This window comes from Condylura cristata, unplaced genomic scaffold (genome assembly GCF_000260355.1).
Source record: "Condylura cristata isolate star-nosed mole 26May11 unplaced genomic scaffold, ConCri1.0 scaffold00005, whole genome shotgun sequence".
In the NCBI taxonomy this organism is placed as follows: Eukaryota; Metazoa; Chordata; class Mammalia; order Eulipotyphla; family Talpidae; genus Condylura; species Condylura cristata.
Window position 1 is genome coordinate 59,950,626 of NW_004567106.1, and position 72,089 is coordinate 60,022,714.

The window sequence follows — 72,089 nt, forward strand, 5'->3', positions numbered from 1 at the left end:
CAGAACTGGGGTACAGGCCAGAGATGCGGAGGGTGAGAGGATTCACCAGAGACAGAGTGGGGAGCAGAACAGGCAGATCGACGAAGTACACTGCTGAGGGGAACAGGGGGCGGGTCAGGAGAGGTCTGTCACACCATGTGGGTCACCTCTGGGCAGGTGGGAATCAAGCTCATGCGGAAGTGGCTTAAGCTTCTTAGTGCTGTGCTTTAACCCTTTGCGCCACCAGGGAGGGCCATGTTGTTATTTTAATGAGGATCAAAAAAGGTTCCCAGCATGGGTCATTGTGTGGTTCTGTGTGGGAACTGTTGTCACTCATCCCCCCCCCCCCCCCCCGTGTCTGTGTGGGTTTGCTCCGGGGACTGGTTTCATCCCACATCCTAAAGGTGTGCACATGATTACCATTGTCCTGTCTCAACTGTCCTGATCAGAGTGAGTGTGTGTGGAAGGGGTGTTTGTGAGTACACTGGTGAGGAGTGGGTGTCCTATCCAGGTTGGGGTTCCCATCTTGAACCCTGAGCTGCTGGGAGAGACTCTGGATACCCCTGGCCCTGAGCTGGAATAAGTGGGATGGAAACAAATGAATGAATGGACATGATTGCTTAATATTAGAAATCTTTTTGGTCTTTAAGAAGTTTGGTGATTTGTGTGTGTGTGTGTGTGTGTGTGTGTGTGACCAGAAATGTGCCATAGGAACACATTTATTGCTATCGATTAGCCAATGGTCAAATTGGCTTTTTTCTACATGTCTCTTAAAGTTGCAAATTCTAAAAACCTATCAATGTAGTGAATATATACTGTACATTTTTTACTGTTTTATGCTCACTTTTTAGTAATGAGAATATAAAGAAGTAGCCTTAAGTGAACTAAGAAAAGCAAGAAATGAATCAGGGGGACTGGTAGAGTCACTGGGGATGGGAGTCTCTAGACTCACATCCAGAGAGACCCCACTTCTCACCCTCTTCCCCCCCATGGTAGATGCACAGTTCTAAATTCTGCTGAGAGACCAGGATCTCCTCCCCACCACTGTCCTGTCCCTGGTCCCAGGCTGAAGCCATGTGAATGCGATGGAGAGAGAAGACTTTTGATATGCACCTGGCTAAGAATAGACACCCAAGAAGCACCTAAATGAACTGTACCATAAATGAACTCTGCCCAACCACATCTTCTGACTCTCGTTCTCTTGCTAACAATCCTCATATTTTATTTTTTAAAAGTAAAATTTGATACACAAGAAATACCAATCTTAGGCAAATAGGAAGTTCTTCATTGTGGAGATTTGGTGTCTAATTTCTACAGAAGTTTTACTTTCTAGAGAGGCAGAAATAACGTCTGGCTGCAAGCTGAGCCACAAAGGTTTCCAGTTTCAATCAAACAAGGACATGGGCATCAAAGAGAGCATGACTGATGAGGGCATTGATGCTGAGCTTGGCGTGAATCAGAGTCACCTGCAACCTTGTTTAAATAATGCAGACGCCTGGCTCCACAGCACAGACTCTGATTTAATGGGTTTAAATTGGGGCCCAGGCATCTGTATTTTTAACGAGCCATCTAAGTGATTTTAACAAGCCACCTGTGCTTTGAGAGCAGCTTGACGAGGGCCTGCTGGAGGAAGCCTCTAGACTGAGGAAGGCTGGGTTGGGGAGCGGTTTGGCTGCTTGAAGCCTGGGACCATGAAGAGCCTTGAGCTGGACCTGCAGGGCAGAAGCATTGGGAAGACGGTGACACCCTCTCTTTTTAGTACAGTGGGGTCGCATTATGACTTGAACAGATCCAGCCTGAGGACCAGGGAGGGAGTCACCCTAGGCCAGACCTGCCATCGACAAGGAGTAGCTGGGCATCTGACCTTCCGCCCTTTGCTATGACCTTTACCTTTTCTGCCATCTTGTCAGTTCTGGGGAGGTGACAGGCATGGCCTGCACTGATGAAAATCCTGCTGCTGGCTTGTGAGTGTGTCTACAAACAGTGTGTCTACAACCTATCTCAGGTGTCTACAAACAGAACCAAGCCCGCAAGAGCCAGCTGGTTAGGGATTGTCCCAGGAGACAGAGGTCTTCATGCATTGCTGGCCTCTGGGAACCACTGCTGCTTGGGCGTCAGTATTGCCCAGGCCAGCTCCCACCTCTGCAGGTAGAGCTCCCTCTTGACCCCAGGATAAGCCCACTGTCTTCTGAGCTGTCAGCCAGCCAGGCAGACAGTAGGGTTTGGCCTCTCTGCCGCCTTTAGACAGTTGGGGCCCAGTGGACCTTCAAAGATGACCCCTCCCACCAGGAGGACTCTGCTTTAAATCATGATAGGATGGTCCCCATGGAACAGCTCAAGCCAGTGCTTAAAATACAGGTCCTGGCCCTCCCTGGTGGCACAACGTGTTAGGAAGCAGCACTGCAAGCTAGCGGCAACCGCTTCAGTGTGAGTTCGATTCCCGGCCCCAGAGGTGACCCACATGGCACAGCAGACCTCTCCTGACCTGCCTGCTGCTCCCCTCAGCAGTGTATTTCAGTGGATCTGCCAGTTCTGCTCCCCACTCTGTCTCTGGTGAATCCTCTCACCCCACACACCTCTGGCTTGTACCCCAGTTCTGTATACATAAATAAATACATCTTTAAAAAAAAATAGAGGCCCCTCGGTTTCCTGCTGCCACCCACTCCCAGCTCACCCTGCCTCTCAGGACTCCTGCTGGGCCCCCGTCAGAGAGCAGACAGCTGCCGCAGGTGGAAGGGAGGATGTTCTCACAGTGTAAGCACACTCAGTCCTCACTCAACCCCAGGTTCTTAGAAGCTGCGACTTCAAATAAACTGACTTATAATGAAAGCAGGCTCTCCAATAACATCATTTTGTTCCACCTCAGCTTCTTATCAACGTTAGAATGAAATGACCTTGAACAAAATGATGTTGAATGGAACGACATTGAATGGAATGTTAATTGTACATTGAGGCCCTGCTGGCACTGGTCAAGCTGATGCTTTCTGGGACACAGGGCCTTGCAGGGTATTTGTGTGTGTGAGTGAGTGTTCTTCTGGAATAAGTGTTTATTGAGCAGGTACTATGGAGAGAGTCCCCGCTAAGAAATGTGAGACATGAAAAAGCATCTGTGGACCCTGCTCCGGGAGAACGAATAATACCTCTGGAAATTACTCCCTTACAGCACCATGGCATGCCACAGACCATCCTCACTTAACCACATTCATGCAGTGTGGAGACCATTTTCAAATGGTTCACAAGAAATGTATAGAGAGAATTGTAAAACCAATGCTCAAAATATTCAAAGTTGGTTACCCCGAGGTAAAGCCTGGAGGGGTCTTTTCTTTGTTATTCTCACAGTTTTTTTTTGTAAGTTAGATTATTTCCAAGGAAAGAAATAGGGCCTCTGTGGTGGCCTAGGGTTGAATCCCAACGCTAGCTCCAGGAAGGCCTGAGTTCCAACCCCAGCCACGGAGCTGACCCACATGACACAGCAGGCCTTTCCTGTGTCGCCCGCTGCTCCCCTCAGCAGTGTATTTCAGTAGATCTGCCTGATCTGCAGCCTACTGTGGAGAACCTTCTCACATACACCATCCCCTCACCCCGACCTCTGACCCTCACCCCAGTTCTTCTATGCTAAAAAGAAGGAACCACCACCACCTGGCGTGGGTTGGCTTAACCAACCAGGTATTTTATTGTGTCACATCACAGCAAGTCCAGGGGCAGGCAGACTGCAGGTGTGTGTGTGGGGAGGGGAGGTTGCCAGTGACATACAATATTAGAGGGCTTCTGGTTCTTTCCATGTTGTTACCTTAGCAGAATCCCAGCATTCCAGGGCCATATGCAAGCGTGTGGGGAAGGAGCCTCTTCTGCCCAAATGTATAAGTGAAATATGCCCATCCCAACAAATAAAGATAAGGAAATGGCAAAATATCCGTTTATAGAGCCCCAAACCAAACATATACACTGGCTAAATGATTTGATGTGGGTCCTCATTTGTTTTGTTTTTAAAGATTTAAAAAATTTATTTATGCTTACAGAACTGGGGTACAGGCCAGAGGTGTGGTGGGTGAGAGGATTCACCAGAGACAGAGTGGGGAGCAGAATAGGCAGATCTACTGAAATACACTGCTGGGGGGAGCAGTGAGTGGGTCAAGAGAGGTCTGCTGCGCCATGTGGGTCACCTCCCTGGCCAGGGATCGAACTCAGGTCACGGTGGCTTCTAAGAGCTTCATACTGCAGTGCTTTAACCCATTGTGCCACCAGGGAGGGCTCGGATCCTCATTTGTAAAACGGTAACAGTCATGTTGTATTTTATTTGACTTAAATTTCATAATGCTGTGATAAAGAGAACAACATGATTAATATCTAAAGCTGTGGAAACTTAAGTTCAGGGAGTCAAAATGATTTGCTCACTGTGGCAAACTTATAAAGGCAGGACTGGGATTCAATCTCATTTTGTGACTTCAGATCTGTTACTATCTCCCCCTAGATTGCAAAGATACACCATGTTTAGTTGGGCAGATTGTTGATAGACAAGCAGCCCCTGTTCTGCTCAAGAGATTTCAGGTGGACCTGACCACAGGCTGCATTACAATTTAAAATATATTTTATTCCTACATAAAGCTTTATGTTTTACAAGGTGCTTTGAAAACTTCCTTTTAAAAACCCTATTGCAGGGTTGTAATAATAGTGTAATCCAAAAGTACAGGGCCCTGAGTTGGATAAACCAGGTTCATCGCTACTCTTTTTACTGCCCCTGCAAATCTCACCTTTCTCACTTGTAACATGAAGGAGAGACTGATGTTAATTTACTAAAGGGTTTAGTGTTGTGGGGTCAGAGGAGACAATGTACCTGTCAGTTTCTTGTGAATAATAAAGTTCCTTCCAGATTAGTTACCTTTACATAATAAAAATAATAACAATAACAATAATACCCAAGCATTTGCACACCAGTTCTCTCATTTACCTGTCCCACATTGAGGATGGCAAATGAGATGGTTGTGCCAGATTTTCCGAATGTTGTCAAAGACAGACCATTCATTTGGGGGGAGGAAAGAAGGAAGGGTGGGACACATTGTCTTCCTCTTCATTTCTAGACCTAATAATCACAGTGGCTTTCCTCTTTCCAGCCCTTGATCATCTATCTCCACTTCCTAAGCTGGTCTCATCACGAGGAGGGTAAGTCCAGACCCCCGTCTTTTTTATTTTTATAGTTTATTTATTTGTGCATACAAGAACTGGGTCTCCAGCTTATCAGCTTCTTCTAACCCACTGGCCAGAGTGCCTCAGCCTTATTTCTCAACTTTCCACCACCATCTCTCACTGCTGCTGCTTCTCTATTCTCAGCTCAGCTCAGATGCCAGCTGCTGTTCTGTTCTCCCACGTGGAGCACTTCCAGGAGCAAATCAGGTCCCATGTAAACGGTTACACCTCAGGGCTGGGAGTATGAGCAACAGACGGCTTCAACTTCTTCCAAAGGTCCCTTGCATCATTGATGCATTGCTCAGAACAGATGATTTATTCCTACCCCACTGGACAGAGAGACTGAAATGGACACTGGCCTGCCCAGATCCCAGCTGCAGCCACATGCCCTCCTGCATGAGGATTGGGCCCACTGAGCTGTACGTCCTGAGTTTTCTAAGGTAGTTCCATTCTTACTTATTTAAAATATGGGTTTTTTCATGTTTGTTGCTGCTTTATTTACAATCGGAAAGACATGGAATCAACCCAAATGCCCAAAAGTGGTTGACTGGATTAAAAAGATGTTGTACATATACACAATAGAATATTACTCAGCAATCAAAAAAGATAAACGCATGCCTTTTGCAGCAACATGGATGGAGCTGGAAGGATCATGCTTAGTGAAATAAGCCAAGAAAAATACCAGATGGTTTCACTCATAGCAGGAGCATAAGGACCAGGGGGAAAAATAATAATAATAATGAACAACTATATACCAGAAACATTTTACAGGGGTAGAGTGGGAAATGGGATCAAAATGGGGAGGGGGGAGTGCACGGGACTCTGGTGATGGCACACAGGTGATTTGGTGATGGGAAACCCAAGGGGATTGCAACTGAGATGGAAAAAGACACAAAATGATGTAAAACTAAACTATTATATCATTAAAAAATTAAATTAAAAAAATTTTTTTTGTATTAAAGTAAGATCACTTTGTCACTTATGACAGCCCCGCTTTTAAATGATCATACCATTTTCATGAACTCAGTCCTACTTGTTAATATTCCATGTCCCAATTTTCCCCTCAGAATATGTGGTAATAAAATCACAGGGTCCAAATCTTATCCTGGGGGAGTCAAGCCATGAGGACTCCCTTGGTGAATAAAGATGGCTCTGTGCCCTCCAGGAGACTCAGTATCTTTTCGGAAGCCGAAGCCGTTGTAAAGGTCAGGGCTGGGAGTCATCGTAGGTTGGCAGGTTAACCAGAAAGCCGGTCATTAAGACACTGAGGTCATGTTCTAGTCAGCAAGGCCAAAACTGGGACTTCCTCCACCCTCCTGCCTCTCCCATCCCTCAGGGGATAGTCTGTCAGCCTCACTTCCTGCCAAGCTAGAGAGCACCAAGGGGCCCGATGGGTGGATGGGTGGCAACTGGAATGCTGAGGCTTTAATGGGGCACAGATTGCAGGCAGGGAGTGCCTCAGCCAAGCCTCCAATTACTTGGGGAGCTGCAGGGGAAGTGCGAGACAAGCCATAGCCACAGCTGTGGGGAGGCAAGGCCTGATGCAATCCACCTCAGGCCTGAGGCCTCTCAGGCCTGAGGGGAAGCTGGCCTCTGGGGCAGTACTTCATTTTACCGGGCTTCTGAGCTCTTTCTTAAGGGAGAGATCCACATTCCGAGGCCTGTGGGGTTACTGCCTTCAAATTCCTGTCCACCTACAGGTGTCCTCCTCTGAGGAACTTCTCAGATTCCTCTTTGCCAGCTGTGCCACAGATGGTCCCTACCATGGAATCACCTCAAGCTGTATACTGCTTGCCCCAAGGCCCCTAGAAAGGGCCATATTTTCTGTATCCTAATTGTTCCCTCACCTAGTGATTCAGAGAGGGAACAGGACACTTTCATCCTCATTTTTTTTACCTTTTGCAAAAGCATTTTTCTTTTTTTAAAGATTTATTTATTTATTCATATAGAACTGGGCCTTTCTTTATTTTTTAAGATTTATTTATTTAGGCCCTCCCTGGTGGCACAGTGGGTTAAAGCACAGCACTAAGAAGCTAAAGCCACTTCGGCACAAGTTCCATCCCCTGCCCTGGAGGTGACCACATGGCGCAACAGACCTCTCCTGACCCGCCCACTGCTCCCCTCAACAGTGTACTTTGTCACTCTGCCTGCTCTGCTCCCCACTCTGTCTCTGGTGAGTCCTCTCACTGCCCCTGCGCCTCTGGCCTGTACCCCAGTTCTGTATGCATAAATAAATAAATCTAAAAAAATAAATTTATTTATTTACACATACAGAACTGGGGTACAAGCCAGAGGTGCGGGGGTGGGGAGTGACAGGATTTGTCAGAGACAGAGTGGGGAACAGAACAGGCAGATGCACTGAAATACACTGCTGAGGGAGTAGTGGGTGAGTCAGGAGAGGTCTGCTGTGCCGTGTGGGTCACTTCCGGGCCGGGGACCAAACTTGTGCTGCGGTGGCTGCAATGGCCTCACAGTGCTGTGCTTTAACCCACTGCGCCACCAGGGAGGGCCCTGAAAAAAAATCATCTGATTTGATTGCCGTTTTAAAACTTTTCGGGTGAAATATAGTCCGTTTTCTTCCTCATGTTGCTTTGGAAAAATCCCTGATCACTGCTGACCCACAGGGCTGCTGGGGAATGCTGGGGCTGGGCAGGAATGCCCAGGGCCCCCTGAAAGACAGCAGGGTGCAGAAATGGCCCAGTGGCCAAGGAGTGTTGTAGAGGAAAAGAGGAAGCGGCTGCCCTGTCCCTGTTTGTTGACTTGTTTTCATTTCTGATCCATATAAGTGATTTTTCCAAAGCTTGGAGGCCTCAGTTCTGGTTCTGCTCACCCCGGAACAGGCCCTGGGGCCTCTGGCCTGTTGCCAAACCCCTGCCACGCTCTGCACTCAGTTTGAAGGAACGACTCTGTAGCCAAACTGCCCTGACTTGCTTTCTGAGGGGAAGAGCAGCAGGAAGTGCCAGCACTGCCCAGGTGCAGTCTGCAGAAGGTGTTCCAGACAGCCTGCTGGTCCAGCTCCAGGCTCAGGTGGCTACAGGCTACAGGCTGGATGACTCAGGTAAGCTGCGCTGGACAAACAAGCCATGACTCTCAACCCAGCGGGGTGACAGCTGTAATTAGCTTTACCTGTCGTCATTGTACCACCACCTTCTGAGGGTGGGCTCCCCATGCCTGGAGCCAGGCCTCAAGGAGATGGGCAGGAATGTTGTTATCTTGGTCTGTGTCTTGTTGCCCAAGATGCTTCTTGATGGCATTTGGAGCTGAGCCACAGCACCTGCATGGTCTGATGATGTCATAGAGGCTGCTTGGCTGAAAGCTCTACTCAAAACAAGGACAACCTGGTGAAGAAGCCATGGCTTGTCTTTCTCCTGGCCCCAAAACCCACTGCGATGCTTTTGTCCTCAGGAGACCCCAAAAACCAGGCAGAACGGATAAACCTGGCCAGAGAGAGGACTGGGCCCACAGAGCCAGTGAGTGGGTAGGTGCGAAGCTCAGGGTTGTCATACACGACTTATTTAAATAATACCGGGAAAGTAGCTAGTATTTACTGAGCACTTACTACATGCCAGATGCTGCTCTGAGCACTTCAACCCAAGTTGTGTCATTCTAAAATATCCTTCCTAGCATATCTTCTTTTTTTTTTCTTTTTTTTTTAAGAACTGGGGTACAGGCCAGAGGTACAGGGGCAGTGAGAGGATTCACCGCCCCTGAGTCAGAGTGGGGAGCAGAAAAGGCCGACTGACGAAGTACACTGCTGAGGGGAGCAGCAGGCGGGTCAGGAGAGGTCTGCCACGCCATGTGGGTCACCTCTGGGCCAGGCAGGGATCGAACTCATGGGGAAGTGGCTTTAGCTTCTTAGTGCTGTGCTTTAACCTGCTGTGCCACCAGGGAGGGCCCGCGTTATCCTTTTTTTACAGATGAAGAAACCCAGACATGGCCCAGCTCTTAGCGGTGCATGGCTGGTAACCAGCCCTGGCTGGCTGGTGTGCAGTGGCCTGTCTCAACACCCTCTCTCAGGATTGCCTCGTCTGCTGTCAGTGGGCTGCAGTAACGGAGACTGAGCCAGACACCTGGAATTCCAGGCCCAGCCCAGCCCCAGCCCCTGCTGTGTGATCTTGCCTGCCCTCCTCCTCTCTGGCCTTCAGATTCCTCATTGGACAGAGAGGGGAGGGGCATGTTGGTGAGCAGCCTGCACAATGGTTACTCCTCTGCTCTGTCCTTGCTCCCCTCTGGGCGGCCCTACTGGAAGTGTTTACGCCTGGTTATCATGGCAGCTTTGCGGGCATCTGAGGAGGGCGGTGTGGTGACGCAGGCATGGCCTCGTGCCTCTGACTAATGGAACAAAGCTGCTTCCCCACTCCACACCTCAGTTTCCCCACTCAATTCAGCGAAACAAAGACTTCTTTGTGCTCGGGGCCAGTGAGTCAGGGTTAATGAGGGCTGGAATCCTCACGAGAAGAGGGTCATCTCCTAGGCCGGGGCTGTACTGTGGCCTGCAGACACACCCCTCCGGGTCCACCAGCAGGTTGCCTGACATTGGCAGAGCCCACGTGCCCTGCTGAGCTGGGGTGCGAGGCTGACACCTCTCTAGGGCTGCCGGGTGGTGCTAATGGGGTAGCCAGCAGCTTAGTGGCCTCTGGGTTCCCTTTGCTGCTGAATCCCAGTCAACCTGCTTGTCCTGGCTGGTCATACCTCTGTCAGCCAGGACACAGGACCCTATCTTCAAACTTAAGTGTTTTTCCTCCCTGGTTCCTCAATAAACATCCATTCTCTCCTTTTCTCTCTCTCCCTCCTGTCTGGGTGCTTTCAACTTGTTTCTCTTCATTCAGTTCCCTAAGAGCTTATAGTAGACAGCTTCAGCCTTCAAAGACATCAAGTTTGGGTAAAAGACTATCAACATGAGGACAAAATAAGAATGATGCTGCAAAAGAGAAGGCGCCATTTGAGAGAAGCAAGCGCCCGTGGTCCGTCCACCGGTGTCGCTGAGCGCCAGTATAAAATGGGGAAGGGAGGTTTGCTGACTTCTGCGCTGCGAAGCCTCATTGGGGAACCAAGTCGGATGTGGGGCGTGGTTGCCACCTAGTGGCCCTCGGTGGTACGGCAGCACTACTGCGCCAGGGTCTCTACTGCTCTTGAGCTCTCAGGTCTTCCGGATGTGACTTGATAGCTAAAATCTTGTCACATGATAACTGACGAGTTGCCCTACACTTGACATCTAATTTCTTTGGACTTAGAGAAGAAAGATCTAACTTCTGGTTTCACATCCATTTTCTTCCCTATTAGGGGAGCAACAGAGACGGTGCACAGCTGGAGGGTATATTCATAGCAAAGATGTACCCGGCTGCAGTAAGGTTGGCCGAGTGTGTGTTGTGTGTGTGTGTGTGTGTGTGGTTAAAAGAAAGCCATGGCCCAGGCCTCCCAGCTGGTGGAGAGCAGCACTGTGAGGCTATCCCCAGCACTGGGTGCAAGTGTGTGTGTGTGTGTGTGGTTAAAAGAAAGCCATGGCCCAGGCCTCCCAGCTGGTGGAGAGCAGCACTGTGAGGCTATCCCCAGCACTGGGTGCAATTCCTGACGGGGAGGTGACCCACATGGCACGGTAGACCTCTCCTGGCCCACCTGCTGCTCCCCTCAGCGTGTATTTCTGTCACACTACCTATTCTGCTCCCCACTCTGTCTCTGGTGAATCTTCTCATCCCCTGCATCTCTGGCCTGCACCCAGTTCTGTATGCATAAATAAATAACTGTTTTTAAAAATCCATAGCCGGACCCCTCCCTGGTGGTGCAGCGGGTTAAAGCACAGCACTGAGAAGCTAAAGCCACTTCAGCATGAGCTCAATCCCTGCACCCGAGGTGACCCACATGGTGCTGCGGACCTCTCCTGACCCGCCAGCGGCTTCCCTCAGCAGTGTACTTCGTCGATCTGTCTGTGCTGCTCCCCACTTTGTCTCTGGTGAATCCTCTCACCGCCCCTGCACCTCTGGCCTGTACCCCAGTTCTGTAGGCATAAACAAATCTTTGAAAAAAAAAATCCATAGCCATATGCTCTAAAATGGAACCATTTCACTATGGTGATGGCACATGTGTGATTTGGTGATGGGCCCAAGGGGATTGCAACTGAGATGGAAAAATGCACAAAAATATGTAAAAAATAAACTATCATAAAATTAACAAAAAACTGAACCACTTTTAAAAAGTGTCAGTGCTTACTACATGCACATTGTTGTGCATAAATTTTGAGATCGTTTTCATCTTGCAAAACTGAAACTCTACACCCATTAAAGAACAACTCCCGTTTTCTCGCTCTTCCCCACACCTGGTGACCATATTTTACTTTCTGTTTCTGCGAGACTGACTCTTCGAGACGCCACTTGTACATGCGAGTCAGCCGTGTCTTCTGTGAGTGGCTTACTCCATTCAGTGTGGAGTCCCTGCAGTTCGCCCCTGTGGCAGCACGTGGCAGGACTGTTTTGTCAAGGTGGAATGGCATTCCATGGTGTGTCTGGACTGTGAAGTTTCCACCTGTTCACTCCTGATGGACATTCATGCTGCTTCCATATCTTCATTGCTGTGAATATGTTGCATGGAATATAGGGAGGGTGTAACCATTCCTAAACCTAACAGCTTTGAAAAGACTCAGCTCATAAAAGAACTAGCTAAATTCCACACTGGGGTGAAGGTGATTGAAGGTAAATAATGGGGGCGGGGGTATAGAAGGAGGAAAAGAGGGCAAAACTCTGTTCTTCCTGTATGATTTTAGAAAAAGTAACTTTCCTGTAATCTGTGAAAACATGATCCCCAGAAGGAGCTAGTAAGCTACAAAGAATGTTTCGGTTACTGGTTTCTAGGTGAAACATTCTCGCAGGCAGTCAGTCAGCCCGGGCTTGAATGTGGCTCTCACGCTGACTGGCTGGGTGACTTGACCTTCAGTTTCCCATCTGTAAATAGAGATATAGCAGCTGTGCCTATCTCAGAGGCTATGAAGCTTTCACCAAGGTAAAATACGTACAATGCTTTGAACGGTGCTGAGTGCTTGGCACTTGAAGGAAAGCGAGCTACTTGCAGAAGTCAAGTCCATTTTGAGGGATTCCACTCAAAATGGCGTCTCTCCTCTCTCACAAAGGACTCACTCAGAGGCAGACTCCAGTCTGCTTTCCAATCACTTCTAAGTGGCTGGAAACCCAACTGCCACCCAGGGGCCCTCCATGTGCCTCTCCTTCCTCTCCTTTGGTTCTACTTAAGCAGGACAAGGCTGCCAGGAGATGGACAGAGGCTCAAAATGATGTCCCTTCTCTGTGACCTTGGCTTCCTCCTGAGGGCGGGGAGGGTCTTGCAGGCCCATCTTGAGCCTCTTCCAGGTATGACATTCCCTGTTCCTACTTCTACCCTTTCAAAGGCTGCTCCAGCCTACCGTGGAATAGTCCATTTCCCCCATATTTATTGACCATGGTATTGGCAAGTAGCTGAGACATGAGCCAGAAAGATGAAAAACTCTATTATTAAAGTCACTTGAACTTCAGGTCACCAATCTTTGGATAAACCACCTACGATCCTCCCAGAGACCTTCGCACACACTCAGTCTCTCTTCCCCTCTCTCTCCCCACTTGCCTTTAGCTGATTCAGGCGGAAAGGCGCTGTGGCAAAAAAAGCAATGACCACAACCAACTCTTGAGCCAAGGAGCAATGAGAGAATGAGAGCCTGAGGTATAAATAGAATCAATGGTCTCTAATTAAAGGGTTCAGATGCAGTCCCCTCTTTTGAGGGGATGGGTCAACTGACCCAGATAACAGCTATATAAAGCCAAAGAAACCCAGAATAGGAAGCAAACTAAAAATAGCAAGGAAAACTGAGGAGGAAGTGTTTGTACTTGTGTTGTTAGTCGGGCTGTACAGCAGCTATTTTGTCGCTCAGATGGAAAAGGGTGGGGAAGGTTTCAAAAGCTAGCTCTGAGGCAGCAGCAACTGGCCTGAGAAGGGCGAGGAAATGAGGAAAGCCCCAAAGTCTCCCCTGCTAAGACTATGAAAAAAAGTTGACTAAAATGTAAACAGAGCCAGGCAGAAGACTCATTTCTGGAGACTGGTGCCTCTGAGTAGTTGTAAGATAATCCTTTTTGCTGTGAGAAGCTCATCAGGGCTGAGCTGGGGAAAGGAAAATCAGAGCACAGAGGCTGGGAAGCATGGAAGCGTGGATTTCAAGGCAGCCAGCCACGACAGGGCTTATTATTAAATGTCTTTGAAGTTCATCTTAACCTGGGCAGGGAGGGGCACCAATCTACTTAGATGGGAAATGCAACCCCCATTAAGACACAGGTCCCCAGAGGCTTTAGTGGAGAATAGTAGGAGAACCTGAAGGTTGGGAGGACTGGCCAAGTCAGGGCATCTGGGTAGCCCTGAATAGCAGAGGTTCTTCAAGATATCGCCGCCTGCCCTGACCAGTGGGACCAAGACTGACGTGGAGGGTAGAGAGCAAGGTATTAGTTCCATTTACCAGCAGGAGACATGTCATCAACAGAGATTACGCAACATTCGCCAGCTCCCTGATACGGCTAATGCAATCGGGAAAATTCCATAGACTGATGCTTTATAATTCTACCTTTGCGGGCTATAAAGTAGCAAAAATGAAATTTAGGTAATTACCTCTTTTGAAAGGATCTACCAAAAGAGAAAAAAATAAAAAGCAATCAGGGCCCTCCCTTGTGGCGCCACGGGTTAAAGTGCAGCACTATTAAGTTATCTCCAGCCACTGCAGCCACACCCAGCCAGGGAGCTGACCCACATGGTGCAGCAGACCTCATCACCTGTCTCGCCCGCTGCTCCCCCAGTAGTGTGTCTCATCAATCTGCCTGTTCTGCTCCCCACTCTTGTCCCTGGTGAATCTTCTCAGTCCCTGTACCTCTGGCCTGTTGCCCAGTTCTTATATGCATAAATAAATAAATCTTAAAAAAAAAAAATCAACTCAGGAGAAGTGAGTTTCTAGAAAGGCCAACACAAAAACTTTTATGGGAATTATCCACAAGGATGAAATAGCCCATTCGAGACTTCAGTGTAAGCCAACGGTAATCTTCTCCTTTAGCTCCTTCTCCATGCAAAGGCCACCATAGTGGATTGACTGTTCTGTCGTGAATATGAAAATGTTGCTGTTTTTTTTAATTTAATAATGTTTATTTTTTACATCATTTTGTGCCTTTTCCCATCTCAGTTGTAATCCCGTGGGCATCCCATCACCAAATCACCCGTGTGCCACCACCATAGTAAGGACTATAGTTTAGATATTGCTGAAAATGGGACCAGAGCCTGTTGGCACAGAAGCCAATGACCAGGCTATCAATTTCTGAGAAAATAACCCTGTCAATGAAAGGTCACTTGGCAGGCTTGAAGCAAGGCTCAAATTAGTCTCCCAATGTACAGACCTTTAAACAAAATGTACGGGGTGAGGAAGAAAGAATTAGCAAATGCAAATCAGTAGGGTCTGGTTGGTTGCTTTCTGCTAAAACACGGTTGCTAAAACATGGTTCAACTCAAATTTGCCTCCAGAACTGTAACAAAAGTGAGCACCCCTTGCATCTGAAAGGTGTCCATTTAACCACTAGTCTTGCATTTATTTTCACTCCATTTTCCATGGTTATTTTTCTGTCTGAAAAATGAGCAGCCACTGTGAGGACTGTGAACCCTCTTGTTGGCCTGCACTATTTGGATACATGAGGGTGTTCTGTTCCAGATTCTCAGCCAGTCTTAGTTTTACCGAATGCTCAAGAATGCTTTCTTAATTAGCACACTCTCTTGATTCACATCTGTTTCAACCAATCCAGGGCCAAGAAACAAGCACAGTTTCTTCACATGTCTCTCTGCTCCATGTGGCTTCTTCAGGTCTCCTTCTGGCTCTCCATCCTGCTTCTTTCTCTCTTTTGTTTACTATGTTCCTTCATCCTCAAAAGTTCTCTTATTAAGTATCTACCACTTGGATATTTTAGTGCAGAGATTATAAATAAGTGCCCAGTTTCTCCACTTATCTCGAAGGTCCAGCTCAAATCTATCTTGTCCTCAAAATTTTCTCCATTCCAAGCATGAGAATTCATTTCTCCTCTTTGATGCTTCTCCAGAGTAACTAGCATTCTGTATTGGGCAAATCTGTGTATAAATCTAGCCTGGACTGTATTTTTTTTTTTAAGATTTATTTATTTGTGCATAGAGAACTGAAGTACAGGCCAGAGGTAACAGGGGCAGTGAGAGGATTCACCAGAGACAGAGTGGGGAGCAGAACAGGCAGATCAACGAAGTACACTGCTGAGGGGAACAGCGGACGGGTCAGGAGAGGTCTGCGGCGCCATGTGGATCACCTCCGGGGCAGGAGGGGATCGAACTCATGTGGAACTGGCTTTAGCTTCTTAGTCCTGTGCTTTAACCCACTGCACCACCAGGGAGGGCCCTGGACTGTAAATTTAATGGTAGAAACAAGTCATCCTTCATTCTGCTTGGTGTGAAGGATTTACTCAGTGCCTCACACATGGAAGAGGCTTAATGTTTCTTGAACACCAAGTCTATTCCAATTTGCTTCCATTTGTAATTAAAAGAACACAAAAGCAAAATCAATGACAAAAACCATGGTGGGGGCTCACCCTGGTGGTGTTAGCAGGTTAAAGCTCAGCACCATGAAGCTCTCCACAGCCACTGTAGCATGAGTTTGATCCCCAGCCAGGGAGCTGACCCTCATGGCGCAGCAGACCTTTCCTGTCTCTCCCGCTGCTCCCCTCAGCAGTGTATTTCAATCTGTCTGTTCTGCTCCCTACTTTTGTCTCTGAAGTCTCTCACCCCCTGTGCCTCTGGCCTGTATGCCAGTTCTTGCATGTATAAATAAAACTAACCACTCTGGAATGTTGCCTACTTAAAGAAATGTGAATAGGGCCTCCCTGGTGCAAGGGGTTAAAGTGCAGGACTATGAAGCTCTTACAGCCACTGTAGCAGCAGTTTGATCCCCAGCCAGGGAGGTCACCCATATGGCACAGCAGATCTCTCCTGTCTCACCTGCTGTTCCTTTCACCAGTGTATTTCAGTCAGCCTGTTCTGCTCCCCACTGTCTCTGGTGAATCCTCTCACCCCTTGCACCTGCACTTCTGGCCTGTACCCCAGTTTGTGTATGCATAAATAAAATCAATCTTTACAAAAAAATAAATATGAATAGGTTTCTTTGGAGATGATTACAAATTGTAGTGGGAAAGACTTAAAAGACTGGTAGTCTATGTAAATATCTTAAGTCAATGATTCTACACCACTCCTTAACAAATTATGACCCAGAGGCCATGAACTTTTAGAAGGCAGCATTATAACTCACCTAATGGTCAAGGCAAAATGGTACCTCTGAGCCAGAAGGCACTTTGCCAAAGGCTAAAGCAAACCCTTAGGAAGATTACCAGAAACGGCCCCTGCTGGTTTCATCTAAGACAGAGGTTTAATTTAGGAGAGATGCAACACTGTTTACCCTTTAAAGCTCAGGACTGAAGAATGACACTTAAAGGACTTTCTTGGACTAAAGAGATCTATGTAATTTTTTTTTAAAGATTTATTTATTCATGCATACAGAACTGAGGTACAGGCCAGAGGTGCAGGGGTGGTGAGAGGATTCGCCAGAAACAGAGTGGGGAGCAGAGCAGGCAGACTGATGAAGTACACTGCTGAGGGGAGCGGCAGGTGGGTCAGGAGAGGTCTGCCGCGCCATGTTGGTCACCTCCAGAGCGGGGATCAAACTCATGCTGAAGTGGCTTTAAGTTAGTGTTGTGCTTTAACCTGCTGTGCCACCAGGGAGGGCCCCATAATCTAATCTTGAATTAGATCCAAGCTAGAACAAATCAAATGTAAAGAAATTTTAGGGCCCTCTCCGGTGGCTCAACAGGTTAAAGTGCAGCACTATGAGGCTGTCTGCAGCCACTGCAGCATGAGTTCGATCCCCGGTTGGGGAGGTGACCCACATGACACAGCAGACCTCTCCTGACCCCCCACTGCTCCCCTCAACAGTATATTTCAGTCAATCTGCCTGTTCTCTCCACTCTGTCTCACCCCCTGCACCTCGGGTCTATACCCCAGTTCTTGTATGCATACACAAATAAACCTTTTTAAAAAATAGTAACAGAATACTTCAGTATAAAAGAAGTGAGTTCAAAAATAGTTACTAAACTATGGAATTTCAGAAAATAGCTAGTTGCTAGCCTTCATGGTCACAGTTACTTTATCAGTGAGAAGCCATCTGTTTTATTTTTTCAAAGATTTATTGATATATACATACAGAACTGGGGTACAAGCCACAAGTGTGGGGGGGTAAGAGACAGCAGGGAGTAGAACAGGCAGTCTGACCGAAACACACTGCTGAGGGGAACTGTGAGCGAGACAGGAGAGGTCTGCTGTGCCATGTGGGTCACCCCCCTGGTCAGGGATCGAACTCATGCTGCAGTGACTGTGACAGCTTCATAGCGCTGTGCTTGAAGCGCTGTGCTACCAGGGAGGGCCTGAGAAGCCATATTTAGATGTGGTAGGCCAGGATCAATCTTCCCCATCAAGGAGACTGATGTCCCATCACCGGCTTTGGGAATCCCCGGCCATGTGTTTCTTCGGCAGTGCCTTCCTCCCCTGGCTAAGTCTCCTGTTCCCTTTGTTATCATCAAAGGGAAGAGAGAATGACCTGCTTATCCTACATTATAGCCTGGAGAGATCACCTGGTGACATAACAAAACTCTCACAAATAAAATTAGGCTTTGGCGCCAAACCACAAACTAAAAATTTGATTTTGTTGACTGCTCCACTTTCCTTTACATCAGCCTTGAAGGTGAGGAAGAAAACCACTGCCCGGCAGCAAGATTGCTAACAAGCGTTTTATTAACATACGATATTAATAATTCCTGGACATAAGAGCCCTCCGATGCCACCACACACACACAGTGCTGTAGGCGTGCAAGTCCTCTGTCGGTCCCATCCAGCCTCACGGCCCCACGTCCTTTAACACAGCCAGGCTCCTGCAGCACGTCCTGGTCACGTCCTCTGCAGAAATGGCTCCCCCGGGCAGATGCAGACACTGACAGTGACACTCGTTACAAGGACAGGGGCACTTTACGACTAAGCCAGAATGGAGAAAATCGCTTCTGCTGAACGAGTGGGAATTCAGACTTCGTTTTTCAGTCACTCACTCTATTTCTCTCCAGGGGAGGCTGGAATGTCATCAGGATGAACACAGAGACTCCCACTGTCGGAATATTCGGAAGACTTTCCTTGATTTCTCAGACAGGCTCTATGGGTAGAAAAGATCATTATCAGATAGTAAATTCTTTCATAGAGATGAAGGACTCGGTGTCAGTTTTCCCACAATGATCTGTGTGTGTCTAGAGATGAGTGCAAGCACGCCCAAGGCCAGACTAAACACGAGCAGGCCAGTCTGCAATGCACGGCTCTCTTTCTCCCTCAAGGCTCCCTTCTTATCTCTGCATGCGGAAGGACACTGCTGGCCCACCTCCGTGAAGCACACAGTTCTGTTCCTCAACCACGATGCCAAACTGCCCAAGCTCATTATTTCTTGTGACCCAGGCTCCACATTCACGTGACGCCTTGCTGGGCTAAAGAGTGCCACGCAAGGCCAAGGAATAAAACAAAGTTAAATGACCCTCAGCAGTTTGAGCGATGATCCTGGCCTCCTCAGCTGATGTTTTAGCCAGCAGAGCTAATAATAGGAGGAATTTCACTGCCACTTGATCGTGCCCCTGAAGTGAGGTGAGATCCTGAGAAATGAAGTTACAAGGAGGACGAAGCAATTTAGTAAAAGGCAGAAGGTTGCAGTGACTCAGAACACTTGGTTGTCTCTGCCTTGGAGACACAGTGAAAGGCACAAGGGCTCAGTGAGAGCACAGACAACATCTAACAAGACAATTCACGAAGTCAACGCGAATGTCAGACAGAAGGGGACATTTTCATTGCATTTTCCTCTCTGTGGGGAAATAAAGTGCTAGAAGGGAAAAGTTTGTGTTCTTCCGTATGAGAAATGTTAGTGAGAGGGACAGAGGGTTATTTAGTTAATATAATGACAGAAGTGGGAGAAGCTGAAGTTGAAATGATCCAATCAACTTTTTCTAACATTAAGATCCTTTACCATGGTCTCATTAAGCTTTGTATTTTCCAGTCAGAGTAGCAATGGGAAGGCAGAAAGACCAGCTACCAAAAAGGATCCTGAAAATCCTGGAACCCAGGGCCAACGATGAGGCCAACTTTTCCCACTACAAAGAAACTAAACAACAAACAATGCCCTCAGGGTCTCATGATGGTAGGCGATGACAGGGGAGTCACTCAACACTGTGCGGTTTCGTGGCTGTGTCTCTAGAAGCTACATGCAAGGACAAATGTAATCTCTCCGGCTAGAGAGGCGAGTAGAACCTTTGTCTGCAGATAGCTTTATGTGTTTTTAAAAGCTCTGTTGGAACATGTTATTTTTTCTGTAAAAAATCTGGACAACCTTTGCATATTTATCAAGGGTACAAATTATGCTGGAGCATTTAGTGTGAGTATAGTTCCTCCAGTAGAATCCTGCAACTCCCAAAGCCAGGAATCTGGGAATGCTTCTTACAGACACCTGCTGGCTAGATCTTCCTTTGTTTAGGAAGGGTACAGACATTATCAAATGCGTAAGGAGAGCTACGCTGTGAATGAGCCAGCACAGGACACAGGACACAGTTCTGTGTCCACCCTGTCACTTCCACCCTCTCCACAGAGCGGACACTTGTTTTCCCAGCTGTCACGAGGGCTGCATTTATCCACATTTGTCATCAGCCGCGGTCGTCTCTGCGGTGGTGAGCTGAGGTTCAGCACACCAGTCCAGGGCCGTAGCACAGAGCAGAGTAATGTGCCCAGAGAGGAATGAAATGGTCATCGGGGTATCAGAGCACCATGCTCCGGACAGCTGGGTTAACAGGCCAGCTTCCACTGCAAGTGACAGCAAGTGATGGGAAAAACAGCTGTTCTGCAACATGAGGCCGAGCAGCTGTCTACTGTCTATTTCTACGTGTTCCTTTTCTGCTTTGAGTCATTTCAGTTGCAAAGACAAGGACTATATCAGAACTTGATGGGATGCCATACCCTGCACTGCGGAAGGGTGGAACCAGTTCTATGCCTGTTCTCTAGGAAGAAAGCAGAATGCTGTCTACCTTGGCATGTGGAAGGTGAAGGCAGGCAGGGGGCTAATTATAGGACCAGTCTCAGCTCCTCACCCCATGAACAGCAAGTGCTGCACACACAGGGAACAAACAGCTTATCTCACCAAGGAGTCGGTTTCAGCTGGCTGGTTAGACTGTTTGTGTGCCAAGAGGATGTTCAGCACTGCCTTCCAGCCTGGCTCTGCCGGGGTGCTGGCATCTACCTCTGTGCCCCCATTCTCTCTGGTTTCCTTGCCAACTGCGATGTTCACCCAGGGGCACCAGTCTCTATGCTGAGAGGTAGGATCAAAGAAGCTTCGGGAAGATGTGTCCTGAGGGAGGAAGAGAAAAATGTGAATGAAGAGCAGCTGTTAGGGAACCTCAGGGAGGTGCTGCTCCTTGTGGCCAGGTCCAGAATCTCCTAACAGTTCCCCTTTAAACCTGAAGTATTTTTTTCGGGGGCCCTCCCTGGTGGCGCATTGGGTTAAAGCAGAGCACTATGAAGCTAGCCACAGTCGCTTCAGCATGAGTTCGATCCTGGCCCCGAAGGTGACCCACATGGTGCAGCAGATCACTCCTGTCTCACCTGCTGCTTCCTTCAGCAGTGTACATTGTCCATCTGTCTGTTCTGCTCCTCACTCTGCACTCTCACCACCCCTGCACCTCTGGCCTCTACCCCACTTCTGTATGCATAAATAAATAAACCTTAAAAAATAAATAAATAAACCCTATGAATTTTCCCCCTCTCATTTCTAAAATCCTCTCCCTTCCTTCCCGATAAATCTCATCAGGTCTATTCCCCATCCATCGCTGTCCCATGGGCCTATTTAGTACCATTCTAAGAAACAATGGTAAATTCCATAAACTTTCCTTCTTTGGTCACCCAATTGCCCCTTCCTTCAACTTGTCCACAGACTGACTTATCACCCAAGGCTGGGAAGGCCAGGGACCAGCATGCTGTCCAAGATGCACGCAAGGGCTGTCTGTGCTCTGACTTCTGCATGTGCAGGGGGGCTCACCGAGCTGCTGGAAGAGCAGAGGCGAGCTCTCTTGGCCCTCCGGAGAGGGCTAGACGGCACTTCCATGCCAGCAGCGTCTCCTGTCCCCATGCTGCGGGTCACTGGGCGGCTTCTAGCAGTGGGGCTAGCAGCCTCAGGGTCAGGGCGCTCAACAGGACTGGAAGAGTCCCAGCTCCGAGTTCGGGAGATGATGGCACCTGGGCTCCTTTCAGCCTGAAGGAAAGGTGAGAGGATGGAGGTACAGTGTGGTATTAAGGACCGCGGTCAGGGGAAACATTTCTAGAAGCAAGTGAAAGCTAAGCACTTTATAGTTCAACTGTAAGAATTCAGTTTCTGAACTGTCTACATAACTAAAGTCTTCAAGGCATATTATATTTCTACAGAAAGTAATGAATTTTACTTCTTTATAGTAACTGGTGAATAAAAGTCCTAGTGGGATGCGATCACTGTGCTTAGAAGTGGAGCTTATCCACTCATGCCAACTTCCAACTTTTCTGCCAGGAACACTTGTAGCAAGAATGCTGCTTTAAGCCAATGAAATCCATACCTGCTCTGAGCATGGGGGAAACGTGGCATCCTGGCTCCGAGTCATCATCCTCCGAGGAGACTCGGGTACCAGTGGGAGTCGCTCTGGCCGCCCCTCAGGGCCAATGGGCGAGCTGGTCAGGCCAAAGGAGGCATCCAGGTCAGTCATGGACGACTCAATCTGCTGGAAGCCCCAGAGCCCCACCTTCCTCATGCACTGTGAACATGTTATCAGGGAGAGCTGCATGGGCTCCAGGAAGGAACTAGGTAGGAAGATAAAAGAAAGTGAGTTTGCTCCCTCGCTGGTGGCTCAGCGGGTTAAGGCGCAGCACTGCAAGCCAGCTACAGGCACTTCAGTGCGAGTTCAATCCCCAGCCCGGAGGAGACCCAAGTGGCCTGGAAGACCTCTCCTGACCCTCCCGATGCTCCCTTCAGCAGTATGATTCAGTCAATCTGTCAGTTCTGCTCCCAACTCTGTCTCTGGTGAAGCCTCTCACCACCCCGGCACCTCTGGCCTGTACCCCAGTTCTGCATGCATAAATAAATCAATCTTTGGGGAAAAAAAGAGAGTCCTCTCAAAGGGTAATATTTCAAAAGGGACTAAGTGTAGTGACCTTAGAATATGCTTTTTATCTTATCAAATACATCCTTTGGGCTTGGGAACAATGAGCTCTCAGGACCCCAACTTCATCATTTCTCACTATTTCCCACAGAAAGATCTAGGTATCATGGTGTACTCTCCATGGCAAGACTATTTTAAAGATATGTTTTATAAGTTTCTCCTGTTCCTCTTAAAAGCTTCTACCTTTTAATTAAAAAAATTCCTTAATCTACCAAAGGAAGCATTTTTTTAACATAATACAAGAGTTTATTTTTACATCATTTTGTGCATTTTTCCATCTCAGTTGTAATCCCTTTGGGCTTCTCATCACCAGATCACCCATGTGCCATCACCATAGTCCAGTGCATTTCCCTCCCCCCACTGTTTTTGATCCCATTCCCCACTCCACCCCCATAAAATATCTCTGGTCTATAGCTGTTCATTATTATATTCATTATATTCTTGCTTGGTCTGTTTATACTGCTGCTATGAGTGAAGAAACCATCTGTTATTTTTTCTTTTCTTTCTAGCTTATTTCACTAAGCATGATCTTTTCCTGCTCCATCCATGTTGCTGCAAAAGGCATGCGTTTACTTTTTTTTGGTTGCTGAGTAATATTCCATTGTGTGTATGTACCACATCTTTTTAATCCAGCCATCTACTTTTGGGCATTTGAGCTGTTTCCATGTCTTTCCAATTGTAAATAAAGCAGCAATAAACATGGGGGTGCAGGAATCTTTTTGAATCAGTGTTTTTGTGTCTTTTGGGTAGATACCTAGGAGTGGGATTGCTGGGTCATAGGGAAGCTCCATGTTTAGCAGTTTGAGGAACCTCCAAACAGTTTTCCATAGTGGTTATACTAGTTTACATTCCCACCAGCAGTGCAGGAGAGTTCCAAAGGAAGCATTTTTAAAGTAAATCAAGGTGGGTTGAGTCTTCTCTAAATAGGGGAGCTTATGCCAAACTAAGCAACTGGAATGGAAACACCAACATCAGGCCTCCAGCTGGGGTTTCCACTGATAGTTTTTATCAATTAAATCCATCTTTCTTTCTTTATAAGAACAGAAAGGAGCTTCAATAGTTATAGGAATACAAATTCTCTCTTGGGAAGTGACAAGTAAAGGAAAATTCAGCTGTGTTCAAGAGTTTCTGAGTTCTAATTCTATGTTTGTTACTGATTTTTTTTTAAGATTTTATTTAAATGCACAAAATGATGTAGAAACAAACTATTACATAAAAAAAATTTAAAAAGAAAAAAAAAGGGACCTCCTGGGTGGCACAATGGGTTAGGACACAGCACTGCAAGGTGGCCGCAGCTGCTTCAGTGTGAGTTCTACTCCCAGCCCCAGGTGATCCAAATGGCATAGCGGACTTCTCCTGTCTTGTCGGCTATTCCCCTCAGCAGTGTACTTTGCTGATCTGCCTGCTCTGCTCCCCACTCTTGACTTTGATTAATCCTCTCACCACCCCTGTACCTCAGGCTTATAGCCCAGTTCTATATGCATAAATAAATCTTTAAAAAAAGTAAAGAAAAAAAAGATTCTATTTATTGGGCCCTCCCTGGTGGCATAGCAGGTTAAAGCACAGCACTAAGAAGTTAAAGCTGCTTTAGTATGAGTTCGATTCCTGCCCCGAGGATGTGGCAGACCTCTCCTGACCCGCCAGTTGCTCCCCTCAGCGGTGTACCCCATCAGTCGGCCTGTTCTGCTCCCCACTGTCTCTGGTGAATCCTCTCACTGCCCCTGTATCTCTGGTCTGTACCCCAGTTCTGTATGCATAAATAAATAAATCTTTGGAAAAAAAAAGGTTTTATTTATTTATGCATACAGAACTGGGGTACAAGCCAGAAGTACAGGGGCAGTGAGAGGATTCGCCAGCGACACAGTAGGGAGCACAACAGGCAGATGGACAAAGCACACTGCTGAGAGGAGCAGTGGGCAGGTCAGGAGAGGTCTGCCGCGCCATGTGGTTACCTCCCTGGCTGGGACTGAACTCGCAGTGAAGCAGCTGTGGCCAGCTTCATGGTGCTGTCTGTGCTTTAACCAGTGTGCCAGCAGGGAGGATCCTCATTACTGATGCTTAAAGCTCTTTCTACCCCCTCAGTTTCTTTGTCTCTGTTTTTTGAACAGGAAACACCATGTGATACGTTAGTGACTCATGTATATGGGTGTGAAAGGTTGCCACAGTTCACTCCCCAGACAAGTTACGGGCTCACCTACACGCCCAGCCACACAGCGAGAGAATACAGGCAGTGATGTGGACTTGGATGTCTGAGCCTAATTTGGTTACAGTTTTTTTCTCATCAGTTCGGTGATCAAGTTCATCTTCAAGCAAGTGTAGAAGAAGACTGATCCTGTCTTCTGTCAAGCACTGCAAAGAAGCCAAAATAAAATACTTAAAGCTTTATCCACCATGAAAAGAAAAGTAATGACAATGGTACAACAGAGGAGGTACAAGGCAAAATTCCTGAGAGAAATGACAAACATGAAACATCTCCCTATCAGAGAAAACTGACTTCCCAGGTAGTACTTAGCTACCACGCAGCTTTCTGATGTGCTGATGGAGAAAAGCAGCTCTTTTCCTAGAACTACTAAATCTTTCCTTAGCGCTAACTTGTTTTCAATTACCAACTGCGGATTTTCCCATGAACCTGTAAACTTCAAACACAAGTAAGGGAAACAGACCCCTCCCCTTTTTTTGGGTAAGATTTATTTATTTATGCACACAAGAACTGGGGTTCAGGCCAAAGGTGCAGGGGATGAGAGGATTCACCAGAGACAGAAAGGGGAACAGAACAGGCAGATCTACTGAAATACACTGCTGAGGTGGGCATTAGGCGAGACAGGAGAGGTCTGTTGCACCATGTGGGTCAGCTCCCAGGCAGGGGATCGAACTCATGCTGCAGTGGCTACAGATAGTTTCAGAGCACTGCGCTTTGACCCCTTGCACCACCACGGATGGCCCAGATTTGTTTATCACTTGGACTTACATTGAATTTACTTCTTGAAAGAACAACAAAGCTTATTGTTCATAATCTTTATTTTTGTTCTAATAGAGAATTATGATAGATATAAAAATATGCCTTGGCTAGAGACAGAGTGATATTTATAAAGGGCATCAAAGGTTATTAGCTTGGTCCTAAAATGTCTAGCAGCTTCTTAAACTGAAGAAGCAAAATAGCAGCTTCTAGTAGTAAAGATGGCACAAAGTACCCATATGGTGGTGGAATGGGATAGTAACTATTCAGTTTCTAAGTAGAGATGGGGGCCTGCCTGGTGGCTTAGGGGTTAAGTCTCAGTGCTATCACTGCTAAGGCCTGAGTTACTTCCCCAGTCAAGGAGCTGACTCATATAGGTTGGCATACAGACCTCGCCTGTCTCCCCTTAGCAGTGTATTTCAGCAAACCCGCCTATTCTGCTCCCCCCACTCTGTCTCTGGTGAATCCTCTCACCCCCTGCATGTCTGGCCTACACTCCAGAGTTCTATGAATAAATAAATCTTTAAAAACAACAACAACAACAAAAACAGTATAGAAGGGTCAGAGCACTTCAAAAGTCCTATTTATAAGGGAGAAGTAAGTTTACAAGTTCTCCTCTGATACTTTCTCTGGAAGATGATATGCAATAAACCCTAGGGAGTCATGTTCCAGTATCTTCTGTCATACAGTTTAGGTAATAAATCAAGATAAAACTGAATCTATGCCATTTAAAGAATACCTGCCTTTCTGACAGAGAACAGCCCACTGAACAATAGTTTTCTTCATACCAGTCTGCCTCCTCTTGTCATTAAAGAGAGGCTTCACGTACAAATGCTGGTGACAAATGAAGTCTACTATAGACTAGCCAAGAAAGACTCACCATGGTTTTCAAGTCCTCAGGCCTCAGGGAAGGAAGTTGGAGCTCTAAGTGACAAAGGCTTTGAAAACGATCTAGGAATTCACTAACAAGCACAGAAGGCTCATCCAGCGGCAACATTCCAAATCGATCTGTGGAAAAAGTGAACTACAAGATCATATTGGCACAAATTATTAAAAAAAAAAAAAAAAGTAAAGAATAACAGAGGAGGTCCTCCCTGGTGGCACAGGGATTCAAGAAACGCTATCAAGCTACATGCAAACACTATAGCATGAATTCGATCCCCAGCCACCAGGGAGGTGACTCACAGGGCACAGCAGAACTCTCCTGTTTCCCCACTGCTCCCCTCAGCAGTGTATTTCAAAAGATCTGCCTGTTCTATTCCCCACTCTGTCTCTGATGAATCCTTTCACCTCCCCATACTTTTCACCTACACCCCAGTTCTGTATGCATAAATAAATCTTAAAAGAAAAAAGGATCCGGTTCTTTGGAAAGTTACTGATTGGGGCAGGGAACATAAATCAAGTTGGATCTAGAATATTCTATTGTTGCTAGAAAATAGAAATGCTTTTAGGAACGCCAGAGTTTAGAATAGTGAACTTAATGAAGATCCATTACCTGAATAGTGAGTATCTGTCACTCAGGTAAGAGAATAAACACTGTAATTAATTACAATGGTCATGAGTTCTTACTGATACGCAAAGAAAAAGCACCAAAGAATAAGAAAAACAATTCTTAAAATTAATCTGAATAAGTAGAACAGCTATGTGTATATAAATATATTTTAATTATTTATTTATTTATGTATACAAGTACTGGGGTGTAGGCCAGAGGTGCAGGGGCAGTGAGAGGATTCACCAGAGACAGAGTGGGGAGCAGAACAGGCAGACTGACTGAAACACACTGCTGAGGTGAGCAGCAGGTGAGACAGGAGAGGTCTGCTGCGCCATGTGGGTCACCTCGCTGGCCAGGGGGTTGAACTCGTGCTGCAGTGGTTGTGGACGGCCTTATGGTGTGGTGCTTGAAGCCCTTGTACCATCAAGGAGGGCTCAGAATATTTCTAAATATTTCGTTTCTTCTATTAAGTGCATGCCTACTATTTTAATTTGGGAACTCCTTCGGCAGGAATGTCAGCATAAATACCACCGACTGATAATCTGAAACTCTATAAAAGCAATGAGAACATTAGCAAAAAATGACAAAATCTCTGGGAACTTTAGAAATTAACCAAAGGTTTGTAATAATCTGGGAAGCACTTATTCAAGAAAAATGGATGAACCTTCGTAAGAACAGTGAGCTACAGTGAGCTACATGGCATTTTAAATTGCCCTATTGCCATTATTCTTTTCCCAGCTCAGCCAACAGGAGCCTTGAAAAGCAACAGCCTCACCACAATGATGAAAAGCAACAGTTTAACGGTCACCGGAGGAATTGCAGGGGTTGGAGCACCTCCAAGGCCCCGTGCGGTGACTGTCATCATTCCATCAATCTGGCAGTTGCCTGGAAAATCCCACTGGCCCAGTGTTAGCAGCTTTTTCCTAAGGGAAAATAATGTTTTAACATTGTGGTTGCCTTGAGGCAGCAATAAAAATTGAGGCAAACAATGTGCGAGCCAAAATCGTTACAATGAAAAGCTGGATGAAAAGCTAGACAATGAGACATCCGTTAGGGGTTGAAAAGCTCGGACACATTCCTTAGAATCTAGGTTGTGTACCTGGCCAGGAAAGACCTGAAAAGGCCTGAACCTCTCACCTTTGGCTGACTTCAAGATGCTATACAAACAGGAAGTGAAAGCTTAAGCAAAATTAGGAATTGCCTGCTGCAGCACTAAAAAAGTACCCAGCATGCTCGTGGAGCACCTGGGCAAAGACTGAGGGAATTATTGGATCTGGGCACAATTATCACTAAGAATGTGAAAGAACCAAGCCAAACAGTAGTAAAAAGGTCATATTTGAGATAACCTAGGAAGCAGGATGGACAGGACTGGGTAGTAATGATAGGAAAGGTAACTTAAGTGACCCAGGTTTCTAGCTAGGAGGGTGGAGGCAGTCAGAACCATGTACTAAGAAGAAATATAAGAAGCAAATTCAAAAAATAAGATGAAGAATTCAGTTTTGTATATGGTGAGTTCCAGGTACCTGCTATATATGAAGAGGAGATGTTTAGAAGGCAGTTGAAATTATGCATCTGGGCCCTCCCTGGTGGCACAAGGGTTTGTTAAAGCACAGCACTGTGAAGCTCACCACAGCCATGAGTTCAATTCCCAGCCAGGGAGGTAACCCACATGGCATGGCAGACCTCACTTCTCCCACTGCTCCCCTCAGCAGTGTATTTCAGTCAATCTGCTCGTTCTGTTCCCCACTCTGGTGAATGCTCTCACTCCCTCATACTCATCTGATCTATTCCCAGTTCTTGTATGTATAAACAAATCTTTAAAAAAAGAAAAGAGATGGTGAAAAAGACAGCTCTCTACCTCCCTGTGACTATGTGGGTACCTCTCTTAAAAAAAAAAATTATGCATTAAGCTCAAAAGAATTGCAGACAGGAGTTAGGGGTCTGCAAGTAGGTGGCAGCTGAATTAGGACTGGCATAGAGAAGGCAGAGTGTACTGTAGTAAGAGTGGGATTCACCAACAGATCTCTGGGCAGGCGCTAAGCACCTTGAATGAGAGCACTGGACAGAGGGGGGTCACATCTGCACAGTGCGGAGTCCTGTTGTCCTGTACAGTGAAATTGTTAGGCCACAGCCAACAGCAGGCAAACCTACTTCTGCAGGCAATTTCACTTCAAAAATCTCTATGTCTTAATAATCCCTTTCCATAGCTTCTTCATTTATCAATGGGTGGTAATCTACTGATCACTTTTGATCTATTTTTTTCTCCTCAGTGGCCACTCATGGAATGCTGGTGGGATCAGTGACCTGGGAGTTAGTCTGAACAGGCCTATTAAAATACAACAATATAACCCACATGGCACTGATTCCTGATGGAGGCATGAATTGTGCTTGAAGCTGCTCTGCAACCATGGATCTAAAGACCTTCATTGCTGATCTCAGTGTGCCCCTCAGAACACGCTGGCTGAGACATATTACTCAGCAGGATATGCTTATATGCCCAGCAAAAAACTCTTTTTTGGGTAAGATTTATTTTATTCATTTATGCATACAAAAGCTGGGTATAATAGGCCAGAGGTACGGAGTCGAGAGGGAGAAGGGGAGAGGATTCACTAGAGATGAGTAGGGAGCAGAACAGTCAGAATAACTGAAATCTATTGCTGAGGGGAGCAGCAGGGGAGACAAAAGAGGCCTGCTGCACCATGTGGTCAGCTCCCTGGCCGGGGCTCAAACTCATGCTGCAGTGGTTGGTGATAGCGTGATAGAGCTAAGTAAGACTTAGCCTTTTACACCACCAGGGAGGCCCACAAAAATTTTTTTAAATTTTACTTGAGATTATACTTTGGGCTCCCATTTTCTAAAAGAACACACATATTCCTTGTTTTGTGTACACAACAGTGATTTCTGATTAAAGACAGAATGTGTCCTGCTATGGGTCTTAAGTAGGGAGGTTAACAGGCGCTTGTCTTTGCCTCTCCAGGCCCCTTGCTAATATAGGGCAGTCTTTGGCTGTGATGATATCCTTACTTCAAGGCTGTTACTGTACTGTGTCATTTTACAGTAATAAACTGTAGATTGTAATCATTCTCATCTGGCGTCCTCTGAGTCTTAACTGGTAACAAGACCCTGCTTAACTGACACCATTCGTGCTATAGGTACACCTTCTAAAGAAAGCTTGGTTAGAACATGGGGCTGCTTGTAATGGTAGGAAAAGCAGAGAATCTGAAACTGGGTTAAACCATGGTTACCATTCCTCATTAGTTGGTTATGGGACCTCTGATTCAGTTTATCTCAAAAAATTAGGGTAGGGCCCTCCCTGGTGGCGCAGCAGGTTAAAGCACAGCACTAAGAAGCTAAAGCCACTTCTGCATGAGTTCAATCCCTGCCCTGGAGGTGACCCTCAAGGCATGGCAGACCTCTCCTGACCCACCCCCTGCTCCCCTCAGCAGCATACTTCACCAGTTGGCCTGTTCTGCTCCCCACTCTGTCTCTGGTGATTCCTCTCACCACCACCCCTGCACCTCTGGCCTGTACACCCAGTTCTGTATGCATAAATAAATAAATCTTTAAGAAAAAAATTAAGGTTGATATTATCTACCTTCCAGAGTCCCTCTGAGGACTAAATGGGGTAAAGTATGCCACTGGCTTGTCAACTGCATTACAAATGTTAAATAACAATAACTGGATGAATATAAGTTCTTGAAAGGAAACTTCAAAATGAGATTTTCACCAAGACACAGATGATATAAGAACTACAATGACAAAGAACAGCCAGCAACTAGGAGCTCTTGAAAATAAATACCTGGGGAGGGGCTATCGGGCCAGAAGCAGAACTTCTCATGGGCAGTACTCAAGGCTTTCTTCAGCTCAGCACATCGGTCCTTATCTGAAACCCACACAGGTAGCAATGTCTTAAAAAACATACAGATCCAAAATCCAGTGGCCAAGAGTCTTTAACAATACAGATATGACTGAAAATAAAGAAAACTATGAGAATTTAAAAGAATATGAAAATATCATCTGCATCATCTTAATATTTTCCACAAAACAAGTTCCAAGAAAGACCCTAAGATTCATATCAAAGAAGAGTGTTTCAAAGCTTGTGTTTTCACAAAAGTGCTGTGGCTCTGCCTAAGCATAAATTTTGGAACAATACACACTTTGCTAGAAGCTTCCCAGAATATATAAAGATGAGTTCAAGTTCACTCGTTTATTTTTTTTTAAAAAGGCAATGTCTGGAATTAATAACTAAGATAATCATCATCCAAATCCATCTTGTTACAGTTAGTGATATACATTCTTGATTAAACAAGTGACTGATCTTTTCAGAAAACCTACTACAGGGTGTTTTTGAATATGGAGAAAAATGTCATTTGTACTTTATACTTACATCTGTCAAAATCGAAAGCTGGTTGGAAGCTAGCACAGAGAAAAGCTTGACAACTGGAGCATTTGAGCATATCACATTCAACTGTGACCCAGCCATATCTGGCACAGACAAGTGGAGACAGCTCCAGGGGCTTACCTGCCCATTTCAAAGAGTATTCATGTTAAGAAAAACAACACTGTAAGTATATTAAACGAACAAGTCATAAAGGAACATCTTAACTCACTCTTCATGTACATACAAATAAACACATTAACAAAGGGAAAATGCAGTTAAAAAAAGTTTTAAAAGTATTTTTAAAGGACAGGTATAAACTTACAGGATGAAGGTCATTTGAGTAATGAGTAGAGGACAAGAAGTTAGGAACATTTTCTTGAGGAAGCCTCATGTATTTTGTATGTTTAAAGTGGTTATTATTGGTTGTGGGGTAGAATATAGAAGCCATTTGCTTTCAATTAATATGAAAAACTAGGTATTTAAAAACACTAGGAAAGCACCAGAATATGTCTAAGGAATATGAACGGTGAAGGTCCAACAAACAGAAATATTTTCTACCACTCACCAATGTTTTCCTCTTGAACCCTTCTATTTTTATATTCCAAGAATAAAGCAAGAGAACTAAATAATATTCTTCATTATTCCCCGTCCGAAATTTGATTATACCACCATAAACACACTTAATCTGTCTAAATCATTTAATGAGCTTACTATCCCACATTTCACTTTTTATAATTTGTCAATACATTTTAAAAATTCTTATTTTGTCTTTATTTTACCAGACACAGGGTAAAAAGGTAAAAGATGACAAAAGATGCAAAAATTTTGTAAGGGACATGGGAATTTGAAAATATCCCAGTATTAGTAAAAGGGCTAAATACTGGAAGACAGACTATAGATAAATGTGTTAAAGGAAACGAGATTATCTGGAACAAAAGTAGTATTATCACTTAACTGGCTTAAATTAATTGAATTAGTTGAATTGACGCCCTCAACCCAACAGCCATGAAGGAACGTATCCTGTTGCCCACATGAGTGACCACGAAGTGGGTCCTTTCCTAGAAAAGCCTGGAGATGACTACAGTCCTGGATAATACCTCAAGTGAGGCTGGGCCTGGATTCCTGATCCACAGAAACAGTAATAAGTTCTGTTTTAAGCCACTAAGTTTTAGGGTATTTTGTAATGCTAGTAGCTGGTAACTATTATAACAAGCAACTACTATACAGAGGAAAATCTAGCAAGAGACAGGAAATGTATTAATACCCCCAAAAAACAATAGGTCTGGGTCGAGCATTAGGCTATGAAATCTTGGCTCTGCCATTTGCTATCAGGTTGACACTTTTCCTACCTGAATATGTATCCTCTTTGTAAAATAAACACAATAATGATAATTAATACCCATTTCACAGGTTTAAGGTAAAGATCAAATGTGCTAATATATGTAAAAACACACTATATAAAAGTGTTAGTTATAATTCCACCTCCTCTCAGGTCTTTAGATTTTTCTTCTGTAAAAATAAATGGTTAGACCCTCCCTGGTGGTGCAACAGATTAGGACACCGCACTGCAAGGTAGCCGCAGCTGCCTCAGTCAAGTTTGATGCCCCGCCCTGGAGGTGATCTACATGACTCGGCAGACCCCTCCTGACCCACCCACTGCTCCCCTCAGCAGGGTACTTCGTTGATCTGCCTGTTCTGCTCCCCACTCTGTCTCTGGTAAATCCTCTTACAGCCCCTGCACCTCTGGCCTATACCCCAGTTCTGTATGCATACATAAACAAATCTTTTAAAAAATGGTTAAACAATCTCAATGTCATGCCAAATTTGTTACCACATTTAATTCTGAAATTAAAAACATCAAAGTGATATAATACCAAAAGGAATTAGAATTTCTGGGGCAGGTAGAAATGAAACTCGCATCAGCTACAAAAGGATATAGAAAATGTTTCCACTCTGCTAAAGAAGGCTTCTTTCTTTGTAGATTCCAAAGGAGGTTGTTCTGCTTGGGGTGACCCATTAACTGACTGGAATGTGGCAGATGTGTCCTTCCTAAAATAAAGAGGCAAAACTGTTGATAATCCTTTCCTGGTATCACTTTGCCTAAATCTTTTCTATGTAGCTTCTCTGTATGTCATATCATCAAATACACCACAGTGAATTTTAATTCATCTAACAGTCATTTCAATCAGGCCATGTCTCTGTTCAACATCTTCTTCTTTTTTAATAGGTATAGCCAAGCATGCTGATTCATTTTTATTTTTATTTTATTAACTTTTAATGTTATCTATTGGCTGTTATGCTAGATGAATACTTAACCCTCTTATACTACCTCAATTGGTTTCCCTTATTTTTCCTTTTTAGTTTCCTTTTTCTTCCTAAATTAGTCAGTCATTATTTCTCCACTGGTCACCACTACAATTTCAAGTGACACTTTTAAGTTTCGATTCTTCCATTAACCATAGGCAGTGCCTCTTGACTATTATTTCTTCGGAGATCTATTCAGCCTTCTTTCCATCTTTTATGCTTCTTGCTAGATAGGTCAAGATTTATCCAGATCTATCTTTGCTTGCCAATAAGCAGGCTACTTAGCATTAATATTTTGTATTGTAATTACTGCCTAAGGGTTAACTATAGAAGAATATCCAGTACACTTAATACTCTTAATTTCTACTGCCCTATTAAGACCTAGTCTTTTTATACTATTATCCTCCCAACTTCATATATTCCTCATAGCCATGTTTCTTACTAATCTGCTTAATATTTTTAAAAGTTTCACAATACTTACTAAGTAGAATTCACAGTCTTCGGTCTGGCATCCAAATATCTTTATTTGACCACACTGAACTTTTGAGCAACTTCTATCTTTACAGTGCTCTACTAATACTATGCAGCAAAATATTCTAACCCACTCATTATTCTCCAACACTATTTTGTATAACTTTAGTAAACACAAAATAAGACTTAAAGCTCCTATGTATTATACAATTCGAACTACCTTAAAACTTAACATTTTTAACAGTAGAAAAACTAACTTTGATTTTTAATGGTATGTTCAATTTATCCACCTAGATCAACTCTTGATACTCTTTCCCAAAATGAACCAATTAGAAAATTCAAATCAAAGTAAAGCGCTTTGGCAGACTTCATAAAAAACATACAGGGAGTAAAAACAAAAACAAAAACAAAAAAACCCAGCAAACAAATTATCTCAGTGCCTAGGAATGGGAAGTGGGAGAGGTTGCTGAAGAGTCGTTTTAACAACAGAATTACACTACATAAGCTAATAGGAATTAAGTCTCTTTTTCAGAAAGTCAAGAGTCTCAGAAAGATGTGATTCTTTAGAAAATGCAGCGGAACCATAAACTTAAATGGGAAAAAAATGACATTTATTTTACTAACCACTAACTGAAATTTAGCATTTCCTTCAATTGTGAATGAAGGTAATTAAATTTAATTAAAAAAAAAAAACACCAAAAAACTCATGGTAGAGTCAGCTGTACCTGTGAACCTGTCACCAATGGAAACCAGATATTTTGTCACCACATTTTGGTTGCTGTCCATGTTCTGATATAACAGATATGCCCATCACTGCCTCAAAATTATGGTAAATAGACTCACTATTATATTTGATATTAAACTCTTTAAAAGGGAGCATGTTATTGCATCACTTTCCTTTACTATCTTGATAACTGCATTCCAACATAATTAGTTTCCTTTATAACTCTTTATAATGTCCTTTTAAGTTCACTTTAGGCATTTAAAGATATTCTGAGGAGGGCATGAGCTTTCCAGGATGCCGAGGGTGTCTAAGCCTCAATAAGGTTAGGAAGTCCAGCTAAGACAGGAGCGCACACTCAGTGAGCCCCCCCGCCCACCCCTTTTTCCACAGTGATGAAGCCTCCAGTGTTACATTCCCAAAAGATTAAAACCATCAAAGAGTGGCAACCCCAGCCTCTTTCAGCCCCCAGGAAGAAGCCTTCCCCACCGCCCCCGTGGCCGATTTAGGAGACGCCCCCAGGCCTGAGTTCTCAGGGTCGGACCCAGAGAGAACTCGCGAACTCACGCTTCTGCTCCTCCCTCCTCCGGGGCAATCCCCTCATCTATCAGCTGCCGAATTTTCTGGGGAGTCCCTTCTGGGGAGCGAACAAGTGCGCCCCAATTCTTTTCAACAACCCCGGCGAACGGTGGTCCCTCAGTGGGCGCCGCCATCTTGGTCCGTTGCCGAGTTGCTTCCCCGCGGGTTTGACGATTCGGGAACTTCCGTTCTGGGCGGTTGAGATCGTCCTCTGGAGATTTTAGCCAAGCGACCCGCATAGTCCTCCTGAGGGGTCCACCTCCTCTTGGCCATCATAGAACGAAATGAACTCCTGTCAAAGAATGAGGCAGGCCACCGCAGAAGAGCTGTGCTGTTTAGGATAATGCCTGGATGAGTCTTTTTTTTTAATGTATGAGAGAGTGTTTGGGGGTTGGTGAGAGGTTTTGGTGTGTTGTCCTCCATATTCAGCAGTGATGAAGGACCCGCCTTAGTCTTAGAGTAATTATTCGTATGACTCTCCTAAGTTTTATCTTTTTAAAAGAGAAGACATGGCGACCGTCACTCTAGAGGACATAATTTAGAATTCTACCTAGAAGCTCAGTTAATGGGTGGTTTGGAAATTTGTGGCATTTGACATTATTGAACACTCCCCTATATGTCCCACAAATACATGAATGTATTCTAATAGACGCTCTCTGAGGCACTGACAGTGACAGCCGTTAGACATCGAACAAGTTACCTTTCTGTTTATTTAGTTCTGAAATTGTGATTATAATCCCCCCAAAGAAGCCCCCATGGCCTAAAAGAAGGCTCTAATTTATTCTGCAGATTTTTTTTGAGAATAAAAGAGATCTGCACAGAATCTTCCAACACCCCAAAATGAAAGGAATTTTTCTCATAGAATCAACTGAAAAAGAAGACTGATGTGACTGAGCAATGGGCAAGATTAAAGTGAGATCATCCCAGACCCCTCCAGCCCTTGTTGGAACTATTTGCCTATCCTCCTTTCCTGTTCCTATTGGTCTCCTTTTCCTGTCCTTAACTTCTTTGGCCTCCTTATTTCTTATTTATTTATTATTTATGTATGCATGTATGTATGTGTGTGTGTGTGTGTGTGTGTGTGTATGCATATAGAGCTGGGATACAAGCCAGAGGCTCAGGGGCAGTGAGAGGACTCACCAGAGACAGAGTGGGGGACAGAACAGGCAGATTGATGAATTACACTGCTGAGGGGAGCAGCAGGCCGGTCAGGAGAGGTCTGCATGCCATGTGGGTCACCTCCAGGGGCAAGACTCAAACTTGCACTGAAGCAGCTGCGCTTCTAGTCCTAACCCGTTGTTCCACCAGGGAGGGCCCAGCCTCCTTATTTCTTTTCTAACTTCAGTTCTTTACCGTTAATCATCATTCCTTTGCAGAATTTGAATATGGATTAGGAATTAGACAATATTAAAAAAGTAGTATTAGCTTTGCTATTTGTGATAATGATGTGATTGTAGTTTTTAGAGGTCCTTACTTCTTAGAGATACATCTTGAAGTATTATCATGTGAACTGGTGTGGTGTCTGGATTTGATTTGCTTTAACATTCATCAGGAAAAGAAAATGTGTGGAAGAAAAAATGAAGGAAGATTGCAAAGTGTATATAACTATTGGATTTGGTGATAGACTTTTGGTTTTGATATCATCTTCCTACAATATACTGTGTTTAACAGTGGCATAATAAAAACAAAATAAATAAGCTAAAATAATACATTCTCTTGACTGTCCTCTCAATTTTCTCTTTAATAACACACACTGGGCAGAACCTCAGTAACAGTTAAATTCAAGTCTCCACCACTATTCTTGTATCAGTCAGGTTGAAGAAAAATAATTCAGCTTGCTGAGTTGCCTCACTTAATATTACTGACCTCAAATGAGCCTTTAATTCTGCCCAGTAATCATACTGCATTTCCTTCATCAACTTCCTCTCCCACTTTCATAGATAACTATTTTATATCTCTCTCCTTAGATTTCTATTACCTCTACCTACCCGCTCTTTCTATCTGTTGATGACTTGTTTCCAATTCCACTTAGAAAATTAAATCAATCAGAAGAGAACTCTCACAGATTTCAACCACCACTTCTACACAATAGCATATAGAGTACAAGGAATATTTTTAAGTTCCCATATTCCCAAGATAACAGCCAGAAATCAGAGCCAGTTTTAAGTTCAATCAATCAGTGATTACCACTGCAGTGAGCATAGGCTCAATCAGTGACAACCTTTTGATTCTGAAAATCAGACAATCTCAAAGAAACAAATCTTTCTCTGATTGCTATCCATCAACAATATTCACACCAAATTATCACTCGTACAACTGATGTCAACACACTTAGATCTCTGAAAGATCTCCAACCCCCAAATTCCCCCCTTTTCAAAATCCAATATAGGATTAGCAATCTGATCTACTTGAAGCTTGGATGTGACCAGTGTGCTTTTTGCTGTCTGTATCAAGCAATACATTCAGCTTGTGTTTTCATTTCATTGAGTGGTTGTTTTCTTCTCTGATAGTCCTTTACTAGCAGTTCTTTTCAAATGGGAATGATTTTGCCTTTCAGGGGACATTTGACAATTTCTGGAGATATTTTTGGTTGCTATAGCTGGCATGATAGGTTTTACATAGTAGGTGAGGGAGGAGGTTAATAGGAGGCCTCCAAGACTTTGGCATGAACAGCCATGTATGACTACATTTCTACATCCATGCATGTATATTTCCATATATGTACACATACATTTATACATATATATATATATTTGTGTGTCTGTGTATGATAGACATTGGGCCTTTTGTAATCCTGTGTTTATCATTTTATATGTTTAAATTATTGTTCTGAAAAAGTGACAATAGACTCTTCTGTCTTTCACCAGGTTGAAAGAGTTTTAGAAGTGAAATTTTATTTTATTTTAAAAGATTTTATTTATTTATTTATGCATAAAAGAACTGTGGTGTGGGCCAGAGGTGTGGGGGAGGTAGGTGTGAGAGGATTCCCCAGAGACGGAGTAGGGAGCATAATAGGCAGATTTACTGAAATACACTGCAAAGCGGACCAATGGACAAGACAGGAGAGGTATGCTGTGTCATGTGGGTCACCTCCCTGGCCAGGATCTAGCTCTTGCATCAATTGCTGGCTTAGTAGTACTGAGACTTTAATCCCTGTGCCACTAGGGAGGCTTCAAGCAGTGAAATTTTCATGGAGAACCCAGAACAGTGTGTCTTGAACAAATTCTTCAGGGAAAATGAAAGACAGTGGGGAGTTTTTCAACTTGTATACAGTGTGGTCAACAAGGGTATTTCCAGATCCACTCAAGACCTTCACAAATTATGTTTCCCATTTAGAGAAATTGCCCTTTCCAACCCGCCCTTTCTTCCTTTTTGAAGTGAAAGATTTTTCAGGAGCTGAAGGTAACTGCAACTTTCCTTGTATTCATCTGCAGTCCTTAACTTTTTTCTTTTTTTTTTCTTTTTCCTAAAGATTTACTTATTAATACATACAGAACTGGAGTGCAGGCCAGAGATGCAGGAGTGGTGAGAGGATTCACCAGAGATAGAGTGGGGAGCAGAACTGATGAAGTACGCTGCTGAGGGGAGCAGAGGGCAGGTCAGGAGAGTTCTGCCAGCCCATGTGGATCACCTCCGGGTCAGGGATAGAACTCATGCTGAAGTGGCTTTAATTTCTTAGTGCTGTGCTTTAACCAGTTGTGCCACCAGGGAGGGCCCGAAATTTTTTCTTTTTTCTTTTTTTTAAATATTTATTTATTTATTTGTATAGAACTGGGGTACAGGCCAGAGATGCGGAGGGTGAGAGGATTCACCAGAGACAGAGTGGGGAGCAGAACAGGCAGATCGACGAAGCACACTGCTGAGGGGAGCAGCGGGTGGGTCAGGAGAGGTCTGCCACACCATGTGGTCACCTCCGGGGCAGGCGGGAATCGAACTCATGCGGAAGTGGCTTTAGCTTCTCAATGCAGTGCTTTAACCCGCTGCGCCACCTGGGAGGGCCTTTTTCTTTTTTTTAATTGAGTTAATGTTGATTGATGCTGTTGGTGTTTGAGAAGTACAGGATCTCGCCTTCCAGTGTATTTACGATAGCACAGTCACCACCAAAGCACTCTTAGTCTATCACCATAGTCCATTGTACTCCATTTTGTTCTTGTCCTTCCCGTTCTGGCCCTGGATGCCTCAATCCTGTAGTTGACTTACAAGGGTTAGTTTTTAAATTTGTCTGTATTTAATTTCTTTAACACCTGTTAAGTTTAGCTGCATTTGTAAACTTACATTCTAAAAGACAATATACTGGCCCTCCCTGGTGGCCCAATGGTTTAATAAAGTGCAGCACTACAAAGCTAGCCGCAGCCATTTCAGGACCAGTTCCACCCTGGGTCAGGGTGGTGACCCACATGGCGCAGCAGACCTCTCCTGACCCGCCCGCTGCTCCCCTCAACTGTGTACTTTGTCAGTCTGCTCCCCACTCTGTCTCTGACGAATCTTCTCACTGCCCCTGTACCTCAGTTCTATATTCGTAAATAAACCAATCTTAAAAAAAGTCATCAAAAAGTCATCTGAAGAATACATTCTGAAGATCAGTTTATGTTACAAACTGAAACAGATAGCTGTATATATGCATGTGAATACAGCCAAAAAGATCAGAAGGAATAAGCACCAATCTGTTAACTGTCTTTTTTTTTTCTTAAAGATTTATTTATCCATACAGAGCTGGGGTACAGGCCAGAGGTGCAGGGGCGATGAGAGGCTTCACCAGAGACAGAGTGGGGAGCAAAACAGGCAGATCGATTAAGTACACTGCTGAGGGGAGCAGCAGAGAGGTCTGTCACACCATGTGGTTACCTCCGGGGCAGGCGGGAATCAAACTCATGCAGAAGTGGCTTTAGCTTCTCAGTGCTGTGCTTTAACCTGCTGCGCCACAAGGGAGGGCCTGTTAACTGTCTAAGTGAGAAGTAGGATTGATTGGAGGGTGAAGGGGAATTTCATTTTGTTCCTTTTGAAGCTGCAATGAGGATACATTCATTATTTTTTAAAATTAAAATTTATGCTACTTTAGAGCCCCTAGTGGCACAACAGGTTAAAGCACAGCTCTATGAAGCTATTGCAGCCACTTCAGCATGAGTTCAGTCCCGGCCAAGGGGTGTCCCACATGATGTGGCAGACCTCTCCTGACCTGCCTGCTGCTCCCTCAGCAGTATGTTTCAGTCAGTCTGCTTATTCTGCTCCCTATTCTGTCTCTGGTGAATCCTCTCACCCCACCGCAGCTGTACCTCTGGCCTGTACCCCACTTCTGTATGTATAAATGAATAAGTCTTTTAAAAAATTATTTTAAAGATGTTATAGTTACCCACATAACTATTTGGGCCAATTTTAGGACTATTCTGACTTTATGTATTATTTTACTTCACCTCTCAGTTAACTAATTAAAAAGTATTTTTTAGGAAACTACTTTGTCTTGTAAATACCTCACCTTTGTATTGTTCTTTATGGTTTGCATCTATTTCTCACAACTCTGGAGGGAGTATATTAATTAGGATTTTATTGGCTTCTTGTTAACAAACTCAATTTAACTTTAGCAAGGAGAATTTGGTAGAACAGCATTTCTTAAAATTGAGTAATGTTTATTCCATGGCTTAATTTTGTTCATCCTGTTTTAAACAGAAAAATGGCCCTCTTCAATGTTGATAAATTATTTTTTTCAAAATGTTTTTAAATGCATAAATTATTTATAAGCTCCTTATGCTTATAGTACTTATAAACTCAAAATAAATTTATAAATTAAATAAACATTAACTTGAAACAATTCACATTTACTCTGATGAATAATTTGCTCCACTGAACTACAGTCACTAGTGTGGGAGAAAAGTAGAAAAATATGGCTCAGTTTATTTTCTCTACTTAATTTGCTATTGTAATTTAGATTCAGTAGTATTAACACATTCAGAGAGTGACTGTTCATGAAAGCTTGTCAAACTAAAGATACAAAATGATATAAATAATTCCAAGGCTTTGTTTACTTGTTTGGGGTAATCTGACTTAATAGTTCACAAATCTTTGTCAGAGAGCATTCTTCTAATGCCTATTTAATGAGATGTCACTTGCTATCTTCATAAAACCGTCTCGTTCCCTTGTTGTTAAATTAGTGTTACTTAAATCTGCATTAAATGAGCATATAAACCAACTGTTGCTGAAATTTCAGGAAATGATATCAGGACTTCGTGTTAAATATTGCAGATACTTGTTTCAAAATTAAAAGTTAAACCAGATTTTAAACACTTTCTTGTTTGTGCCTGAGATTTTGATATATATACACCAGAAGTATTTTTTTTTTCTTTTCACATGTACTGATGGACTATTTTTCAGTAATGACCATCATACTGAGTATTCATGGACAATGCTGGTGACTGCTGCTGCTTTTGCATATGCTGGAAACCTTAAGAAGACTGTCTTTTAGGGCTGCACCCTAAAATCTGTGCCACCATAGATAAGGTGGAGTAAAAAAATCAAAAGGGATTGGACCTGTGTGGTCCCTAGAAAAAAGGTTAGTTTCAGGTTCCTTGCCCCACCCAAAGGAGGGTGGAGCTAGGAGAGAAGAGAAGAATCTGGAGAGACTGAAGAGGAAGGGAGCAGGATGGGGAGCCAGAAGGAGACCTGAGAGAGGTACATGTTGCAGAGAGACACGTGAAGAAGCTTTGCCTTGTTTCTTGGTCCTGGACTGGTTGAAAGAGATGTGTTTATCTTGACTTTGATTTTGTTCTTTTCCTCCCAGACTTGTCTAGCCATTTCTGACACCCCCCCTTTTTTTTATATGAAAGATTTATTTACTTATTCATTCATATAGAACTGGGGTGCAGGCCAGAGATGCGAAGGGTGAGAGGCTTCACCAGAGACAGAGCGGGGAGCAGAACAGGCAGATAGATGAAGTACACTGCTGAGGAGAGCAGGGGGTGGGTCAGGAGAGGTCTGCCCCGCCACGTGGATCTCCTCGGGGCAGGCGGGATCGAACTCATGCGGAAGTGGCTTAAGCTTCTTAGTGCTGTGCTTTAACCCGCTGCACCACCAGGGAGGGCCCCTTTCTGACCTTTTTTTATGAGTCTCTCCCAGAAGGTGCTTTAGACTTGTGGTGGGCTTTCAGGCCTTTCTTTGGGCCAATCCCTTTTGGGTAGACTTTTACCCATGAGGGGGTGGGTGATTTAAAAACTATATTCTTTATGTTTGCTGTTTTGCACACTGTATTAAAGTTCCTTTCCATTAAAGGTCTTATATGTTTTGTTGCAGCAGATCGCAGAACCTATTTAGAACAGGCAGGTTTGGGGGTTCAGGGGTGTTCCTCTCCCTGCCCTGTGACAAAATGAGTCATTCACACAACTCCTAAAATGAATAACTATTATTCAGTTTTCTTTACTAGCTTCCAGTTTTATTAAACTTGGGACTTGCTTTTGAACTGCCTGCTGTGACATCATGTGGTCTTTATTTGGTGTGAATGCATATTTGCATATTATATGGCAGTCTTTGTCCTGCAACAGCTAAAGTAATATATCATTGCATCACATTGTGTCATTTTCTTGGTGTAAAAAACTAAAGGTATTATTCTGTAACAAAATAATAGAGTTTCATTGTTTCAGTCTTTTAGTTACTAAACACTAGGAGAGCACTGTCTTTATAATTGATGGTGATAAGACTCCAAGTGACTTAGTGCTAGAACAGTACTGCATTTAAATTAGCCTAAGCAAGAATTCCAATCTTGAGTTATATTGCTCTCAAACACACATAATGTGACATGACAAATCTTTGGTGTGGGAGGTAGGAGATATTTGGGAGCAGAGGTTTTTTTTCCCCTGGGATTGCTGCCCGTAGGCAGATTCACCCAGCATCCAGTATAAAGCCTTATCCCAGTCACAGTAGCTGGAGTGGCCTTTGAAAACATAAATCTGGGGCCTTCGCTGGTGGCGCGACTGTTTTAAGCACAGCACTGTGAAGCTAGCCGCAGCTACTTCAGCATGAATTCAATCCTCAGTCAAGGAGGTGACCCACAAGGCGGCAGACCTCTCCTGACCAGCTTGCGGCTCCCCTCAGCAGTGTACTTCGTCAGTTGGCCTGGTCTGCTCCCCACTCTGTCACTGGTGAATCTCCTTACTGCCCCTGCTTCTCTGGCCTGTACCCCAGTTCTGTATGCATAAATAAATCTTTTTTAAAAAGCATAAATCTGATCATGTCACGTCTGATTAAAGCTTTCAGTGGCTGTGCACTCCGTTATAATTCAGTCTAAACTTCTTGATGAAACTTACCTCTTCAGTGTTATGTCAAGCAACATCATTTAACTACTTCCCCACTTCATAATGAAAACTTAGTTTACCTATGCAAAACCCAAGGTTCTTTCCCATATACTTTCATATAGCCTGTACTATCTCATTGATTTCTCACAACTCTCAGATGCTGCCACAACCAAAGACATTATACTCCTTTTGCATGTAATAAAATCAATACAGAGAATTACACTTGTGTTCATAACCTAGCTGTAGATTTATAATATCTCAGAGAACTTTTAAAATATGGCCAAAGCTTGTGCTCCACAAATTCTGATCCCAATGGTCTGATGGAGACTCAACATCATTATCTTCCAAAATAGCCTCAGATTAGTTCAAGTACAGTCAGAGTTGAGAATCATTAGGTTACACAGAACTAAGCTTAAGACACAAATAGGTTAAGTAAAAGTAGGTATCATGACCTGCTGAATATTTTTCACCATTTCCCTATCCTCTATGCCATCATACCAAATGCTGTAATTATAGAATCTTTACTCAGAGACAATTTTTGCAATTTGTTTAATTATTGTACATTTCCAACAATTACAAAACAATTTCTTGGAAAATATTCTCAATATAGACTTCTTGCCTATTTCGACTGACTTGTTTCCTGAGTTCATACGAACTTGAGTTCCAAGCGCTTGTCATGCTATCTTCATGAAACTGCTGTCTCAGGCTACTAAAAATGGCAACTTATATTAAATACTCCCTCCGTTTTGTCCCCATCACTTTTTGGGTCATACCTCTGCTATCACACCCTGCAGATTGTATTGTCCTTAATCTGTTTTCAGGATTCCTTCACTCGCAGGCTGTGAGCCTTTCAGCACATATATTGGCTATTTCAGTCAATTTTGTGAAATGAATAGATGAACAACTTCGGTGCTCAGAACAGGTCTATGGCTCTGGGCTGAAGGGGGCAGACACTTGCCCTCCCATTTCTGCTTTCTGTGTCTTCTACCTCTCAGCTCTTTTGCTGAAGAGAAGAGTTTTCTCTATGAAGTCAAAGAGCAGTTAAGGTTTGATATCTTTTGATTTTAACTAAGCGTGGTATTGCCAGATTCTACGTTATTTTGAAGCAAATAACTGACATAATTTATCCATACATAATTCAATGTGTTCTTAAAAGATAAGAAGTCTTTTGATAATTTTTAAGAAGATTATTTATGCAGAACTGGTGTGCAGGCTAGAGGTGCAGAGGAGGTGAGAGGATTCACCAGAAACAGTAGGGAGAAGAACAGGCAGATAGACAGAGCACACTGCTGAGGGGAGCAGAAGGGGAGGTCAGGAGAGGTCTGCCATGCCACGTGGATCACCTCTGGGGTTGGGGTTCTAACTTGCACTGAAGTGACCACTGCTGGCTTGCAGTGCTGTGCTTTCACCCGTTGCACCATGAGGGAACGCCCCCAATTTTAGTTTAAATAGCTACAATAATTAATATACTTCTTTAATATCATAAAATATTCATTGTTCAAATTTCCAGTGGTCTCCTTATGTTTGCCCCCCTTAGGATTCACACAAATCTATTTCAATTGATTGGTGTCTTTCAAGTTTCTATCTCTTAACTACTTTCTTGAGATATCATTCACTGATTTAAAGTAAAGTCAATGTTATTTCATCTATTTCCTCATTTACTTCTTCATCCTTATATTTAAAAAATTAATTTAGATATAGTTTAATACCATAAAATACACCATTTTCAAGTATACTTTTCAGTAGTCTTTGGCATTGGCAAAATTGTGCAACCACTTCTACTCAATGATTTATACTTACAAAGTTATATAACCATCGCGAGTCTCTCTAATATATAGATTTCCCCCTCCAAACCTGTCTATTTCTCCAAACCTGTAATTGTTGAAGAAACTTGTTTACCCTATACAATTTCCATAGTCCAGTCTTGCTGTTTACATCTCTGTAATATATTTTTTCCCTGTCCTCTGCATGTCTTACAAGTTTATCATCAGATAAAGATGTCTGATGAAGTCCAGGTTCATCCCCCCCCCCCAACAAGACTACTTCTTAACATAGTCAATTTTATGTTCTAGAGGCACATATGTCTCATCTTCTATTTTGTGAAGCTGGTAATGGCTGATTCTCAAGAATAGATCTCTAAATTCATTAGGAGTTGCAAAAGGGACATATTCTATCATCCTTTATTACTCAGAACAATCCTATAAGAAGAAAATTTCCTCATTTATTTGGTTATTCAGTGAGGCAGCTTCTTTAGAAAAATAAACATTTATTTTGATTTTCATATTTTAGAGTGAAGGCTTTATTCCATTTACCAGACATTTTCAGAGGCAGTGGGTTATAGTAGTTAATGGCTAAAACACCTGCCTACAGGGATTGAAAGTAGGAAAATAGGAGGCAGAATCCGTGGTGATCTGAAATTTTCATAGCATGACTTAGAGGATATGCTTTCTCAGCTCCTGCACATTTCTCTATTTTCTCTGCTTCATGTAAGACCTCCCATATGAGGGTCAGGAAAAAAGAGAAAAAACCTCCAGATTTAAGAATCCTGAAAACTTGTTTCTCCTGAGGAATTTATGTGCTTTCCCTTATCATTAATAAACACTAGTGACTAATCTACATTTCCCCACTTTACACTGCGCCCAGCAAATTCAAAGGCAAATTTTTTGTTTAATTTTGGAACAATAGACATTTCTGATCTGCACATCTACGTTTTTCTTGTCCCTATCTTCTGTACTTGTTCCTGTCTTTATGTTGATTCCAGTTTTCTACAAGTCAAAAGGAGTTTGAATAAAAACATTTAGGTAGCCATCGGTCGGTCATCTGTAAGAGTACATTTTCCTTCGCATTCTCACTGCCGGGTGTTATTTTAAAAATACATATTAATGGCATATGCCAGAAATGGTTTCTTATTGGAGGTCTTAATTTGTGTTTTGAAGATTACTGGAGAGCTGGAATATTTTCCCATGTTTGTTCGCTGGTTTAAAATTGTGTGTTTGCTGGCGACGTGGCTTCCACCGAGGAAAGGAGGAGTTCAGTCGGTGGAACTGAAAGACAAGACAAATGAAACCCGGGAATATCTTTTCTTAAATTTAAGCTGACTCCGCCCAGGGTTTCTTCCTCCTCTGAGAGTCCTTTGTGTGTCAACGGTCTGAGAAAAGGAATCTCAGTCAGTAAAACTCGAGGAACACTGTAGTGTTCCCAAATATATATATACATTATGTGAAAATATCATTTCTCATTTTAGTGTTTAAGATTAAAGGTTCCTAAATCCCGGCTGTCGTTGGTCTCCAGTCGCTGGGACTCCTGCAGGCGTGGCCTCTCTCACTCGGTCTTCGATTGGCCCGCCTGATCCTGCAAGTCTCCCAGACGCGGGCTCGCTCAGCGCGGTGGATGCGAGTGTTGAGTGGCTGCTTTTGCCTTTCTCTGCCCCCCCCCAACAAGTTTTTTTTTTTTTTAGCCATAGCTATGGTTACCACGTCTCTCCCCGCCTCCTTCCACCTACCAAGAAAACGATTAGCTATTGGCTATCTGTCACCAAGGAAGTCAGCCATTGGTCACCGGGGAAGACCGGGCGCTCCCCCTTCCCCTGTCTCCCGGGTCTCTTGAGGAGCCCAGGAAGGAGGCTCCGCTAGTGCCGCCGGGCCAGGGGCTGCCGGGACCGGGCTGCGGCAATTGTTAACCGGTCATGTCGGCCGCCCAGGGCTGGGACAGGAACCGCCGGAGGGGAGGAGGCGCTGCCGGCGGGGGCGGCGGAGGTAGCGGGGGCAGCGGGGGTCGGGGTACTGGCCAGCTCAACCGCTTCGTGCAACTCTCCGGGAGGCCGCACCTGCCAGGTGAGTCCTGGGACCGGGTCCTGACAGCTTGCGGGCGCGGCGGGGAGGTGACTACTGCCCTTTCTTTTCTCCCTGGCTTTCTTTCCCTTGGGAGGAGGAAAGTCAGGCCCCACGTATAGCAGAGGGGCTGGGGATTAGAGAAAAGGAAAGGTGTTTTTGAGGTCAGGGAGGGATGAGGAACACAGCGGAAAAAGTATTTTTGCTCTGTTGAAAGCTCTGTGTTAAGAGTTGTGTTTTCTTTTCAAAGGAGAGACCGCGGTTACATTGACATTACCAAATGTTTCGCTTAATCGGTTCCCAGTCTCTGCTTCCGCAGTTTGATCTTGTAAAAGAAAGACATTGGCGTCCAGCAGTGGGAAATAGGGTGCTAAATTAAGGAGAGAAGAAGGAGAGAGCATTCCAAAGAGTGATTTTGTAAAAAGCACCTCAAGTTCGGTATTCTGAAACAAGGAAGGAGGAGGAAGTGTGTGTGTGGAGTGGGAAATGGCTGGGAAACAGGACCTAGAAATTAGGAACACCGAGTTGAATTATTATTTTGGAATATCCAGAGACATAGTGTGATATAGTGTTTGGATATTAAAGAGGAGTAAACGAACGCCAAGAATATACTTAGTGGCAAAATTAACGCTCTGTCTGCAATATGAAAACGACTGACAATTGGAAAAATATATCCAATGCCTTTGTTTTATGTTTTGGCCTGCAATTTTCTATGCTTGAATTTAGGTGTCTTATAAAATAAAGATAAATCAAATCCACATGAGTGTGCAGACAATTTTAAAGGGATGCATTTTTTAAGTGACTATTCAGTATGGTGGAAGGTAGGGAAGTAAATACTGCACACAATGTAAAGTATCATATTGGGCAAGCTTATTTTGACGGTGAATAGGAGAACTGTCAGGAATGATGTGTTAATAATTCACCTTGTTTTTTATGTGAATAATGTTGAAGTTGATTTTTATCAGTGATATTTGTTTAACTGATATACTTTGAGAACATGATTGGTTTTGAATTGTGTCTACTACCGTGTCTTGCACTTTTAAGTAATTAAAATTGTTTGATTAATTTGAAGATTCAGAAAAATTTACATATTTAATGAGACAATTGCTTATGCTTGTGATAAGGTTATTTATATGTTGGGAGCACACATTGACTAATTATATGCATCATTAAAGTTAATATCAAGACATTTAAATGGTCATATATATATAAGGTATACTGCCACAATTTGGGTTTGAGATGATGGTCACACTGGTTATTCTAAAATTGCTAAATATGTCATCTTTAAAATGAAAAAAGGGGGAATCTTCTTATCCCAAATTAATAACAAAATCCTATATTTTGTGTATTGACAGATTAGAAGATAAATCTCTTACCAAACATTATCACTCTTTTGCCTTCTGCTACTACAGTCTTTAGGTCTTTGATCTTAGATTGATTGCTATGGGCTTCATATTGGCATACCCAGGCTCCAAGAACCTAGTTGGTGCACTTCCTCGTAGCTACCACCTGATGGCAGTGGAAGCCATGGTTTCTAATAAGGTGTGGGGCTGTTTCTGCATTCCCTAAGCACACAAGGCCAGGAGCATCAGTTTCACCAGAGGTAAAGATAATAGGCCTCAAAAACTGTGAAGATTCAAGCAATAGGGTCATCAACCTGTTCTGTTTTCTTTTCCCTTTCACTGGCGCTTCACTCTTTCTTTCCCAAGGAGGCAGCTGCTTTTCCTCACTCTTGGAATTGGGAACATCTGCTATCTCAACATATACTTTACAATTCTTTCATACCAATTCTTTATTCTTCCAAGTATCACCTTTTAGGCACCCACTCCCTCCATTGTTTGAAAGACTTTATTTTGAAATGTTTAAAATGATTTTAGGTGATGAGGAGGATGAGAAATGGCTAGGCCTGCTTTATGGTTGACTCGAGGTAAAAATAATTTTATTTTTAGTAGAAGAAGCTAACTTTCTCTGTCCTTTGAAATCTGATTCCATTTTTGAGCCTTCTGTACCAAGACTTTCAGATACTGAGCACCCAGAACGCTTTCTTTTTGTGTCTCCACCCTCTATTTAGTCCCAGTGAATCAGAAACAATCGGGTCTTCCTGGAGTATTCACTCTTTTTTTCAGTAATATCTTCATAAATACAGTCACACAAACCAAACTTGGGCATCCTCCTTAACGTTTTCTTCTCCTTAAAGTTCAGGTGTCAATCCACCACCAAGCCCTATTTACTTGATTTCTGCCGTCACTGCAGTTCTTGCTGTGCTCATTCCTCACTAGGTCTCCTGCAGTAGCTTCCAAAGCCTTCTTCCTGCTTCTCTTGCCCTCCAGTTCACACAATGCGCTAATCTTTTGTACGCACTATCTATTCTCATATCTGCTTACAACCCTTTACTAGAGTTTTGTTCCTAGAATAGGCAAAAATCCTTACTGTGGCATTAAAGATACTGGATAGTCTGCCACCTTTCAATCTCCAGTTAATTTTGCATCATGTTTTCTCCCTCCAAAGGACACCTTTTACCACTTCTTTAGACATACCACCTCCAGCCATTGCACATGCCACCCCGGCATGTAGGAGCCCTCTCGCGCCTCATTCTATCCTTATTTTAACTTCTCTTCCATTGGTTCTCAGCTTGATCCCACTCTGTTTTTCAGGGGAGCCTCTCTAATGTTTCTGGCTCATTTGCTTCTCCCTGTACACACTCACAGCCCCATGTGGTTCTCCCTGGGCTTACATGTATTTGTATGATCCCTTGATATGTATGATTTGATACTCTTAATATACACACACAAGTATATATGTATATACAGATGTGTGCACATACTCATACGTATTTATTCTTTAATTTAAACTAATACTTTGACATTACATATAAGTAAGTTCCTTTTGCACTTGATCTTTTTATGGCTGATTCTGGAGGTAAAAATTTATCCCCTTAAAAGCCCCTTTGACCCTGGACAAATGGATGAAATAAAATTCTTAAATATATAAAATAGTGAACTAAACTTTGTGTCCATAGTGACAGCTCAGGTGATGATTTGTGAAACCTGGTTTGAGCAACTGCTTCCCTTTTGTTGTCTCTGAAAATATAATAATGAATATAATAGAGACTGTGTCTTGGCCCCAGAGGTCAAGACATCCATACTTTATCCATACCTTCTTAGTCCTGGATTTCTACCAACTCATAATCTCTATACACCTAGTAAAGAATAGGGAGCAGTGCTTTGTAGAATAGATAAATAGAAGTAGAGCTCAGGGCCAAGGAGACCATGGGAATAGGGAATTCAAGTTATAATTGTGATATAACTGAGTGAGTTTCATCAAATACTTGTATTATTAGCTGGGAAAGTTCAACATTGTTGCTGATATGAGCAGGAAAACTGACACAGAGGCAAAAAACTAACAAAACGGGATAAAGATAACATAGAAATCAATTTACAAAATAATGTGATTTATGTTTATGGATAAAGTCCAAATGGTACAAAAGAGCATATGACAAAAGCCGGGTTTTCCTTCTACTTTTGACCCCCCAGCTAATTTGTTTCCTTTTCTAGAAATAATCAAGGATACATTTCTTATGTATCTTTTCCTGAAGTGTGTGTGGGGCGGTGTGTGTGTGTGTCCTTGTGTGTGTGTGTGTGTGTTAAGTGGGTGGGGAAAGCCTTGTGTATATATAATTTTGCACACTGGTGCATCTGTCTTTAGAATACATTCCTAGAAGTACTATTGTTGGGTCAGAGGCTGTGTACTATTTAATTTTTGATAGATGTTAACAAATTGCCCTCCTTGGAGGTTGTACCATTTTATGCCCACTGTTCGCACGCTGGTGTTCTATTCCTATATTATCAGAATGGGTAATCAAACTCTTTATTGTCCATTTAGTAGGTATATTTTTCTTTATCATTTCAGTAGGCATAGGAGCCATATTCGTTTCCTTTATTTAACACATCTTTTAATTGTTAGTTATTGGGATTTTTTTCTATCACTTACAGGAACTTCATATTTTAAGGAAATTAGCCCCTCATCCTTGATACGTGTTGCAAATATTTTCCGTAATTTGTCATTGGGTTTTTGACCTGGCTTATGGGATATTTTTCTGCAAAATTTAGCAATTTTTTTAATAGTTGTAATTATCAATCTCTTGGATTTTAGGTTTTGTCATAAGAAACACCTCTTTCAACATTATTTCTAATGGAATAATTTCACTAAAATGAAATTCTTCCCTCCCCCCCATAAACATATAAATTATATTTAGTATTGAGGTAGGAATCCAAGTTTATTTTTCTTCCAGGTGGCTATCTAGTTATTGTAGTATTGAAATGTTATATATAGATTTCCTTAGTTCCTACATAGAATTTGGGTTATTATTCGATTAACAACCCAATATTTTATTTTTTTCTGTTTTATTCATCAGTTTACCCATTTGTATCTGATGATCCCAATTTTAATTATAATCCTCTCTCATTCTACTTTCCAGAGTTTTCTTGCTTGTTTGTTTTCCCCAAAACCTCAGAATTAGCTGTCCATGCTTCCCCCACCCCGTGCTCATTGGAACTGCAGTATATGTGTAGATGTGGAGGTAATTGTCATCTTTCTGGGGTTCAGGCTTCTGTTTAAGAACAAGGGCAGTTCATTTCTTGTTCCAATCATCTTTTGCATCCTTAAATAATATTTTAAGGTTCTTTTCATGTAGCCTTTCCACATATCTTACTCTGTATTCCTTGATATTTTGTCAGGGGTTTTTTGCTGTTATAAATGGTTTCTATTTATGTTATAGCTGTTATCTTGTTGTTTGAATAGAAGACAACTATTCATTTCTGAGCATTAGTTAAGTACCTACCCTCCTTTGGAAGGCTGATACTATCTGTAATTGTTTTTTAGTTGTTTTTCTAGGGTTTTGCAGTTAAATATTATTATTGTTACCAAATAAAGATAGTTTTGTCCCTCCCTTTCCAATTTTTTTGTATTTATTTTGCCAAATTGTTTGAGCTGATATTTTCCAATAATTTACGAAATTAGGTACTAGTGGATCTTTGTCTGATTTCCAACTACAATGGTATGTTTAAATGCTTTCCTATTAAAGTTAGAGCTGTCTTTTAGCTTGAAGGGTACATGTTTTATAATGTTAAAGTAGTCAGTTGTCTTTTTATTCAGTATTTAAGAATGGAAGTAAATTTTGTCAGTTCAGTAATTTTTGCCTGTTCAGGACCTAGGGGAATTAAGTAATCTCCCTGCTTTGACCTTGTATGGTGGTGTATTGTACTAACAGACTTATTGTTAATGGACCACCCCTGCTTTCCTGATCAGCTTACTTTGTCATGGTGTGTTACAATTTTAAATGTACTGTTGGGTTGAATTTTACATAGAAATTTTGCAATACTACTCATAAACTAAATTATTTCATAGTTTTCTGTGATTTATCTTTATTAGATTATGCCATTTCATAAAAATAATTTCAAAATTTTATTTTCCTGTACTTCTCCTTCCTTTTTCCCTCTCTGGCCAACTGACATTGATGTTAACGGTTTGGTTGAATTTACCATGAGGCCACTGGATCTCCCACCCTGGGTGTGTGGGTAGTTCCTTTCAAAGTTATCTATGAAAAGTTGACTCTTTACAGGTTATATCTTGAGGGTGGGAAAGCTTTGGTAATTTATGTATTATGAAAATAATCCATTTCATCTAATTTTTCAAAATTAATTTGTGTGAAGTGAAAGATTTTTTATAATTTAAAATAAATTTCCACTACTTTGACAGACTACATTATCAGTTATCACTTTTTGTTCTGTGTATGTGAACCTTTGCCCTTTTTTCCTGTTAGAACCAACTCTTGAATTTTTTTAAAAAATCAGCTTTACTCTTTCTTTTTTCCCATTATTATTTATTTTTAATTGTTTTAAGTCTTTAGCCTTCTCTACATACTTGTTTTTGGGATTATTTTCCTACCTTTATATGATGGACGCTTATAATATTCTTTTTCATTCATCCCAACTGTTTTAATTATAAGGTTTTTCTGAACACTGCTTTATTTGTATTTAGTGGATTGTAGGCTTTTGAGAGATTTTCAAAATATCATGCAATTCCATTTTTTATTTATTTTCTTTAGCACAAGAGTAGTTAATTCTTTCAAAACTTTTTCTCAGCATTTCTACTTATGTTCTTAATAGCTTTATTGAGATCTAATTCACATGCTATGTAGTTCACCCATTTAAAATATGCAATTCATTTGTCTTTTGTATATTCAGATATGTACAGTCATTGTCACAGTCAATTTTACATTTTCATTACCTTACGGAAAAAAAAAAACTTCAGATCCTTTAGCTGTTTACAAAGTTTTCTTCCTGCTCCCCTCACACCTATATCAGCACCATGCAGCCACTAATCTACTTTGTCTCTATAGAGTTCCCTACTAAGGTCTTTCTCACATGAATGAAGTCATATATCATGTGGCCCTTTGTGACAGGCTTCTTTTACTCTGCATAATATTTTCAAAGTTCATCTATATTGTAACAGGTATTAGTTCTATATTCATGTTTATGGCTAAGTAGTATTCCTTTGTATGGTTATATCACATTTTGTTTATTTATCCATTGATGACCATTTAGATTATTTCTACTTTTTGGCTGTTATGAATAATGTTGCTCCAAACATTTGTGTACAGATTTCTTTGTAGACATGTGTTTTCATTTTTCTTAGGTATTTACCTAGGAGTAGTGTTTTTAGAACATATGGTAACCCTATGTCTATATTTAATCATTTCAGGAACTGACAAAATGTTTTCCCAGAAGGCTGGAATTTTACATTCCTACCAACAGTGTATGAGGGCTTCAGTTTCTCAATATCTTGCCAAAACGCGTTATTATCTGACTTTTGACTCTAACCATCCTAGTGGGTTTGAAGTGACACTTCATTGTGGTTTTTGATTTGCATTTCCCTGATGACTAATGATGTTTGGCATCTTTTTTTTTAATTTGTTTACTTTCCTATAGCTTTTCTCTTTTGTATAATTTATCTTTTGATATCAAGCACGTTTCATGTTCTTATTTTGAAATTAGAACAAGCGCAATTTTTAACTGGATGATTTTTTTTGTTGAGTTTTGAGTGCTCTTTATATGTTCCAGATACAGGTCCCTTATCAGACATATGATTTGTAAATATTTTTCCTATTCAATGATTTTCATTTTACTTTCTTAATTGTGTCATTTGAAGCACAATTTTGATGAAATCCAGTTTTTCTTTTGTTGCTCTTACTTGTGAAGTCATATCTAAGAATCCTTTACTAAATCCAAGGTCATGAAGAATTACTATGGTTTTGCTTTACACTTATGTTTTTTACTCACTTTTGAGTGACTTTTGTATTTGGTGTTAGGTAAGGATTATCTCAGCTGGCTGTCAGTTGTCCTAGCACCATTTGTTGAAAAGACTATTTTTTGCCCATTGAATGATCCTAGAACTGTTATTGAAAATCAACTGATCATGAGAATATAGATTTATTTTCAGACTCTTGACTCCATCTTATTGTTAATTTATGTTATGTCTGTATATGAGCCCATCCTGTACTGCTTCACCTACCATTGCTTTATAGGAAGTTTTGAAATTGGAACAGATGAGTCCTCTGACTATATTTCAGAATTGTTTTGAGTGACATCCAACTGCATAAAACTGAGAATCAATTTGAGAGTCTTAGTTTATGCAAAGAACTCAGCTGGCATTCTCATAGAGATTACATTGAATCTGTATATTGTTTTAGAGAGTATTACCATCTTAATAACATTTTCTTCCATGTACAAAAAGTTCCATGTAAAACAGGATGCTTTTTTATTTACTTAGATCCTCCTTAATTCTTTCAACAATGTTTTATCAATTTCAGTCTTCATTTATGTCTTGTTTCCTTTCTCAATCCTTTCTCTGTCCCTTACTACATCTCAGCACTGTTTATAGTCCTTTGTGCTACTTACAATGAAGGCTTCATTTTTATGCAGATTTTATTTTTTTTCCTTCTGTTTCTTTTCTGCTCTCTGCTTGTTTATATTTCATCTCTTTCTGTTATCTGTCTTCCTTGGGTTAGAATTTCTTAAGTTTTTTCCTCCTTTTTAATCATCATTGTCTTTGGTAAAACTTCCTGTCTCATACCTCCTACCACCACTATAAAAGGAATATAAATTCATTGTTAAAATTTGGAAAATACTGACAATTTGAAACAACGTGAAAATCATCTATAGTAATTTCGTTTATAACAATATTTGGATATATTACTTTTAGTTCCTTATCAATAAATTGTTGTATTTAATATAAATAACTATCATATTACTAGTAACAACTTGGGATTCTCTTTAAATGGTTATGTATTTAAATGTTTTACTCATTTCTTTACATTTTCTGTTAATTTACCAGGCAGAATTGTGATTTCTCCCCAATTTATTATATAAATAACCTTTTAGGGTTTTTTCCCTAGTTGATGTCATATTTTACTTCTATCCTTTACAGACAAGCTTTTAGAAAGAACAGACTCTGTTTATTTTAATTTATTTTTTTTTTCCTGTTGAATCTATTGCAGTCTCACTTCTGCCTTCACTGTTCTACTCAAGTGCTTTGCCTAAGGTAATAACTTTCTAATTGATAAGTTCATTAGATAGCTTTAGTTTTCATGCTTCCCAACTTCTCTAGATTTTGACTTTTGCTACTTCCTGTAGTAGAGCCTAGGAATACACAGTAATTAGACAATGTCTGTATTCCTAAAGAGCACTTAGTTATTCTTTTATCTCTTGAACTCCTTAGTTTTCCTTTATTTCTCCCTTAGTTGTTATCCAAGATTATATCTTGATTATATATTTGTTTTCCCTTTTTACTCTGTATGTTTTCCTGATAATGCCCAAATCTGTCTTTAGCCCAGACCTCTTTTGCTAATGGATACCATGCATTGCTACCTAGTTGATTGATGAGTACCTTTAATTCAACATGTCCAAACCCAGTTTCATCCTCTTTCCTGCCAGACCTGTTCTTACTGTGTTCCTTATCCTCATTAATTGAATAGCTACATCATCAGTTTAGTGACTAAAGCCAGAAACCTGGGGATCACATTAGATTTCTTCTTTGTTCACCTTCACCCCTAATTCATTGGCCACAGTCTTGCCTACCTTTCTTCCTTGCCCTATTTTTTTTTTTTTGACCCTTCCTATGTGACTATTCTTTCTTTCCTGTTGCATATATACACTTACAAAAAAGATTAATCTTCCTAAAGTGTTAACTATGATTCTGTTGCTCACAGATCAAAATCTTTCCATCACTTCCCACTACATTTAGAATCCAGCCTGGTATCATGTTTTTGTATTTGCTCTATATCCATAAATGTGCTCCAAGTTTTATCTAAGATGAAAACATTGAGTTGTTTATGGGTCTAGATGGAGAAATTAAAGATATAGTCCTTGAGATGAATAGTCTTTGGAAGTTGAATGTACTTTCTTTGAGTTATTTCCCTTTTTACCCATGGTAGCTCCTGCCATATGGTTTCATCAACAAAATATCAGCTCAGTTTGAATCAGATGTATAATTGATCAAACACTAGCCACAGTTATCTTGATGTCACATAAAACAGACTTCTTAAAACAGACAAATATACAGAACCGATACAGGCATATGAAATTTCTAATATATTCTCCAGCATTGGCACTTTAGAAGAGTAAATATAAAGTTAGCTTTATATACATGTGCATATATAACGCAATACATTGAGAAAATCATCAGGGAGAGAAATTACTTCTTAAAACTTAATCAAAATATTTTTCTGCTTGGTTATGATTTTAAGGCTAAAATTTACCTTTATTAATAGAAAAAACTGCTTTAAGGCAAGTTTTTTTAATGAAATGTTATCTTTTGAAATACTTATTTCTGAATAATAGTTGCTATTTCTGAATGTAATGTTACACACAAATATGTCTTTGGCAGTTCTTATTTGATATTACTTAGTTTATATTGGGCTCTGCTTGTTGCATAGTTTTTCAAAATAGCTCTTTTTAATATACTAGGCTTTTAAAAAGTTTTTAAAATATCAGATTGGCATTTATTACTTAGTTAATATTTGTTGCTTTTTGCCAGATTTAGTAAAACATAAGATTTTATCACCTTTGATGAAGTCTAGGTATGTTCTTGAGAGACACTGCATTTACCAACAGGAAATGGTAACCTAAGAAAAGAGAAAATGAATACAAGAATGGTTTCCTCTTATGTTCAAAATTATTTTTCTAGACGAGTAGCAAAATAAATAACATTTCTGGATACAGTCATTTAACATTAGAATTTGCAAATTTCTTTCTCCTTTGTTCTTCAGTTTCACCTGTAGAAATAGGGAAGAGCCGGTATTTCTAAAGAATGTTTTCACCTTTGCTGAGGAATTTGGACAGCTAGATATGAAATAATAAATTTGGATCACTTACTAACTGCAAACACAAAAATAAATCTCAAATGGAATAAAACATATAGAAGAAAACATGTGATATGTTCCATGATATCAGTGATAAGAGATGTTTTGACCCCTATGGCAAAGGATATAAAAGTGAAACTGAACAATTGGGATTACCTCAAGTTAAAAGTTTTCATACAGGGTCTTCCTGGTGGTGCAAGGGTTTAAAGCACAGCACTGTGAAGTTGTCCACAGCCACTGCAACATGAGTTTGATCACCGACCAGGGAGCTGACCCACATGGCGCAGCAGACCTCTCCTGTCTCAACGGCTGTTCCCTTCAACAGTGTACTTCCTGATCTGCCTGTTCTGCTCCCTATTCTGTCTTTGGTGAATCCTCTTACTGCCCCTGCCCCTCTGGCCTGTACCTCACTTCTGTAACCATAAATAAATAAATCTTTAAGAAAAGAAAATACAATGAGACACTGACTCAAACCTGTGAGAATGGTATATATTGCAAACACTTTCAAAAGTGTTAGAGAGCATGCAGAGAAAGGGGAACGCTGTCTTTTGGTGGGACTATAGAAAGCAATCTAGATTTACCTTAAGTATCTAAAAATGGAAATGCTAAATGACCCAGTAAAGTCCACTCTTGCATATATCTCAAAGGAATGTGAAACCATCAACACAATAAACTATTTGTTCTACAGTGTTAGAGAGCATTGTATATAATAACTAGGACATGGAAGCAGTCTAAAAGCAATCTAGATGATCCTCTTTGGGTGTTTAGGTCAAGAGGATGTGGTATATCCAACCTACACCGTACTCTTCAGCCACAAAAAGAATAAAATGTAGCCATTTTCAATAAAAATGGAGGGAGTTTGAAAGAATTAAGCATAGTAAAGCAAGTCTGATAAAAACAAATACTGGACATTTACATAGCAGACAATTTGATAATGTAGGACAGGTTCAGCAGACACCGTGAGGACTATCAGATTAAGAGGGAGAGGTTGGGAAAGGGACAAGGGGAGCTAAAGGATGGCGATAGGCGAGAAATATAGAAGCCCCCTAGAGAGGAAAAAAGTGAACTTATTTTTGGTGTTCCTTAGAGGGAGGTTGCAAAATTTATGTTCATTAGGAGTAGTTTGATTTGAAAACCTGCTTTTCACATTTTGTCTCCTCTCCCCTGCCTTCATTTTCTCTCTTGGGCACATTTTGTCTCCCTTTTTCTCTCTTAATGATTTTGGGGACAGATGTTACTCTAGATACTCAAATAAGAGTACAAGAAATTCAGAAGCAAGAAAAGGCCAAATAATATAGTGTGACTTTTGAGTGTATTACTGCTATAAAATTTTATCTCCATATAATTAGGATTTGCATATTTTGTCTCTCTTAAAGAAACTAATTTGGTTGATTTTCGAGTTATAGGATGCTTTCTTATGTTACTGTTTTTTTAAAAATAAAACTTTGCTGGAGATAGAAAGGAAGCAATGTTAACAGACTCACTGGCTGTAGTTTGCATTGGCAGATACACTATAGAGTACAAATGTAGGCACTTGGGTTTTTTATTATTGTTATTATTTTAAACACTGAAAACAGCCTTATAAGAGGTTTTAAAAAATGGGGCTTTTTTGTAAGCTTCAATATGAATTTTTACCTGGGTCCCTTTTTTCCTCTGTATGGCTAAAGATAAAGGAAAAGAAAAAAAAGTGAGAGAGGCTAATTTTGAAAGGAATATCCTTAAATGAGAAAAACTAATTCAGTGTATCTTAGAATTTCATCTTATTAGCTGTGTAATCCTAAAGTGGCTGGCAATACATACAGAATATGTTCAGCTGTGGACTTTCCTCTCTCTTTTTTACCTCCACCAAACTACCTATGTCCTTACCCCATCTGCTAATGATATTTTAAAATTAACTTTTTATCATATTCCTTTTTCATTTTCCCTTCTAAGACTTCTAAAAATCGTAAAATGTTACAATTGGAAAGTTATTAGGCACTACCTTCTACCTTCAAATGTGGGAATCCTTTAGATGTTAGTCTTTTTAACCTCTTATCTTAAAGAGGTCTACTTAATTTCAACCTCTTAGATTAATGGGCTGCCCACTACTCTGTGAAGAGAGCTGTGAGATGATTTATTGTCTCTTATTATTAGAAAGAGTTCCTTAAATTCAGCTGCAACTTCTATGAGTTCCTCATGGTTGTTTCTTTTGACAGAATATGGAATAAATCTATTCCTTTTTCCACTTAGCTACCCTTTTGAAAACAATTAAAACATTCTGGCTCTAAATTCTTTTTTATGTTTTTAATTTGGGGTCCATCAATTTATGAGCCTGTGAATAGTCTTTCAGGGGATTATATCATATATAACATTGTGACTGGAAGTGCATTTTTCTGGGAAGAAAACCAATATATATTTTTTTAATTTCCTACCAAAGTTAATATGTCAGACCTACTGGGATGGCCTGGTAATCTGGTTTTTTGTTTTATAATCATTATTTTTAACAAGCTTACAGCAAATGGGCTAGCCTAGCATCTCAGGAACTGCTGCACTAGGTACGTTCTAAAATTCTTGGGGTATTTCTGATTCCATTGAGAATTGCAAAATTACAAGTTTTGGAGACCAGTTAGTATACACATAGCTTATAGTGTAATTATAATTAATTCTTCCTATCATAGTATTAAACTAGCCCCCAAAGCAGGGACATTATTATAAAATTCATTTCAGTCTTGGTAGCCATTTATAAACGTTAAGAGTATATTTACCTAAAGAATGTGCAAGTACAAGTACAAAGTACAAAAATATAAAAAGATGTGTGTACTCCTGTGTTCACAGCAGCCCTTTCCTCCGCTGCCAAGCAATGAAACAGCCGAAGTGCTCTGATAGATGACCTGGTGAAGAAATTGTGGGGTATATACTCAGTGGAATACTACTCAGCCATCTGAAAAGATGAAATAAGACCTTTTGAGACAAAATGGATGGTCCTTGGGGTGATTATGCTAAGTGAAATAAGTCAGAAAGAAGTGTAACAGATGCCAGATGGTTTCACTTATCTGTGGAATATAAATAACTAAGAAACATATACTAGCAAGGCACAACAAAAAACTTCTATACCCAGTGAAAAATACACTAGTTACCTACAGAGTAAGGAGGGGGTGGGAGAAGGAACAGATAGGACATCCACACAGGAAGTTTGGTGGGGCATGAGTGAAGCATGTGCACGCATGGAGGGGTAAAAACGTTGCCCCAAAATTACATAGGTGTGGGAACAACTCATAGATTAATTTTAAAAACTTAATGCAAAATAACCTGATGAGGCAGTTTTAAATCAGGAGAGTTCCTAAGATAATTGTTAGAGTCCGATTTAATTTTTTAATCTAACATAGGTTCATTAATTATAATACTTTTTGATTCTATCAAAAAAACGTTCAATTTTTAACCTTTCTAAGGAAGAGGAAGGAGTATAGCTGAGGCTTCAGCTGGTGAACGCTGGTGTCAGGGTCACATATGCCTTTTGGAACAGCATGAGCCCAACATGATTCCTCCTCCCTGCCTTCTCTCCTGCAGAGACAACTCCTCAACCAACTTTACTATGAAGTAATGCTTTACTTTCAAATACAGTATTTGAAGAATGACATCGCAATGTGCTGTGATTACCTTAACTTTTATAGAAGGGTAGAAGTCTATCATAGCCCTACTTTTTTCTGCCAGTGTCAGAGAGGTAGTCTCAGAAAAGAGGAGACTGAAGTGAAAGAAAACAGAAAAATGAAGCATGGTAGGGAATTTTTAATGAACAACACTAATGGCAAGCAACAGCGAAGGGGTAAGAAGCAGCAATTTTCATTTGCCATTTATCTTAATGCATTTTCAATTGTAAAAAATAATACAGCAGTACACCTTTCATCCACTTCTTCTGAATAATAACATCTAGTAACTATTGTATAATAAATAATAGAACCAGAAAATCAATACTGATACCATCCACCACCTTTATTCAGCTTTCCATACACTCATTTGTGTGTCTGTATGTGTACTGAGTTCTATACAGTTTCATCACATGCAGACTTGTGTGACAACCTAGGCAAGAGACAGAACAGATCCGTCACAAAGGCTTCCTAATACCACCTTTTATAGTCACAGTCACCTCTCCTGTAAACTGCCGGCAACCTTTAATCTGTTCTCTGTCTCTATTTCAAGAATAGGCAAGTAGAATTGTACAGTAAATGCAATCATACAATATTTAGTCTTTTGACATTGACTTTTTTCATTTAGCATAGCTCCTTGAAGAACATTCAGGTTGTGACACACATCCATAGTTCATTGATACTTAGTAGTATGCATGGTATAGGATATACCATAGTCAGTTTAACTATTCACTTGCATATTATGAATAAAGCTATTATGAACATCTATTTATAGGTTTTTGTATCAATATAAGTTGTCATTTCTCTGGTATAAATTACCCAACACTGTAGTTGCCGGGTTGTATGGTAATAACAGATTTAGTTTTGTAAGAAATTGCTGCATTCTTTTCCAGAGTGGCTATACTATTTTCTATTCCCACCACTAGTGTGCGAGCAACCCACTTTCTCTGCATTTCTGCCAACATTAACTACTATCATTTTTTTATTTTTCTCATTTTGACTGGTGTGTAGTGATAATCCATTTTGATAAAAACTGAACCAGGTATTCCTTTATTTATTTGCAATAAATGTGACTATCTTCCTGATTTTAAGAAAAGCAGAATGGACTGACTTTCTAACATATCTTTAGGTTTTTAGAATGAGACTTTCTATTGTTATCATCCCGACTTAATAGGCTCCAAAGCAGTTTTAGCATTTTTTAATATTAATACCAGCACCATCCACAAGCCAGAGCCATCTTCCCACTGTATTTCCAAAGCCTCTGCTACTTTGCATATTGCAGGTATTCTGTATATCTTTGTAGAATAAGTGTATATTGAGGAGTAGATCATTTCATCTGTGAAGTAGATAGCACTTGCTATAAAAGTTAAATCAGTTTAACTGTATGAAGGGTAGTTGTAAAGCCAAATAATTACAGAATTTAAAAGACTGAGAGAATAGGTCTTTTCCTTTTTTCTGGGGAAGGTACCATTTATTTGGGCCTTCAATTTTGATAAATAAGATTTTATATTTTTTAATGTAGAGATCTTACTCAATGTTACATTTATTTCTAGGTACTATAGGATACTTTTTAAAACTGTTCAGTGACATTTGATGCTATTATAAATGGTATTAAAATTTTTCACTTTGGGGCCCTGTGGTGGTACAAGGGGTTAAGTCTCAGCACTGTGAAGCTATCACCAGCCACTAGAGTATGAGTTCGATCCCTGGACAGGGAGCTGACCCACATGGCACAGCAGACCTCTCCTATCTCTGCCACTGCACCCCTCAGGAGTGTATTTCAGTAGATCTGCCTGTTCTGCTCCCCTAACTGTCTCTGGTGAATCTTCCCACCCTACATTCTGGCTTACACCCTTGTTTTTATATGCATAAATAAAATAAATCTTCAAAAATTTCATTTTATGATTATTTATTACTGGTTTAGAGATTTTTTTGGGGGGGGGTATATTGACCGTGTGTACAAAACCTTGCTAAATTTACTTCTGAGGTTTGTTTGTGGATTCTTCTGTTCCAATCTTTGGTCCTTTTTTTTCTTTTTCTTTTTCTTTTCTTGTTATTACACTATTTAGATCTTCCAATATAGTTTTAGAGAGAAGTGGAAATAGCCAACATCCCTCATAATTATTCCTGTTGATATCACCTGTAATGGTAGTGTTCAGTGTTAGAAAGATTTTTTTCCCCACTCCAACTAGTGCTTATTTAAATCTAAAGCCTTTATTGGTTCCTCTGTGCACCATTAAATTGCACTTTATTATTCTTGAGTTAGGATTTTTTTTATTCTGAATGTATGTTTTTGAGTAATTATTTCACCAGATGCTTGAGAGAAACAAAACTTTTATGTGAATTTAGTAGGTATAAAATTCTAGGTTTCAAAGAATATCCAGTTGTCCTAGGACCATCTGTTGAAAGACTATTCATTCCCCATTGTTATTGTTAAAGTCAGTCTTGTTACCCTTATAAAGTCAATTGACTATAGATATATGGGTTTACTTGTGAACTTTCAATTCTACTCCCTTCTTATGGCAGGACTACACTGTTTTGAATACTGTATAGTAAGTTTTGAAATCAAGAAGTGTGTCTTGAGTCTTTCAACTTAGTTCTTCAAGGTTCAGGGTTGTTGGTGCTGTGGATTTCTTGCATTTTCACCTGAAGGTTAGCATTAGCATGTCCATTCCTGCAGAAAAAGCTAGCTGAAGTTTTAATAGATTACTCAATTATCTTTATATCTTTACTTTAAAAACTACTCTTTACTTTTTCCTTCTATACATTATTCTGGTAAATTTCTTGACTCCCTCTTTCAGATTACTGATTTAATTTGCTCATAAGCTAGTTATATTTTTCGGTCTTAATCTATTTAATTTTTTAGTTCAGTAATCAAAATTTGATTTCTAAGATCTCAAGTTGATTTCTTTTTAAAGCAAATGTATTATCTTACATATCTCTGAAGATGTTCTTCGTATTAAATTTAAAGTCTTAATCCTCTTCTGTTGTACTAAAGCCTCTCTTTCAAGTTTAAGTCTGTTAATTCATCTTTATTTGAGAGTCCTTATTAGCCTTCCTGTGAATCTTGCATCTATTAATGCAGCAGGCCTCCACTGATTTTGGAGAGGAATGAAATGTGCAGCAAGATGGAGTGCACTAATCTCCAGCTTTCTTTGATGTGACTGCTCTCTTGTGCTTGGAGGTTAATACCTAGGCAGGGTTCTAAACAGAGCCCTTTCTAATTCAAGAGCTTATACTCACTGTTCCTACCTGGGAGTGATGTTTTTTTTTTTTTTGCTTGATGCAACTGATCCCAGTTGGGAGAAGATATTTCTATTCTATAAAGCTTGACCCAAAGATGAAAAGGGCTGACAAAGATTCAGCTACTTTATAAATTTTATGCTGCCCCATCAGCATAAACAAGCTGTAACTTGTTTCAATTCTTCCTGCTTTCTTCCACCCCTGGGCTTGGTTTTCTCTGAGGACCACTTGCAATAGTCTCTACTCTTGAATATATAGGACTGTAGTTTTCTCCTTTAAGCTGATTCTGTCAGCTTTTTGTCTTTCAGTTAATTCTCATAGTCTTAACCCACTACGGTAATTTTTTTCTTTTGATTATGGATCTCTTAAAAGTGATCTTAAGTAGTTGCCAGACTTTCAGGGAAGGGAAACTTGCCCACAGTATGCCCAGCCTACTATCTGGATTCATTCAGTGACTATGTCATACTAATAGCGAAATAAACTTAATAAGAAGGATGATATTTATAATTTACCAAAAAATGGAATATTGATAAAATCATTGAAGTTGTTTTGTTTGTTTTGTTTTGGAGAGTAGAAGCAATTGCAAATAAAGATGGGCTGCTTTGTATATGTAAAAATTAAAGCATCAGTAAACAAAATATCAGAATAGATTTATATGAAATTAAGAAGGCATATATTGACTGTATTACTGGTCTCACTTTTTTCTGCTTTTTGGGTGAAGGCAGAAAATATGGATTCTGAAATCAGTGCCTACATTATATGAATAACAATTCATAGTCAGCATTAGCCTATGACTGTAAAAGACTTATGTTGTTTGTTGTGAGACAATCAGGCTAAACATGTTTGACAGAGCTCTGAGAAAAAATGATTTTTAAATCAACTTTGGTTCAGTAATTTCCATTGTTATTACCTTAGTGTTACTCTAAATTTGTTTATATTTTTCCACTATAAAATGTCATGGAATTTTTTGATAATAAAAATGGAGTGATAACCTCCAATCCCAATTATAAGCACTGTTGATACGTTGGTATTTTTCTTTACAGTATTTTTCATCATAATTTAAAAAACTTTATAGTAATTTGGTATTGTTTTTCTTCCAGTCCAAAAGTAATGCCTACTCAGTGAAAGCTTGGAAAATAAAGACCAGCACTAAGGAGAAAAAACAAAATCAATCATAAAAATCAATCAGAGATAACCACAATTAAAATTTGATGTCTGTCCTTCTGGTATTTTTTTGTGAATATATACAAACATGTTTTTCTTGACTAAAATGGTATATTTAGTACTATTTTGTACCTTCTTTTTTTCATTTGCAATATATTGTGAATATTTTCTCATATTAGTAATTATTCTTATATATACTTTTTATTGGTATGTAGGATATATATATGTTTATTTGGCATACTTATTTAACCATCTCCCTATCACTGGACATTGAAAGTGTTTCTAATTTTTTGCCGTTATAAATAATATCATAGTATCTTTGTCTATACATCTTTCCATGCATCTATGATTGTTTCTTTAGGAATAAGTTCCTAGAAGTGGAATAGCTGGGTCAAAGGGTATGTACATTTTAATGCTTTTGATACATAAAAATGTCAAATTTTAAGCTAATCACCTGTTATATTCTGTCTTGTATTGCTATCTAATTGTTTATGTGTCTGTCTTGTCTCCCTAATTAGAATATAAGCTTCTTGAGGGCAAGGGAAGTTTCTTATATATTTTATGTATCCTTTGACAGTGTGGTTTACAGTGTTGGACTTATAGTCATCAACAAATATTGTATTGACTTAAAACTGTGATTCTCCAGATTTAGCTGTCATAAATCTCTATTAAATATATATATGTATATGAATATATATGTATACGTGCATATGTATATATGTATATGTATATATATGGGATACACATAGGCTTGCAAATTTTCTGTTTCCAAGAAAAGAGGCCCAACTACTGTTTCCTATCACTTTATCTCATTAAATAAAAAATATTTAATAACAGAAAATTTCAGATCTCTGAAGAAAGGTCAGGCCTTTAAATGGAGTACATTTAAACTCATTGCCATGTCCATATTTTTCTCTTTTGTGTTGGACTGGTGAGCCTTCATTTTAGCCTAAGCAGAGGCCTGTAGATCATCATTTGCGAACTACTGATTTAAAAGGTTTAAAGGTTTAAAAGATAAGTCCTTTTGTAAGATAAATAATTCTACCCCTTTCCTACAAGTCTCTTTTCTCCACAAAGTACATATGCCCAGGTAATGCCATTTAATTTTACAGAATTTGAGTATCTCTGTGTGCAAGTACTACAGTAAGCAGGCCTTGCTGACGAACATCAGTGTATTTGCAATTACCAAAAGCAAAACCCACTTACTTTCTAAGGAATTTGTGATAAGCATGGTACAGTGGGGAGGTGGCAGGCTTCAGATTCACAAGGTCCAGGCTTGGGTACCCTGGCTTTGCCATTAAGTCATGTAATTTTCCTTTAACTTCTTAAGCTTCCTTGTAAAATTAAGAGGATAATATCTTCCTCAGGGTGTTCTTACAGGCATTTATTTAACTGTAATACAATTATTTATTAGACATCTGCCTTTCTCAAAGGACCATGAGCTCTTAAGGGCAGCAGCTTTACCACTTTACAACCCTAGAACCTGGCCTAGGGCTCATGGCAAAAACATGTGCTTAATGAAATGACAGTTGAATCCACACAGGATTGTGGTGAGAACCAAATGAGGTAATACGTGTGGAAGCTCTTTGTAAACTTTAACTACTATACAAATGTTAATTGTTTTTATTGTCAATAAGAGCTATCTTTGGGAGCTATCAAAACTTAAGAGACAAAATTGTCCCACTTAACAGTTCTATAATGCTTTGCATTTTTCATATGTTTTATGAGAAAATAAGTATGCATTGGGGTCAGTGAGGAGCTAATTTGCTTTTTGGCAAATTAAAAGGCAGGTGAATCCTCATCCTACCCCCAACTTGCATGGAAGTGCCAAGATATTAAATGTTTGTTTTATTTGGTTGCTACCAGCTACCATAAAATTTTAATTGTAGCAAGATAGATCAGATTATTTCATATATAAAGAATGGTGCCTGGTGCTAACCATATCACTGATAAAAGAATGATACCCAAATTTGGATGAGAACAGGAGCCTATGTTATGCCAAATTAATTTTAGTCTGAGCTCCTTTTTTGACATCCACTGACTTTTAAAAATGTCATAATTTCTGTTTGAAATACTCCTGGTGAATTTTTGCCACAAGATGGCATTGGTGATTATTGAATGCTTGTGCTATTGAACCAAAATTTCAACAATGGTGCACACAATTGTTCGTATTCTTTTGAGGATTATTGTTGAAAACCTTCATCACTGCTTATATACTAATTTAATTTTGTTTTGACTTCCAAAACAGGCTTAAATGCTACTTTGCATCACTTCTTTCTGTATTCAAGTATTGTTTTGTTTCCTGTTTTTCTGTCTTTATAACTACAGTAACTGTATTATTTGCCATGTGTTGTATGTGTCTGACTTATTGCTGATAATTGTGGTAACAGGTAAGAAGAAAATACGATGGGACCCTGTTAGGAGGCGCTTCATTCAGTCCTGTCCCATCATAAGGATCCCTAACAGGTTTTTGAGAGGTGGGTGATAACTAGCAAGAGATCTGTACTTCATATGGGTTAAAGGGAACTTTGAATGAATTTTCTAAACTCAAAGTTTGGTTTTTAAAAACTGTCTAAACAGCTAAAATTGGAATAAGAAAGGTCTAGGACAAAATTTTAAATCTATATTTCATATTGACCAGTTTTGGAACAGTAATTATAAGCTTTAGGAAATTAAAGTCAGTTTATGTGTATTCGATGGTAAAATAAAGTTCACTGTTATGCATATTATTCCTCTGTCACCATGTTAGAGAGAACTTAGGGTGAATAATTTGTAAGAGATAGATGTGGGGAAGAGTTTCTAAAATATGATTCTAAGAAAGAAATAGAAATTAGTTTATGTGACTATCAAATAAAAAACTACATGTAAAACACCATAAATAAAAAGATAAGGGAGGGAGGCTAAGCAGAGAAATATTTGCAGCAAATGATTAACATCATAACATCATAACTATATAAAGAGTTATTATAATAGTCTAAAAGTGAATGCCCACTAGAAAAATAAGTCAAAGAACATGCATGAGCAGTTCATAAAAGTGAAAGTTCAATAAATGAACAAATATTTATTTTCACTCTTGTTGCAAACATAACCATTAAGATAATAGTATTATTTTCACCTGTTGGGTTGATAGAGACTTGAAAGAACACCCAGTGTTGGTAAGAGTATGGGGGAAATGAAGCTCAGATATTGAAGGAAGTAGAAATTTTCTGGATTCAATTTGGCAGTATGTATCAAAAGCCTTAAAAATGTTAACATCCTTTGACCTACTAATTCTTATTTTTAGAAATGTTGAATTCCTTCTAAATCATAGTCCATACTGAAAAAACGAAATCTCAGAAGAGAATTGAAAACTCTGGTTCACACAAGTTTTCTAGATAAAGCAAATTATCAGATGAGCATGCTTAATGTTGTAATTTAAACTTTATTAAATAATTTATAAGCTAGGGTATTTAATTTTGACTAAGGAAATTATTTTTAAAAAGGAAAAATATCCCACAGCTCCTAAGCACTGTCTATACCTAGAGCATAGCCTATTTTAGGAACTCCAGTTGTTGAAAAGAATAAGATCAAACCTAAATGAGTCAAGACAAGATGCTTAGGATGGCTACCTTTTTGAATAAATAATTTTGTTGTTATAAATTTAGAGGCAATTTTAGTATTATGTGACAGGAAAATGCCAACATATTGTCATATAGGCACATCTAATTCTTTAACAGTTTTTTCCTGTTTATAAATTAGGATGCCTATTTATTGATTTACAGTGAGAAAACTAACTTGTGTTGACCAAATAATCAGGAAATTATTTAATTAGGTCATGAAATTTAATATCAGTTATATACAGATATAAACATAAAAGTCACAGGAAGTAGTGAAATAACATAATACTTAAGTGGTGGGATTTTATTTTCTTTTGTATGTTTTCTGTTTCTCAATTTCCAATGTGGAAAAAAGAAATTAGCACAGGTAAGTTTCCTACTACTGGTTAATTTATAGACCCTAAATTTCCTCATCAGTGGCTGAGAGAGATGGTCCCTGAGGCAGCTGAGTGTAAACTAAGCCAGGGCCTATCCAGATCCCGTGACCACCTCTTTCAGCGACCTGCTCTTAGTCCTCACCTTCGACTTGTTTGTAGTGTTTGGTACTGTTGGTCATCTGCACCTTCTTAAATTTTTCTCTTCTTTTGGATTACTTTACTGTACAATTCTGGTTGTTTTCTTCCTGACTCTTTAATTGTTCATTCTGTTTCCTCCACTAGCATCTTTCTCCCCACCTACTGAAAGTGGGTATTGCTCCAGTGTTCTTTCTGTCCTCTCCATTATCTCCTTTGGTTACCTCATGAGCTTTCAGACTTAATTATCTTCTTTCTTTAGTTGGTTAGTTCATTCTTTTGTGCTTTCAATATTCTTGACTGTCTGTAATGTCAGGCACCAAGCTAGCTCAGTGATCTAGAGAATAAAGAACTAGGTAAACAGGCAATTATAGAATATTTCAAATTTAATTGTTTATGGTGAGTGTCCTGATGAGGCCGTATGGCCTGGGCACACAGAGAAGAGGTAGCTGCCCTAGCTTGTAGGTAGGAGGGAGAGAGAGAAGAATCGCCATCAAGATGACTTTGCAGAAGTGATGTGCTGCAAGGCTGAATAAGTATTAGCAAGTGAGGAATAGAGAATCACAAGCCATGAAGACCAAGCAGCTTGAGTAAAGGCCATTAAGCAGAACAGCATGGTGTAGGAACTTCCACACAGTGGGAACGCGTGAAGGGAGGCCAGATCTAGTGGCACACCATGCTAAGGGAGTTTTCTGGATCCGTTTGCTTTTTTTAAAATTAGTGCTTTTTTTAAAATTAAGGTTATTACCATGATCAAAGTGAGCAATGGTGGAGGCAGAAACTAATTTAAGTTCCTCTCTAGTAGGACTAGAGGGCTAGGAGTTGATTTGACAGATGAGGAAGTAGCATTCAGTGAGACTTGTTGACTAATTGAAGAGGAGGCGGTAAAAGTGAAGAGGCTCCTAGTTTTCTGTGTGGCCTGGGCGCTCTTTACCAGGTGGTATATAGGTGACTGAGGGGCCTATTTGAGGGAGTAGATGATAAATGCAGGTCAACATCCCCCAAACAATAGTATATCCATGAATATTTCATCTAAGAGTTATTTCCTGAGTAACTTCCTGAGTGCACCTGTCTCCTTGTTCTGACAGTATCCTCGCTCTGCCCACCTGTGCCAGTACTTAGCACATTGAGTCGTAGTTATTTGTTTACTGGCCCCTGTCTTCCACTAGACTGTAAGCTCTGTAAGGGCAGGGATGGTGGGAGAGTGTCTTTCCTTTCTTTATCTTCAGTTTGTAGTACAGTGCACATAATAGGTATATTGTATGTATTTGAATGGAATCAAATTGTTTAAAAAGATGCTGTTAGGGAATAGGATGGGACTAAAATTTTTCTCTGATGGTAGTGACACTAATGAGTTGCTGAGAATATGAAAATGCTTTTCTTAGTTTAAAAGTAAACTTCTCTGTACTTTTGAAATTGCCACTTCAACCTTCTTACTTTGGGAATCCTTTATATTACTTCTGTTAATTCTGTACATTTAAAAAGTACAGCTTTAGTCCTTCCCTGGTGGCACAGGGTTTTAAAGAGCAGCACTGTGTGAAGCTATCCATAGCCACTCTGTGAGTTTGACTCTGGCCAGGGAGCTGACCCACATGGCACAGCAGATCTCTCCTGTCTCACCTGCTGTCCCCCTCAGCAGTGCATTTCAGTCAATCTGCCTGTTCTACTCCCTACTTTGTCTCTGGTGAACCCTCTCATCCCCACATCTCTGTCTCTACCCCAGTTCTTATATGCATAAATACATCTTTTTTAAAAAAAAGTACAGCTTTACTAGAAAAAGGAGAAAAATAAAGAGGCACCTGCACAGTCACTGGTGTGTAGGGGAGTTACTTCTGCTGCTTTGTGAAGGAAAAAAGATTTGAAAAGAAACACCTGTGTAGTCACAGGTGTCAAGAGAGCTGCCTCACTAGATTTTAACTGATTGTCTAATTGATCGTTTTAATTGATCGTAATGATGTGCATACAATCCAGATGTTTGGAAAACAAAGCATATACATTACAGAAGGATGAACCAATCACGCCCTTTGCTTT

General features: G+C 41.0%; 2 protein-coding genes across 3 annotated transcripts in view; one reads left to right on the forward strand and one right to left on the reverse strand.

The window, feature by feature from the left end:
* Window positions 1-18,006: 18,006 nt before the first annotated feature.
* ZC3HC1 (zinc finger, C3HC-type containing 1) lies at window positions 18,007-35,603 on the reverse strand. Its single transcript, XM_004677039.2, has 10 exons — window positions 35,380-35,603; window positions 33,254-33,365; window positions 31,323-31,473; window positions 30,735-30,818; window positions 26,324-26,451; window positions 24,682-24,836; window positions 21,888-22,128; window positions 21,341-21,553; window positions 20,447-20,653; window positions 18,007-18,433 (listed from the first exon to the last, which is right to left on the reverse strand). Exons 1-10 carry the CDS (start codon window positions 35,523-35,525, stop codon window positions 18,365-18,367), a joined length of 1,506 nt encoding a protein of 501 aa, XP_004677096.1. The 5' UTR covers window positions 35,526-35,603; the 3' UTR covers window positions 18,007-18,364.
* Window positions 35,604-47,220: 11,617 nt separating this feature from the next.
* The window catches only part of KLHDC10 (kelch domain containing 10), a 48,227-nt gene continuing 23,358 nt past the window's right edge, over window positions 47,221-72,089 (forward strand). The window contains exons 1-2 of one of the 2 annotated variants that reach the window (XM_004677040.2): window positions 47,221-47,503; window positions 68,341-68,427. In XM_004677040.2, the coding sequence (XP_004677097.1) occupies window positions 47,356-47,503; window positions 68,341-68,427 (235 nt within the window). In that variant the 5' untranslated portion in view covers window positions 47,221-47,355. The remainder of the gene's footprint in view (window positions 47,504-68,340; window positions 68,428-72,089) is intronic. The other variant, XM_012721027.1, reaches the window with a different exon arrangement.

Coding starts and splice junctions, on each gene's coding strand:
- ZC3HC1 (XM_004677039.2), bottom strand. CDS start 35,525: ATGGCGGCGCCCACTGAGGGACCACCGTTCGCCGGGGTTGTTGAAAAG. Junction 33,366..35,379: donor GAGGAGGGAGGAGCAGAAGC/GTGAGTTCGCGA, acceptor TCTTTATTTTAG/GAAGGACACATCTGCCACAT. Junction 22,129..24,681: donor CTGTGTGGCTGGGCGTGTAG/GTGAGCCCGTAA, acceptor CTTCCTACCTAG/TTCCTTCCTGGAGCCCATGC.